The sequence below is a fragment of the Lutjanus erythropterus genome, chromosome 20, assembly GCF_056507025.1.
Source record: "Lutjanus erythropterus isolate fLutEry1 chromosome 20, fLutEry1.hap2, whole genome shotgun sequence".
NCBI classification, from domain to species: Eukaryota; Metazoa; Chordata; class Actinopteri; order Lutjaniformes; family Lutjanidae; genus Lutjanus; species Lutjanus erythropterus.
In genome coordinates this window covers 25,334,586-25,391,539 of record NC_139336.1, presented here as the reverse complement: position 1 = coordinate 25,391,539, position 56,954 = coordinate 25,334,586, and the positions used below count along the sequence as shown (strand labels likewise).

The window sequence follows — 56,954 nt, the reverse complement described above, 5'->3', positions numbered from 1 at the left end:
CCCCCTCCGCGTCTGTCTCACTCCACAAAGCACAAAGCAAACCCTCATTGGAGCAAAAGTTCCCACCAAGCATGATGCAACCCGGAGCCGACAGACAACTTAGTCCCTCCACATCCTGCCCTCGGGAGATGAAAATTTGATGCTGCTTTTATTCCTGAGAGGCTGAGGTGTTTTTTTTCACAGTGGAGGAGACATTCTACAGACACATAAAGGGATTTTTCATAATAAAAGTGGTATTTGCTCAAGTATGCAATACTTAAATCATGAGATAGGGGAGACCGGGGTTGGTAGTAACCCTTTTTGTTTGCGCACCAGTACCTGTTGTTAGTTGTTGATCTCTCAAACTTTGATAAATGGTACCCATATTTGTTTAGCTACAGTTAAGACTCACTTCTACAACACAATCACAGACAGGCTTTTTGAGGATTACTTTAAAAATATATTCCAATACAGTTATTGATTACCTCTTTAAAAATCATAGTATCACAATATTAAAATAATGTAACTTGATTACTTTCCATCACTTTTGGATCATCTCTAATATTAGTGGTTTGTCTGTGTCGCCAACGTTAGAGCTAATATGGAGCTAATGTTAGCATTTGGTCTGTGAAGCTGATGTTAGTGTTTGTCTGTGTAGCTAGAGTTAGTGATTTTTCTGTGTAGCTAACATTAGCATTTGTTTGTGAAACTAACGTTAGAGGTTGTTCTGCATAGCTAACATTAGCATTTGGTCTGTGAAGCTAAACTGTAAAAGTGTTTGGGCTGTTTAGCTGCAGTCAGTGTTTTATCTGTGTAGCTAACATTAGTGGTTGTTACATATAGCTAAGGTTATCGTTTGGTCTGCATAGCGAACATAAGTGGTTGGTCTGTGAAGCTAACATTAGCAGTTGTTCTGTGTTGCTAAGTTAGCGATTGATCTGTGTAGTTAATGTAAGCATTTGGTCTGAGTAGTTAGCATTAGCAGTTGTTAAGTGTAGCTAAAGTTAGTGTTTCATCTGTGTAGTTACAGTAGCGGTTGGTCTGTGAAGCTACAGTTAACGGTTGTTCTGTGTGGCTAAGGTTAGCGTTTGGTCTGTGTAGCTAACATTAGTGGTTGGCCTGTGAAGCTAATGTTAGCAGTTGTTCTGTGTAGCTGAAGTTAGCGTGATGTATGCACACTGCACATGGTAGTATAATGATCTTCATTTTAAAATGCATTTTAAAATTGTTACCCTGCTAATAATCCACATTCAGAGATGGTAAACTGAATTGAGTAGAATATCATAAAACCACGTAAAAACTGAGTACGGCAAAAAAATACTAAAGCATATATTTAAAGACACTGCCTTTAAAAACTATCATGAACATGTTTGTTGCTGAGTTAAGCAGGATTGATAACTATCTTTGTCAATGGTGAAGCAGATTTCAGCTGATCATAGCGAGCATCAGGACTTTGCTCCCTTCACAGGAAACGCTGTCTGAGCAAAACAGAATGGAACTTTACGATACCTACTTGAAGCTGCTCTGGAGGGTTTCACTTGACTATTTCAATTTTCTGCTGCTTGACTCTTACTGCACTAAATATTGTACTTTTTGTGTCTCCAGCTGTGATTTAAATTTGAATGTCTAAGGATTAAGTATTCCTTTTTCCTCTGGGTTGAGAAAATTCTCCCACTTCTCAGACTAAATAAACTATTTAAAAAGAACCTTGGTTTTGCTGGAAACTGCACTGACACAAAGTTTAAAACAAGGCTTTTTTCTGACACCGTGAAAAGTTTACTTTTTAGAGACACGTGCTTCTCACTGGACAGCGACACAACAAACATGATCTTACAGAATATCAATTATTACCAGGGGGTTCCCAGACAAATGGGGACTATTTTAAAGCCGCAAGTAATATTTACTTTCATTATTGATTAATAGTTTAAAGTAGTAAAACACAGACAGGACTTTTACTCATAGAGTATTTTGAACAACTTAAGTAAAGAATCTTAAAACATGTGATCAGTGCATTAAGTTGTTAAAAGTTACTTCACTCTGGGTGGAACATTAAAGTAGAGCTACAACAATTAGCTGATCAGTCAATTAGTTGATCAAAAGAAAATGATTGTCAACTATTTTGATAATCCATTAATCATTTTGGCCATTTTTCAAGGAAAAATGGTTCCAGCTTCTTAAATTTTTCTGATCTTAAGAGTCTTTCGGTTTTGTTTGGTTGGACTAAAGAGCCAATTTGAAGATGTCACTTTGGGTTGTGTCATTATGACAGTAATGATTAGTTGCTGCTTAAGTACCAGAATCAATAACAACAATCAATTATAGCACTGACAAAGATCATTCTGCATAAAGAGCATCTTTACATCTGATACTTTAAGCACATTTTGTCGATAGATATGAATTTTTACTTCATTACATTTTTGAATGCAAGACTTTTACTGTAGTATTTGAGTATTTATACACTGTGGCATTACTGTTTTTATTGGAGTAAATATATTTGTCATGTCACATAACGTTGACTAAATTAAACATTTTAACTTGCAGATCTGGGCTACATTTTCCCTCACTGCCTCATGCAGTGATTCCACCGAAGGCCATGAGCCTGCAGCTATTTTTGTCAATGTAAAATAAATCTTTCAAGTTTCATTTTGCTCTTCATAACGGCATTACAGAGTCAGGATGCTCATCAAATGACTGAGATTCATCACATAAACCTCATTTGGCCGTCTTCATCACCCTTGGAGTTTCCCCACGGGAGCCTGAATGAGTCTATTAGAAGATAACAGGAGTTCGGTCACTAAACGGCTATTATCACCTGCATGACAAATCACCTTAATGACTGTAAAATGACATTTCTGTTTAGACAATAGATGGCTGTTTTCTGGTCATAAAGTGGAAAAGATGGAGTGTTGATCGTCATATCAAGCTTCCACCTCTCACCATGCTGTTGTCATATTACAGCTGCCACTGCAGGCCAATAATAAACCTGCAAGTGGAGCATCAGAGGTTCAATTTCTATAAAAAGAGCATCCTCGCTTTGTAGTAGAAGTAGTAATGTCTTACATAATTAATTAAATACTAGATTAAATAATTAAAACTATGAGACAACACTGAAATAATGTAATGGCGCCCCCTGTTGATCACTGACTGAAGTTATAAGCCAATTTTGACTATATTTGAATGTGTCAGTACATAGAAAAGAAAGGTCTTTGAATTAATCCCCTTGAAAATAAAATGAATTACATTCTATTAATATGAGAAATCAGCAGTAAACTACAATCCATTAATCTGCACTAAAAGGGCAAGCTATTAATGAAAAGGTGATAAGATTTATAGATGAGAGATGGTGCCTTACAAGGGAGGAATAATGCTGTCATAACAGCTTTAATTAAATGGTGAGAGTTGGCGATCATTAACTTTAACACATTAAACCGTCAAGCACCGGCAGTACAAATAATCTTTTTAAAAAATGAATCTTTGAAGTCAAAACATCCTCACGTAAGGTCGGTCTCACAGATTTTGCAATCTGTTTGACTGCTGTGTGACGCCACAATGCACAGAGCAAATCATCCATCCACATAAAAGAACCAAAGTGAAAGGAGTGCAACACAGAGGGTGTGGTTCATTTGTTAAAGTCCACATGGAGAACAAGAAAAACATCAAGAGAAGTCAACAAACAGCAGAACATGAGTATTAGAAGATGGAACTGAATCATATTATCACTTCAATACACTCTTTAAGGAGGGAGGCATTCTGATTTTTTAAATTAGGCCTTTTGAGGCCAAGAGGGTTTAACAAAACTAGACTTGAAGCCATTTTTTTAAACAGAAATTCTTTGACATTTTGGGAAATACACTTATTTTCTTAGATGTAAACTTAAATGAGAAGATAGGCTTGGGGAGTAACAGATTACATGTAAACGGATTACTAATGTGGATCCAAAAAGTAACAGCTAATAGGAAAAAGATGTAATCAGATTACAGATACATTTAGTAAAAATGGGGATTATTTGTAGGATTAGTATTTTAAACAGTGCGCACACAGTTACCAATTCATTATTATGACCTCTAAGTGTAAAAATGCTTCACTGGGTGGAAATTTAACATTTTTATGTCTAAATCAGTTGAAATTAAAGTGTTCACAACAAAGCAAGGAACAGGTGGACAAATAAAAAACCTAACAACAAACATAAAAGCTAATCTATCATTAAGTGACTATTAAATTATTATTAATTTAAAAAAGTCAGAATTCTCTGATTTCAGCTTCTTAAATGTGAATATTTTCTGGTTTCTTTACTTCTGTCTGACAGTTAACTGAATATCTTTGGACAAAACAAAACATTTGAGGACATCATGTTGAGCTTTGATCAACTTTTTTTTTTTACATTTTATGGACCAAACAACTAACTAATTGTTTATTTGAGAAAATAATCAACCGATTAATTGATGATGACAGTAATGGTTAGTTGCAGGCCTAAAAACATTACATTAGGCTAAAAAATTTCACAATATTTTATATTGAGGCAATTTAAAATAGTTTTATTACTTTTACTGACTACATTTTTTAACAGGTGATTAGTATCTGCACTGGAGTGCATTTTAAAGTCCCACTTCCTCCCAACCCTGGTCACATGACTGATGAATAGACTGGATGTTTGGAAACCGGAAACAACCTCAGACCTGAAGGCCAAACGTCCCGTGAATAAAGCATTTGAGAGGACTCAATTAAATCACGTCAAAGCCAAAGTTTGGTATCCGGGTTTCTGTACATAAAGACATGGGATTACAGCAGGAGGGTTTACCCCCGCAGCTCCAGCTTTGATTAATGATGCCAGACATTTCCCGGTCTCTTTTTGGAAAGTATGACAAATGATAAAAGACTGGCTGTCATCCATCTATTAGCGATGCCTAGCAAGAGATTCCCATCTGGCTGCTGTATCAGGATGATGTCACATTTGTCTCTACTGCAGTGAGAAGTCGGACGGCATTCGGTCTCGCCATCTGATTCTTACAGCTGCTATAAAGAAAAATCACAACGTTACGCCATGTGTGTCATATGTCAGTCCATTTGGAATATGCATTTATGTCGGGCGTGTTGAGCCCACAGAGAAAGTGACAGAGCAATTTTAGTATTTATATCCAAAAAGCATTATATAAAGTTTGATAACTACAAAAGCATGAATCAGTGCTATCACAAAACAAAAGCATTGTATAAACACATTACTGAAAAAACAGCAGGGCTAAGGTAGCCTGGGTTTCTGTGATGAGACTGACGTGTCATGAAGAATTCTTCAGCGCTCACGGCCTGAAATCCTCTTTCAGATGTTGTTCTTTGATCATTAATAAAAGAAAAAATGAAAGAAAATTCTTGACAGCCAGAAATATAAACCTTTAAGAAGATTGTGGGGGTACTCAGACATGTGAAATGTTACACCGACTTCAAAGAATTTGATATTCCTGTACGCTGTTCCAACAACGCAGACATGGTTTTATTCTATAAGGAGTTGATCCTCTGTAAATAGATCCTCGGTAAATAAATAAGCATTTTTAATGATTTAATTGATGACTGTGAGAGCCACAATATTGTTCACAGTACACAGGTTAATTTTATTTGCAGTCAACCACACCACAAACAATTATCACATTAAAGTCCACATTACAGTTTCATTTATAATGTCTTTATTTACTTTTATCCCCGCACTGTTTAAATGGAGTTCACACATTTTCATACTGTAGGGTTAAACAAGCAATTTTCTGTTACGTTAATCCATTTTGTCTTGGTCTTTTGAGTTACTTTTGCAGATATATGGTACATTTGACATATGACATACACACTGACATACACTTTTATTTTGAAATACACCGTAACAAGAATGCTATAAAGTTAATGGTAACTTACTCGCAGCAGTTAGCTGGGAAGTTGCTGTAAAATTAAGACACTTTTTTCATCACAAAAATTGAATTTATTTAATCGATTCGTTGAACTTTTAAATACTTAAATACATTTTAAAAAACATTTTTAAGTGTTTTAGTTTGGCAGTTTCACATTAACATGTACATGTACTCTGACTATGGCTGCTTTTTTCTGTCAAAATAGTTTTTCAGAAGATGATCCAACTTCATGCATTTTGGCGAAACATTGCCATGGCAACGCCCTTTGACGATATGTCAAAGTCTTCACAAAAAACATTAACAAGGTCTTAAGGCCTTTCTGACCAGATTCGAGTTGGACCTGCTTGGGGGAGCACGTTTAAGTCGAAAACATGTCATTTCCTGTGGCCAGTAGGTGGTGCTATGACTACTGCAGAATATTGCCATGTTAGATGTGTTCAGGGCGGGACTGTTGTCAAGTTTTGTGAAGTTTGATGCAGATTGGATCATTTACGCTTATACGTTTAGTATAGCAATTTCATGTTTCATGGCAAGACATCAAAATACCACACCACGGCCCTATGAAAACGTCGAGCATTACATTACACGATATTATTCACTGATTTGTTTAAGCATTTCATTATATAATGGTTTGTTTATCTTAACATTTAATTCTAGAATTATTTATTATTTATGCATTTATGTTTAGTTTTGGCACTTAAAACCCTCCACAGTATCTGTCCTCTGCATGAAACACAAAAAAGCACAACCAAGCCAAAGTAAGCACTAAAAAGGTGAAATTAAAATGATTGTACTCGTGTCCTCTGAACAAATACAAATTAATTAAATGTGTTATCCGAATTTGCTCTTAATAGCAATCCAGTTGCAGTAATCACAGCTCTGGTTTCAAGAGCCATTCATGTCACAAACACTGTTTCATGTAGAAAATAATGAAAGCATCGCAGTGAAGAGGATCACCTCTGAAGCAGCTTAATCACAATTACTAACACTGTCGGCCACATTAGGCTTGAATGCCAATCAGTGGTATTTATGAGCTGTAAAAGAGATCTGACAATCGTCACTTTGATATGCGAGTTTTCAAAGCAACACAAGACAACTAGCAGACATCCAAAGAGACCAGATCAGCGCTCAGATCACAGGTGCACTGGTTTAAATAAAAAACACATTATTTAAAGTCCCCCTCCACTCTGCTTTCTTAATTGGCTGCAGACGTCAACCATTAGTGGCTTTTTAAAGGACGATGTAATCATAATAGTTTGGAGCAGGAAAAATCTGACAGCTGATTAACTGACTGAACATCTCAGTCAGTGTGGTAAATACTGTAAATATATAAATCAACGAATCACTGTCGACCTCTCTCTGGATATTCATGCAAAATTAAGCACTATGGACTTTCAGTGACTCAGGAGACACCTTGTGTCCAGTAACAGTATTTGCTATTAGTCAGAAATTCTGGAACTTTTAAATGTGGGAGAAGGAACAGATGATTAACTAGTTAATCATGTTTACAAAATTACCACAAATTACCAGTCAAAGCAGAGAATTTTAAACATGTTTGGGTACGTATTGGGATTGGGGCTGTATTTGAATAACATATCACACTCAGTCACAGTTATCAAATAAAGGCTACAGGCTTAATGACATACTGTGCACTGGTCTTTTTCTGAAAACAATACTTACATGTATTATAGTAATTCCACTGCAGGCTGTGGAAAATGCCAACCTATGGTCAAATCCTGTGACAAACTTTTGTCCTTGCGGGGATGTTGTGTTCACTTCTTTCCCTCCAGATTTGTCCCCAGTATTTCAGAAGATTTAAGGATTGAAACTTTGTGCAAAATGATCATTTTGATCCACCTTACCTATATTTGATTTGTGTTTCTATTCCTATCTTCCCAGGGTCGCTGTTCCCCAGCTCTGTATAAGTAAAAGTAAAGAAGAAGCAGACTAAAATTACCAATCTGGCAACACTTCTCACCTCTCTGGCATGACAATGAGATAACATGCTGGTGTGAAGCAGTTTGCCATGTTAGCCCGCTGACATTTGCTAATCAGCTGAGGCTGATGGGAATCTCATTAGTCTTTCAGGTGTTTGATCGTACAGTATTACGCAATGTAGGGACGGGCAAAACGTTACCAATACCTACACAGATACCATCCATACGTATTACATCTTAAATGGGTAGGATTTTTCAAAATAATGGTCAATTTTAGAAAAAAAAAAAAAAGATAACATGACACATATCCATAAGAACACTATTTCAAAAGCAAATATGAGTTAAGATAAATAAAGTGTTTAATCAGGGGAAAAAAGGGTTTAGTATTTCACAGAAATTATATAAAATTATTTTTTCCATCCCTAGAGCAAAGGTTAGGGGACACAATTCATCCAACCATGACTGCCAGACTTCACAGCAATCAACTCGCTACTTATTAACACATTTCAGTTATTAAAAATAATAATAATAAAAAAATCAACTGATGCTTGTGGAAGTCAGGTAAATCAAAGAAATAATTGTGATATATTGTCTGGGGGAGCCATAAATATGTATACCAAATTATACCCCAAAACTTCTCATAGATATTGAGACATTTAATTGAATAAATAAAACTTTTCTCCCAGAGTCAGTAGATTTCATCATCCATAAACCTTCAATATGTGCAGCATATTTCATGGAAACCCATCCAACAGTTTAAGATATTTCACTCTCGATAACAGTGGCGCTAGAGGAAAAGTCAGGGCGGAGCAGCCCAACTAAAAATAAGAAGCCAAGGCCATGGTAGTAGTAGCAAGTTTGTTTAATTCACTAATTTTAACAGGATCAGGATTCACATCACAACACACATTATACACATATCCCTTACAGCAAATCACTCAACATCTGCAGATGTCAATTCAAACAAATCATAGGAGTCTTGAATGCCACTCTTAATGTCACTGCAATAAAATAAAATGAAGACGGATGGCTGTGGACGAGGAAAAGAGTGTTTTTTTTTTGTTTGTTTTTTCACATCTTATTAAACTGTAGTGTCAGATTGTGTAGTGTCAGACGGAGCACACTGCTGGTGTGTATGTAGTGTTTAATCACTCGTGAACACTGGTTGTGCATGTTTTGAATGTTCCACAAATGATACTTTTATAGAGTCATGCTTACTGTATGCTAGTTACCACACATCTACGATCTAAACTACTTTGTATTTTGTACGCTGTGCATTGTTAAGGATGATACCTGAGAGCTGGTGGTTAACAGACTTAAGATAGAAACAGCTGTAAGAGGTACGTGTAAACAATAATTCCCAAAGCATCCTCATTATTACCGATGACACAACAGAGGCGAGGCAACAAAACAACACAAAAACGTACACTGCTGACCACTGCATACCTCATTTGAGTGACAAAGGCAAACCATGGCTCTGATAACTGTGTGGGATACAGACCAATTAGTCCCTGAATCAAGACACTTCCCCTCATTACATTTTAATGGGTTTTGGTAGCGTGTGGTGATTAAGACTCACAATAAATACATCAGAGATTCAGTAACAGAATCAAAAAAAAAAAAAAAAAAAGGTAAACGTTTTACAAAGGAGAACAAATAATAAGCGCACATTCCAGTTTTACATTAAGAATCTGCAGCCACAACTTGGCTACTGGCTGCTTGTCCATGAAGAGCCGAACGTAAACAAGCCGTCCCGTGCACCGAAAGCTTTTTAACAAAATTCCCTCTTTACCAGAGTCCATGCTACCAAACGTTTAGTGCAGGAATGCCACAACTGAACTTAAACCAACTGAAAAAATGAATACACGGAAGAATCAAACAAAAATAAAGATAACTGACCTTATCTTTGGGTATACCAGATACATTCCCCAATGTTAAAATGATCTATAATTCCTATCTATGTTTGTTTAAAAATGCATTCAGGCTGCAAGTCAGAGTTGTGTGAGCACGGTGGGTTTAACACTTTAATATCAAAATCACTCCCTGAAGGTTTGGTTGATTCAGAGGAAATACTTTCGCTGAAATCTACACATTTCTATATTGTTGATTAAAGTTATGATGCCAAATTGCCACACTTCCTGATTCAATGAAAATCACCTTTACAAATCCTATCATTGTCAGCACAAATAGCTTGCCGGTATGCAGATACTCAGTGGTCCAATAGGTAAAACTTGGGACTTAAATACAAGGAGAACGTAAGGAAACACTTCAGGTTATTTACAGAAAAGAAGTTTAATAAAATTGGTAATCTACTCTTCAAAATGATCAATCAATAAAACAAAACAAATCTAACAAATACACACAGGCCTTAACCTGTCATCAAATCTGTCATGACCACACCAATTATCATAAAAGGGAATTTACCTTAATTGATAAGAGTTGGTTAACATTTTTTCACATACATTCAATGGTAAAAAGGGGAACTACTATGTTTTCCCTTATTTTCTGTCATATATGTAATATTACAATGTTGGATGTTCATATTAAATGCGACCAAAGTTTCAAATAATGAGGTAATCATATGTAAAAGTAATGCCTATGAGTAAAAAGCTCAGGCATCAGGCTGCCTTGAATACTCGAAAGTTTCCAAAGGTTTTTTTTCCCATACTTTTGTGACGAACCAACATCAACTCGTTGCAAATTTCTCTACTTGTCATTTGCTCCAGGCGCAGCACGCCCACAAAGTGCATGAACGCGCACATTGGCTCGCTCATTCTGTCAACCGCTCTGCTCAGGACTACTTGTCAAGTTTTTGGAGGTTGTTCATAGGGCTCAGTATCGTATACATTCATTCTTAGCAGATTTACTTTTTAATGTTTTGGTGGCATCTCAGCAGGCTGAACTGCCAGCTCCAGTAAATACACCGCACTCGACTTCACCACAACACAGAATGTATGGGTTGTAGCTGCTGCAGTAGTCAGCCAATCACACGCCATGTTAAATTGAAGAACACGTGCAGTGATTGGCTGCGGAGTGCAAAAAGGATCGAATGCAGGTATTATTTGACTGGAGAAGTTTCAATAATACTCATTTCAACTGATACCCTCAGGTATTGAGTACTGATACCAGTTATATTTGTTCAGTATGCCTTGCAGAAAGCGCTTTTTCAGTTGTGAAGGAGAAATATTTTATGGCTTCGCTCTGATCTCCACCAGCTACTCTTAGAGAGCATTTTTGCCTTAACCCTCATTGAGCTGAAAAGATAAATAACCTCAAACTACTGCGAACTATAGCTGCTATTAGCCGTGCAGCTAGCCGTTCTATTAACTGACACTCCTGGTGGTTCAAAGCTCTTGTCCCAGAGATGTAAACAACAAAACTCCCATCCTCGGTGCTCTGAGCTGCCAGTCTGGGCAGAATCAGCTAGCGATGATAATGAGGTTTGAGGTGCATTAAAAATATCAGTATTTGGGAGTGTGGCCTAAAAGAGGATGACAAACGCAGGTGAAGTCTCTCCCTTCCTTCCTTTTGGAACGCTGCAGTGTTTTTGCGTTTATTCCTTTTTTTTTTTTTTTAGGACTGAGGTCTGGTAGTTTTTGTGACATTGTTTGTTGGCTTAAAGATTGTTTCTTGATAGTTTAGGGAGGAAGCTCTGGGTCCTACAGCTTGTTCTGTGGCTGGCCCCAACTTCCTTCATCCTTTTGTTCATTCTGGCCAGGCCTCCAGACTCCTATAGTTTTAGTTAAATTTTGGTATTATTAATGAATTAAATCATACATTTTAAAACAATCCTTGGGTATGGCTTCCTTCATGTATGTAGGCATTCCTTTGTCGTGGCCATAACAGTCATGTTCATTTTGACTTATTTTTACCCACTGGACTCTCTAAACAACTCTGAATCACAGCCCCGAAGTCGAACTGAATAACCTGAAGTCAATTATTCACATTTAACAATCACATTAACTTTAGTTTGGATTTCCTGAAAGGCTCTTGGGCTACAAACATGTGTCTCAAATTGTTCCTGCAAAAACAGGGTTTACAACTGACATCAGCAACAAACAACAAAGGGAAACAAATAATAAATACAACTCATGAGACTAAGTAAAAACATAAAAACAAAACTTAAAATCTAAGGTATCGAATCACAAAAAGGGATCCCAGTCACATGCCAGGTACCAAATAATGGACTGAACCCAACATCAATTTGTTTGGGTACCTTTAGGTCAAGACAACAAGAACGCAGCAGTTTGAGTAAATAAATAAACCCAGTACCATTGTGATGTAGTGACGGAAATGGGAGGGAGGAACGGAGCATGGAGGGAGAGGTAGGATGGAAAGAAAAATTCATCCGTAAGAATTAATGAAAAGAGAGGAAGAGGAAGGTGGAAAGGCAGACGCCTCACTCTGGAGCCCCGTTTGTCGTTCCTGTCATCCTCTCCTCATCCCCCTGTTTCTGATGCTGCAGCCTGGCGTAAGTCACGGCGTCTCCCCTGTGAGAGCAAGAGAGAAAAGGAAGAAGGGATGCGAGAGAAGGAGGGTAATAAAAAGTTATGAAGGAGGAGAGGTGGGTCGAAACAAAAGGAAAAGCGGGTATGACAGAAGTAGACGACAGTATTAATTGCGAGGTTATTACATGGCTCACCTTGTCAAAAGTTAATTTGCATGAATAAAGAGGCTCATTAGGGTTGTTAGAACTTTGAAGCATAAAATAAAAATCTGATTATAATGTGGACGACTGCATTTAATATGAGAGCCTGTTTTAATGTGACATTTTAGAAGAGTGTTTTTTATGGGTGAGACATAAAGAGATAGGAGTAATTAAAAAATGTCCAGATCGTGCAGCTTTTACCCAAATAGACACTGAAAATAAATCATATTATATAAAAAAAACGGACAGTTTCTATTATGCATCATAAGTATGGCACAGCGTAAGAGACAAAATTAAGGCTACTGAGAGGCTGGTGGAGGACATGTGCTCGCCGAAGCCTGCTACTGACTTTCCATTGAAGCCAGCAGTAGGAAATGAGAAGACAGAGGTAGGATCTTGTGTGTCTAACCTAGCAACCCACTGGATCTGCTACTGGCTTGGCCAGTCATTAGCTTCCAAAGCTGGTAATTAACATGCTGAGTCTAGCTAGATTAGTTACTGATATGGCACTTTCTTCTTTTGTATTTTATTGTCAGATTGGAGCCGCCCCCCAACTGTAGGCAAACAGGACTCATCTAGATTCTTTCAACTAGTCTATTGTTGCGATTTTCATTTGTTCATAATTTACAAGGATAAGGATAGTATAAAGAGATTTTGGTGTAGTTCCCTCTTGATTAATTGAATGGAATGGGGCTGAAAAGATTAAAAAAATATGAGGATGAGTCAAGCAGGTTCACAGCCTGAGAGAAGAAGCTGTTCTTCAGTCTCATGGTACAATCTGTAACTCCTGCCTGATGGTAGAGAAAATTATTTTTATACTATAATAATAATAATAATAATAATAATAATAATAATAATAATAATAATAATTGGTGAGCATATCTTCACTTTAAAATATATTTAACTGATACTCCTTGTATCCTTAATCAAGACCCTTAACCATTACACTGAAACCTAACATGACAAGGGATGTTCTTGGCAACTAATCTCCCTGTCAATTAAATAGAAATTTTAAACTTAAACTAAAGTTTATTTTGACACAGCCTATAAATCTTATTTTCATTTTCTAGATTGAAATACTGCCAAACCACGCTTGTCTTACGAGATGTCATCATTGTTCCACTTTCCACCTTGCTGGATTACAATATCCGGCCATTAGCACAAAGGGGAAGGTAAAATCTTAGGTTCTCAGTTCCGAGCTCCTGCTTACCATCGGCCAGATCAGTAGCTGGCTTCTGGCGAGGATACAGCCTCTGCCTCCTCCTCAGTAGTAGATAATTTTTTCCCTTGCCCAGCACCATACATAAGAGCTATGATATATTATATCATTACATGTTACCAAGTACTAACAGACATCTTACTTTTTGCCTAAAGATGCAAGGCCGTACAGAACTCCTGTGGCAAAGGCAATGGCGTTTCCAAACAAGGTTGTAAAAGAGAAACTCAAGAATATGGGAAACAGAGCCATCCTGAAAAATTAGCAACAGAAAGGACAGCAAACAAGAGACAAAAGAACAAAAGTCAGTCAAATCATATTAGGTACATGCTGTAGATAAAAGAACCACATTCTCAAAAGTATTTCCAACAGCTTTATGCAATCTTAATAACTATTAGAAATTCATATTCCAAATATTTAAAATTTCATACAGTGAAGTTCAGTCTCCGATGACATAAACCGTGTATGATGCATAGTTGTTCTCACCCACAGTAGAAGAAGGCTTTCTGCCAAGGCTTGAGTTTGTCTGCACGTGCTGCTATTGCATTAGCAAACTCTATGAACTGGCAACAGAATGGGACTTCACACAGGAACAGCACAAAGGCATTCAACCTTGAGACAGGAGAGGACACAAACACAGCAGTGAATCATCTTGTGCACTTCCATCTCAAACACTGTACAGCTCAAATGGTGAAGGTCTGGAGGAATTCAAACGCAGCAGCTGAGTAGAAAAGAGCCATTATGTTGCCTTTGTCAGCATTCAAGGTATTCAAAGTGGGCTGAAGCTCTCACATGTTTACTGTCATGGAAACGGCAAGAAAGCTTCTACTGTGTTGTGTGTTGGCTGCGGTGTGAAGTAGAGCGTGGTGTATTTCACGGAGTTGGCAGTTGAGTGTGCCGAAATGCCACCGAAACGTTCAAAAGTATGGCTACGGCTGAGAAAAATACATGCATAAGATACGAATGGGTTATTTCAGGAAAACTGGGAATATGTGTCCTGTGATAAAGGACCTCACAAAGCTTCCCAGAAACAGCTGAAAGAAAATCAGGGATGCAGCCTTTGTCAGTTATAGGTATTGAAACACAGTACCTATAGATATCAAGGAAGCCAGCTTGCTAAATATTTTTAAAAGAAAACTAAAAACATGTCTCTTCAATTGAGTCAAGACTGTCCTGATCTGTCTGATCTCCTCTTGATAACTACTGTAGTGACTAATATAATATTTGTTCACTTCTATTCACTGACCCTCCCCTAAAGCTGATTCATTTTCTGTCCATCAGCTACTTGATTAATCATTCTAGCTAAAATTGCAGCTGTCAATACAAAAAAAAATGAGAATAAAAGCAAGCCACAGCTGGCCTTCCTATGGTATGTGCTTCAGTCTTCAAATTCTGAGGAAATCAGTGCAGTCTTTGGCTCAACATGTTCATGTCAACAATTTCTCCACACCTCCGTCATTTGAGCAGTAGGTGTGGCCACATGGCTACATGAGACTGCTGCTCGCTGTCAATGGAATGTAATACTGTACACACTGACAGAGGAATGTAAATGAACAGGTAACACAAGCACGTACTGCATGGGATACATATATATCAATTAATGTTTGTATGTGACTTTAAGTTGGTGTTTAGTAAAACTTAACTACATCTGTGTCAGTAAATGTGTCAGTGACACCTTAGCCAAACTGGAGCAGAACAATTTGAGTACTGTTTTGGGTGTTTAAACTCAAATCCTCAAAGCAAAATGAGTGTTTTTTTCAGCACTTTTGCTGTCATTTCTCTTGCATATCAACAGCATATAAAAATGCCTTGGCTTATGGAATGTAAATAAGCTAATTTATGCACGGTACATTAAAATAAGCATAACAGTGTTAATTACTTACACCATCCATACTCCTGCAGCGATGTTTAAAGGGTTCACAGTGACACAGTTCCAGACTCCTGAGATGGCACAGGCTACACGATGTGGACAAGACAAAAGACAAAGCAAAAGGGACATTATTAATAAGATATATGACTGATAATGCCATTATGCAGAAAATATTCGGTCTGACCATTAGCTATCAGCATTTTATTTCAGATGTTTATCTGAGAAGGGAGAATAGATCTTAAAATGATGGATGTGGCTGTTAAGATACTGCCTGTACACTTTAATCACCGTAAGAAAATCAGCAATGCAGAACATATGGGGCATGTACAGTATGTGGATGCAAGTGTGCAGCAAACAGACAGGGAAATGTTTTTCAAGAGCAGCACATCACTGTTGTTTTTAATTTGGTTTCCCATGACACTATGTTTAAAGCAATTTGGAAATATTTGAAAAACACTGGATGATAGAATCTAGCATTCATATCTAGATCTAAAAGCTATTATGAAAAACAGTTAGCCTGAAATTTAATAACTAATATCAAATTTGAAACACTAATTACCACTGTGTCAAAATCAAAGGACACTTTTTCATGTACCAGATAATTTGTTTCAGACAGATTCACTTAATGATATTGCTGAGTATTTTCAATATAGAGCTTTCTTTTAGCTTTTGCCATGGTTATGAAAAGGTTCTATAAATTATTTCACTGAGGTCCACACACACAGAGCCGATGAGTCCTGCTTATGTTCAATGTCTGCCATATGTGTATACTGCAATGTGAGCTCAAGGTATATAATTAACATGCACACGTTCACTGGCAATCAGACCACTGGTGATGTGTTCGGAGGTTGTGAAAAAAAGCTGTGAAAAACGCATGTCAAAGTTCCACGTGTGAATCTTTAGTGGGCTCTGAAATAATGTGTGATATGGTGACATCACACATTGTAAAAGTGTGCCAACTGAAGCAAATAACACAGCAGCAGTAAATGAATCAATGGCTTTAGTCCTAGAAGTAGGCCTGCTTTAAAAAAAAAAAATCCAATTATCAGTTGTATTCACACTAAGATAAAGCAATAAATCACGCGACACATGAGGTGTATCCGCCGCAGTGAATATGGCTTATTTTAAAAATATAACGCAATTGAGGACATGTCAGCTTTTAGGGTCAACTGTTTCAAATTGCCATTGGTCCTTTGTGTGTATGTGTGTGTGTGTGTGTGTGTGTGTGTGTGTGTGTGTGAGTGAGAGAGAGAGACACAATCAGTTATTCTGGCAACAAGAGGCTCAGGTTGAAAATGACTAAAATAATCTTTTTCAAATACAGCATCTGCAGCTAACAAACACACTGTACAAACAGACATTTTGACTTGACAAACACGGGTGTGTCCAATAAGATTAAAAATACCAAATAGGTATGTTAGCGTCATGGCCCTGGTATTGTGCATTATGGCTAACTGACACACCTGCAAGAATACAGCTGCAACTATTTTCTTCAGTGAGTAATCTGATTATTTTATCAGTTAAAAGTCTAAAATTGTGACCGACAGTCTCCCAGAGCCCGAGGTGACGTCTTAACATGGTTTGTTTTTAAAAAACTAAACTAACAATCCAAAACTGTTGAATGTTTCGTTTTATTATATTAGACAGAATTATATTAGGTGTTATAAAAATAGCTACCTTGATCGACTTGCTAAATATAAATGCTGATAAATTTTCTCTGGATCAACTAATAATTTCAGCTATAGAGGAGGGCTATTAATGATTAATCATTAATTGCCATTAGGAATTCAAACGATTAACAATTCATTAAGAGACAATGTATGTTTTGTGTAGCATTTGTCCAGAGCTCACAGGTTTTCCAACAGTTTAGTTTAGTCTGCTTTATTAGTAATGGCAGTAATTGCTCCCCATTTGACACAGTCTTGTTAGTCTTGTTGAGTTAAGGGCAGTCGACAAGAGCATCGGTTTCGTGCAGGAGCTTGAGGGCTCGGCCACACATACTAGAATATATGGGAGTGGCTATCGCCTGCCGACTCAAACGATACGCACACACATTTTTGCAATTGGTGGAAGCTGTGACTCTGCCCCTATTATATTAATTATTAATGATTAATCGTTTAACGTGTTCAACTATCTGTTAAGAAACATGCACAAAATCTACACTGTTCAAAAATAGTCACACCTCATCAGTTATGTAAGTTTTTTTTCTACTTCTGAGAAGGAAATAAAAAAAGGCACCTTAGACATTTCATTTACCAATGTCTAATATTTATAATTTATAATTCTGTAGTATTTATAAGGGACACACTGTTTGATATTCAACCAAAATGCTAAAACATAGTGTGTTTTAAGACTTTTGACTGCCAGTCTTTTCACATATAATTGAGAGTCAACACCATGCAGAAAATTCTGGCTGAACCTTCAGACTGAGGAGAGAGGGAAAATATATTCTAGTCCCCATGTGAACTGCCAGGCCAGACAAGCCCACACAGCCACAAACAGTGTCAGAACTATGTAGCATATCCTGCTCCTTTCGACCATCCAGCCTCCTTAATAATACAGAGCCCATTGAATATGCAGTGCCCCAGGTGGTTAATGTGATACAGGCTCTGTGACTCTGGTGTCACTGTGAAGGAGAGACTGAAAGAGGGCTGCAATGCTGCTGCTGGAAAACTGCAAAGCCAGCAAGCTGTAAAAATCACACCTGTCTCACACTGAGGGAAGCAGTCAATGCACCTGCTGCGGACTGTGTGTGTTCATATCATACGGGTAATTTAGGAATAACAGGCTGTTATGGAGCAAGCCATGCAAACAGGCGGTGGCTGTTGCAGTGAGGGGACAAAGGGCTGTGATGAAGCTTTTGTCTAACCGGGCTCGGCAACTGAAATGAGGTTGTTTGTTTTTTTTTTCAAAACAATAATCTGTTGACTTTATCTCTTTCAACTCTAATTTGTTCTGTGCAATATATCTTCAAGTGCAATATCTGTTGTATGCAACATTTCTCCAATTCTCGAAATACTGCACTACTGGCTGCTTTTTGCTTGTTTTATATTCATATATTTGTATACATTTTGCTCTCTGTGTATATATTTTCTTATCAGAACCAATCGTTTGTACTCTGTGAACATATATACTTTTTCACTCTTATCTATTTAATGTTTTTGTTTTGATAGCCCAGTGATGAACTGGCATCCTGTCCAGGGTGTGCCCCGCCTTTTGCCCAGTATCAGCTGGGATAGGTTCCAGCACTCATGAGCCTTCAGGGATATGTGGTTATAGTTAATTAATGAATATTATGTTGTAGCCTACACTGTATAGTGTCAATATATTTTGTAGCCTTTATTCTTACAGAGGCATCTATAGGCTTCTTCCAAATGACATTTCATTGTAGTTGTACAGTGACCATAAAAGTTATCTAATGCTAATCTAAAACCCTTCTGGTCCTGTCTCAACTCTCATCCTCATGTTATAGCAGAGCTTAAGAGTAGGGCTATTTGATTATCAATAAATCTGCTTATTATTTTCATGATTAATCATTTTTTCTATAAAATGTCAAAAACTTGTAAAACAACAAATGCTCATCACAATTTTCCACCGCCCAAAGTGACATCGTCAAATTGCTTCTTTTGTTAACTAACAGTTCAAAATGTAGAGCATGATTCACTCCCTAATATCATATCATAATAGTATCATCATTTGCCTCAAAAATCCAATATCAGTTAGGCCCTCCTAAAACCCAGAGACTCATTTACATAAATGATTCAGAATAGCCCCAAATTCTTACATTTGAAAAGCTGCATGTTTTTGACATTTTTACTTGAAAAATAACTGAAACTATAAATTGATTATCAAAACAGTTGGCAATACAGCTGCAACTAATGATTATTGTCATAGTCAATTAATCGGACGGTTATTTTCTCAATTAATCTTGTTTCTTGCTTGCCTTTACAATGTTTTAAAGGGTGAAAAAAAAATTGATCAGTGTTTCCAAGGGGATTTGATGTCTTTATAGTTTACTGTCATAGAAGAGTAAATAAACCAAAGAATATTCCCATTTAAGATAAGATAAAATATTCCCTCATAAGTCCCACAACGGGGGAATTTATGGTGTTAAAGCAGCAAAGTGGATAGCAAAAATATAAAGACGCATTAGTGAAAAAAAATATAAAAAATAAAGTATAAAAATGTGAGCAGGAAGAACAATGAATAACATGCAAGAAATATAAAAATAAAAACAGGAGCAATATAAACAGGGGAAATATTAAAATAGGAACAGTACACACAATGTTAGAGACTCAGAAGCTGGAATCATTTTAGAGTGTTTTTCATAAAAAATAAAATAAATGGATAAATGGATCAATCATTACTGCTGTAAGAGTCCACACAAGAAATATTATCAAGTGTGTTGATAAGTCAGTATCTTTACCTGCCTGTCATATTAAAAAACTTCAATTAAATGTTCACTGTCACACTAAATAGGTGTGTTCACTACACATGCAGCTATGGCAGGATTTGGATTTCAATTATTTGCTGATCAAGTGACACGAGAAAAATATTGTGACAACTACTTACATATTCCTCCCAGCACCCCAGCTATTTTGCAGAGCCATCGGTACCACCATGTCATGCCATCATCCTCCGGAGTGGCTTTAGTGGACGCCGCAGTCTCTTCAGAGCTCATTGTGTTGTTTTAGCGCTATTAGCTAAAGCTACACACAGCCAGTATTTACAGATGTCAGCCCGAGACCACCTAAACAATAGCTAAGTTAACTTAGAGCTAGCTAGCTAGTCACCACAAACTAACTGCTAACTCGCTTTTCTTCACGCGACACGGGAGTCCCTATCAGTAAAACCAGCTGTAAATTAAACTTTTAAGTATTTTTCTTATCTTTTCTTCCCTTTGTGGGTTCGTGTTGGGGCCAGCCAGCTGCCTGGTGTTACCCCACAGCTCACCCCGTCAGTTACAACCAGCTAACGGGCTAGCTGATGCTAACCAGCTGCCGCTAGGAGTGTGTATCACGGCTGCATCCGTCATAAACTCTACTGTAAGATTATAAATGAACAAAAACTATCATCAGCTCGCTTTCTACTGCCTTATAACTGCCCACTAATGTTGTCCAGACGGTTTATTTGGGCTCAGGCAGCTGCTCCGTTGTTCTCCTCCCTGTCTGCTCAGCTGCTCCGCCGATGTCACCGGTGCATTGTGGGAGGGATTTGATGTGCGTCATGGTTTGTTTACATGCTGTTCTGATAGCAGATTTTACGATAGTGATGAATATGATAATACGCACATTTGTGATTATCACCGTGTCAGTGGTGGAACAAGTAATCAGATATTTAACTTGAGTAAAAGTTGTAATATCACAGAGTAAAAATACTTTTACAAGTCCTGCATTTAAACTTTCACTGAAGTAAATTTGCATCAATGTGGTGAATTCCCTGATTATTTATATCATATCCAGGGTTAGTAAGGTTACTTTAAAATGTATTCTGATACAGTTACTAATTATCTGTTAAAAATTAAAGTAATGTAACTTGATAACTGTCCATTACTTTTGCCTTAATACCGATATGATGAATTTCTTTAGCCTTATAAAATGTTTTGTGCTTGTTGTAATTTTAACAGTTGTTTGCTCAGCTATTCTGTCCTCTGTCATGTCTACATTAATAGGTGCAATTATGCGCATTTAAATGTACTTCAGTGTAGCTAACATCAGTGGCACTGCACATGGTATTATACAATCCTTTATTTCAAATGTAATTTAAATTTGTGAGTTGGTAAATCCTGTATCTTGTATCCTTGTAATCCCTAGTTACTTTATGAACTGGTGGGAAGAAACACAAGTTGAGTGCCTCAAAATAGTACTTGATCTGACCATGACCTTGTTGTGAGGAGTTTCATGAAGGAACTACTTTCTTTACACCATTTGCTAACTGTATCACTGTACAGAAAGAAGCACACGTCTACTCATGGACAGCTCATGCTCATAACAATGTGGGTTGTAAACATCCCATCAATCAGTAGATGCCCGTTTCCTTCTACATGGTGACACATTTGATGGGTGTCATTAGATACAAGAAAAAAAGTTTCTGGACAGAGACATTGTTGTTGAGTTTTTCAAATGTAGTTTTTGGTGCTTTGAGCACAACAAGCTGAACCACATCTACTTCTATTATATTCAAGAGAAGGCAGACATCTCTACAGCTGACATCTCCAAAACTTTTTTGGATTGAACTGTGAACCAATTCTTTAAAAATGGCAAAACAAACCTGATTTCACCACATCAAAGCAACGCAACAATCTTTTGTTTTTCAATATTAAATATCTGAATCATCTTTAATCACTCATTCACACTTCTATATACAACACATTCTTCCCAAATCACTCTGTACATAACAATAATTTTCTGTCAGCAGCTTTCTTTTGAAGAGTCTGATGCACAAACATGAACCGTGACCTTTCTGGGTGGGGATGACAAAAAAAGGGACAAAAGTCCAATCTGGAGCGGGATGACTGTGTCTGTGTTTGAGGAGAGGTAGATAAAGCAATTGTGACAAAGTCAACTCCAGCCACAGAGAGTGTTTTCTGACTGGCTATCAGACCCTTTAATTAAAGGGACAGGAGGCAGCGTCTCTCACTCTGACAGCAGAGTGGACTGTAGTGGCTTCAGGGTCCTTCGGCTGGTCTTCCTCTCCTCCATTATTGGTTTCCTCTTCGCCGTGGGTGTGTGGCAGAGCATATCTTCGAGGGTCTGCTGGGTCACCTGATCAGCTTGCTCGAGCTGAGTCACTATCTGCTCCACTTTTATCATGTGCGGTCGGCCTTCACTCCTCAAGCGCAGAATATCCACCTGAAACAGGTCGCAAGAGGCCAGTGAGTCAGCTCTCTGTGCCTAATTTTAACTATTTTAAGACATATTTCCACACAGTAATTCTGACAAACAGTCTCAGAAAACAATACCTCAAAAGTTTGTTTTTAAAGTTAAGTTGGCCATTATTTTTTTTCACAGAAAATGGTATGGAAATGTATGTATGTTCTTCCCCAGAATGAAGGTTCTAATATAAACTGGAAATTGTTTAAACATTTGATTACTGCATTCTTAGCTAACCTGTCAGATTTAGTTATTAGTAGTGCCCTGATTATCAATTAGTACCTCATGCAAACCCACTTCAAATCATCCAAATTATGCTTTTAATAATTTATAACTTAATTTAAGTAGCATCTGTGTCATAGATGAAATAGTCAGTTGTTTCACTTACCACTTCCTGAGAAAATTCAGGCTTTCTCACAAAAGAGGGGCTTTTAGGCAACATGGCTGAAGACAGGATGGAAATGGCATCTGTCACTGCTCCCGACACAGCTAGTATTACCACCTAAAATACAATAAAAAAATATTATTCACTGAATAACAGAGCAAGAAATGATATATACTAGAGTTACATGATGCACCCTTACCTTCAAATTTTGGCATAATCTGCTGTCAGTGCTCATTATTTGTGAATATAATGACTTTGCCTTTTCAATATCATTCTGAAACAAAAAAGAAAAATGAAAACAGATCAGTGATGTTATTTTAATGTTTTCTACATCTTTCTGGATGAGTGAAAGGAGCAGAAGGAGACGATATAACTCACCTGTCGAAGTGCTAATGCTACAGCGAAGCAGTAAGCATGTCTGGGGATGAAGTGGCCTTTGGTCTGTCCCTCATCTATCAGAGCAGTGCAGATCCTGTGGGACTCTGGGGTGTTCTGACCAACATAAAACACAACATTAACTTTTCACAGTTAATATTCTTACATCTTAAAGGGATAATTTGTATCATTTGAAATGAGGAGGTATGAGGCACTTATCCATAGTGTGCTACCTACAGGGTCAGCAACAAAACATTTTAGACACTTCCAAACAAATATCAGTTAAAGTGTATGCTGTATTTTTAATATTTTCATCACCTTACTTTGTCATCAGAAACCCTTTTCTGGCAAGAAACCATTATATGAGCCAAACATCGCTCTCCCCAAACCAACTCCTTTGGCAAAATCAGTAATTTTACCTCACAGAACATGGGAGTAGTTTGTCTATGGCTGCTTCAATCTGTTACTTATTTTGTGTGATTCCAGTGAATCCGAAGTAAACTATTTAAATCCTGAACTCACAGAATGACAAACAAATTATTCAATCAAGGCAGCGGTACACCAGCAACTCCCATGTTCTGGGATGTACAATTACTGCTTCCGCCTTCGGAGTCTGGTTTAGCAAGACGGTTTCCTGTTAGAAGAGGCGGTCTGATGGCAAAGTAAAGCAGTGAAAACATTCCAAATATAGTTTACAGTAGTGTACACAATAAACTGATTTGTTTTTTTTTAGATGGGTCATTTTTAAGGGACTACAATACGTTTAGTTGCTGATCCTGCCCACAGCTTAGCTTCTGTGCTGGTACTCCTCTCTGCTTCTCCAAATCGGGGGTGTGTCTACCACCATCTCCTTATATTCTGACTATGGATAAGTACTTCTTACCACCCCACTTCAAATAATCTAAACTATCACTTTAAAACATTAACTCTAATTTCAGTGTTACCAGTTTATAGCAGGTGCCAAATGCCAGTGTCAGTGTGTCTTTGTTGAACGTTACACCTTGGTTCCTCATGGTTCTTAGCACCTCCAGGGCACCTGCAATAGCCAAAGTTTGGAATATCACACACACGCGGTAATAATTTCAGAAAAAATAAAAACACTGGAGGGTTGATCTGTCCCTTACTTTCATAAGAGCCTTTTGTAAATAACATGTCTATGGCGATGTTAAAGGATGTTGCGTCGTTGAAAAATCCTCTCATATTCTGTTCGGACAAGTGAGAGGAAACATTATTAGTCCAAGTCCACTCTTGTTTCAGGCCTGTCTTGTTTTAGGGTCAATTTGATTTGACTGATTTACCTTATCTGTAAGCGTAGCAGCAGCCAAGTCCTCCAGACCCAGCTCATAGCACAGTCGCATGAAGAGAGGACCAAACTTGAAGTCTCCATACACCAAGTTCCTGTTCTCTGCATGATACCTTGTGAGTGCAAATTAAAGGATTATTAGAATCTCATTTGCTTCTTTCTGATGTTTGTGAAAGACAAAGCAGAACAGAGGATAAGAAAGGTAAGTGTATTTATGCTTTACAAAACTGTTGATAAAGGATGTACTTTACCTATAAATGGCATCTCTGGCTACCACCATGTCATCTGCAGACTGGCACAAGTGAAGAAGAAGCTTCAGCTCGTCTCTCAGTATCAGCTCATTCTTTTGCATCTTCTGACTGAAGAGCTCAATATAATTTCCTGTAAAATGAGGTGAAAATGTGAGCTCTTGTTTATAATAACAACACATCATAATCAGAATAATTAACTTAAATTATAGAGCATGTTTCTAAATCCATGTTACAATGTGCTTTACAAAAGGCAACAACTTCATAACTAGCAGATCGTAAAAACAATTTCCAGAGAAATAAATAAAACTTTCAAAAGGACAGTCAATAAAATATAATAGAACAGGTAAAACCAGCAAAAAGGGACTGTCAGTAAAATCAAAGCAATTATATCTATACAAACCAGTGACATCAAATTAAAAAAAACAGCCAGGGACAGTCAGTGAAATCAAAGCGTTTAAAGCAATGTAATATAATAACATAACAATATAAAACCAAAACGTAAAACTGCAGACAACTACTTTACCTTTCGATCCACTGACAAGGTGAGCCACAGCCAGCTTCCTCTGCTGGAAGTTCTGTAGTTTGATAACATCTTCTGACAACAAATGCCTCTTTGCTGCAGAGGAAACAGTTTTACAGAATCAGTATCAGCTTTATAGGCAGTGTGTGTACACATACAAGGAATTTGACTCTGGTTTTTCATTGTTCCCAATGTACGAGAACAGAGTGGACATTACAGTTAAAAGTATGAACAACAAAGTTAAACAAATGCAGGTGAAAACTAGACAGGTCAGTTATATACACAAGGGTGTGGATTTTGGATATATACATAATATGTGTATATATAAGAAGCTCCAGTAACTTACAACACGAAAAACACAAAAAATATGTGACAAAACAGCATTATAATGTACTGTAGAACTGCAGAGATGCCCTGGCTGACAAATCTTGCTCTTCAAAGGTTAGAAAACATGTTTGTTTGGTGATGCAAAAAGCATCATTCCCACTAATCATTCCTCATATCACAATATTTGTCAAAATAATAGCAGTATGGTGTTTTTAGCATACAGTGTAGCCCTAATAGACTGCATTTAAACTAGGGCTGCACAATATGACAAAAGATCATATTGCAATTATTTTGACAGATAGTATGATTTCTATATGACTCATGATTAGTTCAAATTATTATTTTTGCATCACAAATTTCATTTTCATTAATTCATTTAAACTCTAAAGTCGAAGTAAATAAAAATCCATCTGTAATGGATGTTTATCAAATGTAAAATAACTATAAAAATACAGTTGCGTTCTATGGAATAAATAGGAATATTATCATTTAAAGTCAGTTATTACCTCCGGACAAACAACCACCATACATGAACAAAAATCAACTTTTAAGAAAGAAACTGAGAGGAGCTTACTCCCTTGAGAAACCCTTATGTGAGCAATTTAGCATAGCCGGGTGGCTTATACTTATGATATTTAAAACTCAAAAACAGAAAGGACAACATACAGTGACTGCAAACCCTGCAAGTAAAAAACACAGGTGAACCGACTTTTGGTGCACTAGTGTGAGACGTTAAAGCAGCGGTCAGTTACTGTACAGTACCTTTGTACACATGTGGGTTAGTTATTTACAAGATGCTAATGTAGCTTCTCTGTCAGTAAACCAGTCAGTTTTAATGGTCAGTCGTGTATCAGACATGAGGAATTGTGTTCGTCTCACCTCCTATACATCCTTCAATCCAGCCCGGCTGTAAAACACCACAAAATACCCCTTTAGAGGGCTCTCGTACTAACAACCGACAACATTTACCGAGCCTAGCCAGCGCCATACTGTCCACTGACTGTACCATGGACACGAAAACAAAGGGGAGGACACTGCAGTTGTTATACTTATAAAGTACAAATTGCTGCCTGGTATTACAAACTATATTTTGAAATACATTGATACCCAATAACTAGTTTAATTCGAGTTGAACATTATGTGTAGCTATCTGTTTTAAAGTTGCACTATACGCTATACAGTTGGTAGAATCCAATATGGCGGCGCCCTCTAATCCGGCAAGAGACGCAGGAGTGAAGTAAAGAACAGAATCAGAACTAGAATCAGATTCGCTTTATTCGCCAAATGTACAAAGTACACAGGAATTTGACTTGGTGATGCAGTGCAATGAGACAAGAGAAATGTATTTAAATAGACTAACTTACAAGGTTAAAAAGTTAAAGTTTAATACAAGAATTATGTACAAATAAGAATATTATATACAAATAAGAATAATAAAGAATAAGAATATGGCACAAACATACGAAAAAGATAGTAAAGTGCAGTATTAATTTAGAAAAAGAAATAACAAGAGAAATAAGTATGTTACACATTATAAATGGTATTATGGGATGCTGTATATACAGGTGGGAATAGTAACGACTCAATAAATTCGACATCATTAATGTCATTGTCATTTATTTCCACTGTGTCACACGAAGCCCTGTTCATTATGGGAAGCCATTTTAGTCAAAATTAAATACATAAATATGGCTTAGAATGAAATAAATAAATGAATAATTGAACAAATAAATAATAAACACAGGTACTTTTATTTAATAAATTCACATTTAATTATTTCAGGGGGCTTTCATTTTTTAACACCACATTTATTTATTTCCCTGTCAATCAAGATGTTCCTAGATTTGTACTTGAATTTAGTCTTAAGATAAATTCTGATTTTCCAGTGTGTATAAGTTGGATTTAGAAAAGATATTGAGCATAAAGAAATCCCTTGGCTTTGAAATCAAACGCTAAATTTAATTCCGTAGTTCATTTTTGTGCTGTTTGTCAGTTGTTTTTTTTTTTTTTTCAAATTGTGTTACTGACCATAACAGTTAAAAATGTTGTTCATATTTTTAACCTGCAGATGGCGCTGTTGAACTGCACTTTAAACATGTCTGATGCGGTTGCTGCTGTCAAGATGTGTGGCATACAAGATACAGTATGATATGTGTCATAATGATGTGTATAATAAATGTGTGGGACACAAACAGTGCACTTGTGGAATTTTTGTTGTGTTCGCTGTCACTGTAATAAATTTAGCTTTAATATACAACATGCTATTAGTTTAGCTTAGTGATATAAATTAATTTTACACTTTTTAAATTAAGAATCACAGTTCAGTTAAAACAGTTCAATTTCTGATATAATAATAATTATAATTCTGATATATATATATATATTTTCAGGTCATATAGGCTTCAAAGTTGTAAATTAAGTATAGGGAGGAATATTCATATCTACCCTCATATGTACTTTTCTATAACATGTATATACTTATGTAAAAGTCCCCAGAGTCTACTCTGAACTTGCTAAAACTGCTTTTTTTTTTTTTTTTTAACATATGCACCTTGGGCTTCGAGTAATTAATTCAAACACCATGTCTAAAATGTGTTTAATGTCACTGTTTTAAAATGCCACTATTTCTTCTTTATGCCCTCTTTGAACTGTTTATGTATCTAAATGTGATGTGCTGGATAGTTCTCTCATGTAAAACAGATCATGTACCTCAAGAGCATCCCTACTTAAATAAAGGTTAAATACATTTAAAAAATATAGTAATAATAACAGTAATAATGCAATTTATCTAATGACACTTTTCATTAAACTCAAGTTCACTTTACATCATAAAAGGTCAGTAATACAACATAAATTTAACGACAGAGCACTAGTAATAAAACATCAGTACAATCAACAATAAAACATGCAATTTGAACTTATACACTTTTGTGTAAAAAGAAGCGATGGTCAATGTTCGCCGAACTGTTCAGAATTGCGTACGCAGTGATTACTTTTGGTCCAAATGTTATGTTGGAACAAAGTAATGTACAAGTAGGCCTGTCATTTCATTTAAACCTCCACTCTACTTCAGCATAGGAGGCATCGGTGAGCATCAATCCGTGCCACCAGTTAATTTAGTCATCGACCTATACAGTATTACATAACTGAGGAGTTGCATACTTACACAGGAATTCTGCTGCTTTCTTTGCCAATGTCATGTTGTGGTCACACATTTGAAATTAGACTCTATATTGAAATACTTTCTAGAAATGGCTAGATATTTTTTTATTGTGTCAGAGCTCTGATGGTAATATACTGTAGGTCTGTACACAAATTATTATAGAATCTAATCATAGAATCTAATATAATAAATAATGGTAAAATGTGATTTTTCCACAGCAGGCGGTGGGTAGAATTCTGTGCAAACTTAACCTGCAGCCATTTTGAGAAGTGAGTCGAGTTTAAGTTGTAAAAAAAATCATTACAATGATTAAGGTGTTTCTTAAATTAACTCCTAAGATAGACTATCTCACACAGAGAAAATAGGGCTTGGCCAGGGAGGATCCCCGCTGTTGCCTTGGCAACAAGATCTCAGCCCATCCAGCTGAGATTGCTCACTCAGCCAATGAGACGCAGGGCCTTGGATAATTTATGGTATCCTGCAAGGTGCGTGTGTCTCTGTGGGCTTCTCTCTGCCTCTCTGCACATGTATGTGTTTTCATGGATGTGAAAACAGGTTTCCCAACATATAACTCATCTCCAGCTACAGGTTGAGGGTCCAGGGCGGCGGCAGCTCTTGCTAAGTTGCTCAAATAATGCAATAATCAACAGGGAAATATCGTGCCGTTTGTAGGGAGGGTCTATTTTAGTACTCAGACTTTGATTTCACAAACAGCCAGGTTCGGTAGCTCTTACATCTTCTTTGATTTATCCCTGTGTGCACCTCCCTTTGGTTTTGGAAAGTGCCCGGGGTGTCCCATCATCATTAATAAATGTCCCCGCTGAAACAGTTTTGGCACAGAAAAAAAAAACACACAGCTGGTACTGATTAGTGTGTCAGACTGTGTGTCACAGTTGTAAAGTCTCTGTCCTTGAAAGACAACTAAATAGTTTCACTTCCATCTATAGAGAGACATTTGATGTAGATACGTGTCCATTCACTCAGTGACTTTGTACTAAATCATACATGCCTCTGTGGCTGCGTGTTTGGTTTGGATAAATAGCAGGGATGCTTTCTCATTTACATAACTTGTGTAATGATATAACAGGCCTAATCAAATGCTATGCACTGTAAAAACAGTTAATTTGTTTTAACTGAAAAAAGTCTGCTTTAAAATGCTGCGTTAAAAAATTTACTTTGACTGAATTTGAAAAAACAAGTTTAAGTAATTTTGTAATGATTCAAAACAAACCTTTTTTGTGAAATAAACTTGATATTAATTCACTTGCACTTGGGAAAACAAGATAATAACTGACGGACATTATAGACAATAAGAATAACTACACAGAAACCAATCTTCTAACGTACCTTGAATAAGTAAAACTTATATATGAAGTTAATGAGAAAAGATCCGTTAATACAACTAAATTCTTGCACAATTTTTTTTACAGTGTATGGAATATGGAGATTTTTTTTCCACTTACTGGTGTGCAGTATTTTTAATGAAACAGCTCTGAGAAACTGGCTCACAAGCTTCGAGAGACATCAGACGTGCGGACTCATGGTCTCCCACTGTACATTAAAAGGATGTTGAATCGTGGAGACATGTCCTCTTATCCTGCTCCGCTCTGCTGTTGCTCTCTCAGTCAATCTCCCTGCAGGCGTCTGAAGAGGTCATTCAGTTCGTCGCACACTGAAGAGCTAAATATGCTCTCTGATGTTATTTTTCTCATCCTCTTCTGACATGTTTCCTGTTCTGGACACATTTATATATTTTTCTATCTGTTAATTTGTTTTAAGTTGCACTATGTTTTATTCATTTGGTATATTTTTTTCATCATCTTTCCGTAGCATTTGAGGCAGTAATGGTGGCTCAGTGCTGCTGCATCACAGCATGGGTTCAAGCTAGTGCTGACTGTAGCCAGTTCAAAAGCTCTGGCAATAAAAGAATATGCATGTTAGACATTTATGTATGTGATATTCCTATTACTGAGACAAGGCGAGGATGAAATGCATCTGCACGAAATCAATCAATCCACTAGTTATCAAGCCATGTCACTAAAAGCCAAACATGTTCATCAGCTGCTGGCATTAACTTAAAGAAGAATGAAAGAATGAATTTGATGATAAATATGTAACACTGCACTGCAGTCATTACGTACATTAAAATCACAAAGGATGCAGACACAATAAACCGCGCTGTAAATACTAACATCAACTGAGTTCACCTAACTCAGTTTTTATCAATTTGTTATTAACGCTCATTTTAAATAAGTCACTTCTACTTCGAGGTCAAAAAAGCTGCCAAACTCAGTGTGCTTGAGTTGGGTTCATTTAAACAAACGTAAACGTTTTTGCTCATTAGGCTATTGAAAAGGGATGATGCCCACTTCTACCGCTACTTCTCTTAAAGTAGCTATGAATGTCAGTAGTATGCATCATCTGGGCACTATGAATATCTGCACAAAATGTTATGTCAATCCAATAGTTGTTGAGATATTTCATTCTGGACCAAAGTGGTGGAGCAGCAGACCAACTAACATTGCCATCCCTAGAGTCATGCTGCTAGCATGGCTTAAACATTCAAATAATTTCCATCCGTAGACTTCACACAACGAAATCTAATAAACAAAGTCTGGCAGATAACTTTACTTGCAGTGGAGAACCATGTCAAAACGCGTAGCTTTGTTACACTTCTTCAGACTGAAACAGGAAAGCTGAGCCTCTGGCCTCTGTTCCCACTGCATCTCTCTGAGGGAACATAAATCCCACACATCCATCTCTTCTCTGCTCTCAGGGAAACTTATCACCAAGGAGGCTAAAAGAAATGACTTCCCTCCTGGGCCACATTGTCACTAGTAGCACATTAACTTGGCAGCCTGTTCTCCATCATCGTAAGAGAGGAGTTTGTAATTATGAATGTCTGCTAATTAAGAGCCATAGGCCACGTAGTGTTTGTATATGGATGATGCGTGTGATTCAGGTTTAACTGAGATAGGTGAGTCCACTAATGAGTGTGCAAAGCAAACACAAGTGCTGCAATTGACTCAATGACCACTTAACACATTTTAATGAAGTACTTGATGAAAAATACCAACAAATAGACGAGACATGAGGACAAATGATATTACCTGTTGCTCAGTTGGTCCACTGCTTTAACCATGACTGAAATATCTCAAGAACTAGTGGATAGGTTGCTTTTAAATTTCGTACAGACATCCATGGTCCCCTGACTTTTCCTCTAGCACCACCAACAGGCTGACATTTGTGGTTTTATGTTAAATATCTCAAGTGTTGGATGGATTGCCATGAAATTTGGTGCAGACATTCATGTTTCCCCTCAGGATGAGCTGCAATGACTTGGATGATCTCCTAACTTTGGGTCAAGCATCAGGTAAGAATGTCTATTTGTAAAAAGCTTTGGTTTGTGGCCAAAATACCTGTAAAATTAATGACATATTAGTCTCAGCTATATTTAGCAAATGGTATTTAGCAAATGTTAGCATGCAAACATGCTAAATTAAGATGGGAAACATGATGACTCAACTCAACTCTAATTCGAGAACTTTAGACTCGACTCAAAATCAGAAAGGACTTGCAATCAACTTGGACTTAAACATCAATGACTCCTGGCTTCACTTAGACTTGAGCCTTTGACTTGAAAATACTTGATACTTCCCAAAAAAGTAGCCTATGCTATTTTAAAAAGTGTGCTACAAATCAATTAATTTCCTGAAACACACTTCATTCCCAGAAAGTCAAAATCTTATTTTTTAAAGAACATTGTTTGTTGGTGTTTTACAAACAAATTGACAATAGTGTTAAACCACTTGTAAGTGACAGAGAACCATGAAGAATTAATGTTTTTTTGATTTTTTAAGTGTTGAAAATATGACACTGAAGAGCGTTTTGTACAAAAACTATGCAGTGGACAACAAAAAACAAATTGGAGTATGGAAAACATGCAGGGTTGAAAATTATAGATTGAGACCAAACAACTTTGACATTTGAAGTCGAGGCTAACTTTAACATAGTTAGCGAACTAAAGCTTAGCTAAAGTTAGCTTAACAGCTAAGTAACTGGATGGTAACCCACTTATAGGATTCGACACTCAAAGTTTAGGACTTGACTTGGGACTTGAGTACAAAGACTTGCAGCATGTTAGCATGCTGATGTTAGCATTTAGCTCAAAGCACCACTGCACAAGCTCACACAGACATTAGCTTAGCTGTAAACGCTTATCCCTGTTTATATGAGTAGAATTGTAAATGTGTTACTTCTTTGGGCATGCAAACAGCAAAATATTGCATAATAACACAATAATAAAAAAAGACAGAAAACAAATACTATTTTTCACAACATATTTTATTGTGGTCATTTTGAATGTTTGTTCTTTAGTAGTGGTTCCTCTTACATCAGATTTGCCATATGGGTAGAGGAAATATTGCACACAAACATCAGAAAGCACTAAGGAATACTTTCACTTAAAACTAATTGCTAGAGGTTACATATGAGTTTGGGGAAAGGGGGCAGAGAGGATGCAAGATCACAAGACAAATATACCACACAGCTGCAGACAAACATTATTAAAGTTCTCCCGAGAGAAAGATAAGGAGAAAAAGGCAGAGATAAATAGAAAGCGAGAGAAATAGAGGAAGTGTAGAGAAAGAAGACAGAGAAAAGAGAAATGTCAGTTCAAGAGAGATGTCAGTCCAGTGTTTGTAGGCTTGTTGTTGGTTGTGGTGTTGGTTTGCGGTTTGCCTGCAGGAAAACTGGTCTGTAGTTGTATCATGAACACCTGAATTATCTGCTGAGCTCTGTGAGCCAATCGAATAGCCCAAAATACCAAAGCCTGTAATCGTCGAGTTGTGGTTTGTTAAATGTTTGTCCAGAAGTTGGCCTGTCAGTGCTGATCTAAGGCCTATGTACTGTTAGTTTGGTTTGTGTCATATTGGTGTTTAAAGTGTCAAGTTTTTGTTTTACATACTTTCATCTAAAACACACAAGTCACTCGCTCTCTGTGTGCTGCCCCGCTCAAGACTATACCTCAACTGGAAGCTGTTTCCCTTTCATCCTTTTATAGCCTCCCAAAATGCTCAAGTCAACCTGAAAATCTACACTGTGCTGCACCCAAAATCAAGTTTTATATCAATACAGTGCCACTGGAACTTGCTGGAGTTACTGTGGTGTACAATGCCATGGCACAACTTGCAAAAATCATAAAATGCTCCTTTATTTTGCCTTTATACTGTAGCCCTGTTGTTCTGAATGCAAGTCTGAGCAAAACCCCCATTTAAAAAAAACAGGAAAAAATGTACCATAACTCATGCACATCTTCCAACCACTCCATCGGCCACAAAGCTATTTATAATTATAATACAATGCTTTAGAAAAACAAGACATTTTAAGGTTTATGAAAATATCCTGCCTCGCCAGCTTTACAATGGGAAAAGTCTAGCTCCCCCCATAGCAATGGTTACATAAAAAACAGGTATAAGAAATAAGATTTCTCTTTTTGCAATAACTTATAATCTGTAAATAAAACAATCTGAAATAAAAGACAATCCTCTAAAAAGCGTCAATATTGTTTGTGGGACACGATTTTACAGATGTACAATAACAAAAGCAAAGGGAGAACATTCTGAGGCAACCTCCTGTTGCACAGTGTAAAAGGCTAACTGGACAATCAAGCACAACAAATAAAATTTAACATAATCAATAAATAAATATTCATATATCAGCAGCAACATAAACTAGACCAAAAATACCCCAAACATACATTTTAAATCAAATAAAATCCAGCCATATGGAACAGTTTCACAATGCTAGGAGCACTTCGTCTCGCCTGTGATGAATATGAAGTCAGACGTCCTCTTAATGCTAATCAATGTTGAGTGTCCTTTCAAGTTAATTTATATTTACCATCATTCAACTATGTAACCATTTAACAGTCCTTTTTGGGGTCTGATGTGTAGAGTTTATACATGCCTACTCTTCTGCTAGTTGCACCAGTTCTTATACATTCATTTTGACTCCCTAAGGCAAAAACGTCTTGTTTTATTTGGTGTAGATGACAACCGTTATTCAATATCATTTGCAGGGAAGTTTTGTTCCTTGACAACAGTTAAATTGATTAAAAGCTCTCATGTATTTTAATCTGGGGATGCAGAAGAAACTCAATACATCAACAATAACATCATTATTTGACTAGAGTTACCGTAATCGGACAATAATGGCTCGGCTGGCTTTTTTTGGTTTCTAATTTCCTCCCAGTACAATCCATTTCCATTTAAACCTAAAAACCAGAGGACACATTGAGGGTGCCAAGGATGTATTACTTTACATAGAAAACATTGTCCTTTGCAAGCTAATTTGTATTAGTGTTAGTCCTCATTGCTGATATCTATTTTTTTTGTGGTTTAGTACACAAGAAGTATCATTTTAGCATATAAGTGTTTAAGTGTCTGCTTAGGTTTTATGCTACATGAATTTGTTTTCCTTCTTAAATAATGACCCCTCTCATTATCAGTCACATCTCTTGCTGAGCAGGCCTACATCTCAATCTTACAAGCCGGGAAGGACTCATCCTGCATGACGACGGTGCTGCTGCTGGCCAGGACCATGATGTTGAGCTCTTGTTGCTTGTCATGGGTCTCCTGGTACCACTCCCTCATCACATCGGTGTCATGGGTTGGAATCAGAGTGACCTGACACAAGAGAGGAGAGGATGGAGAATTGTAAGATAAAGCATTCAGAGAAATCATCCTTACAATTATAGATTTATTGAATATAATCTTTATATATTCAAACTCTTCTGTTACCCTGAAATTGAAAGGAGGGGGATTAAGAAAAAAGAAATCTGAAACTGAAATTCAAAATTGGAACCTTTTTTTTTTATTCCAAAAGTTGCATCTCCACTGCAGTAACTTTTCCCATGGGAACCTTTGGAGGTTTCCACTGCAGGAACCAGGTTCTACATCAAGTTCTGGGAGCATTATTTTACCCCTCAAAAAGTCCCCGTTCGCAGGTGTGCAGCACTTAACATTTCTGATTGGTTGAGTACTTGCTGCATTTTATTACAGACACCATTTTTAAAAATCTGCAGCTGCAAACCAGTTTGTGTTTTGTTCATTGTTCTTCAACACATTAACAGGAGCTGCCCGAGGTTCCTTCACCCCGCTGTTGTCGGTGTTTCCACCAAGACAAAAATTAGGATAATTCGTCCACTGATGTATCAAAAAGTGACGGCTGTATTTACATAATTTTTGAAACATACAATAAAGATGATGACGCAGTATGAAGCAACAAATCAATGCCACATTTGATATTAATATTATTAATATTGGAAACTGACCTGCATATTATTGCCCCACTGCGCCTTTCCTTCCAGCAGAGCATCGAGGACAGCCTTACTCGGCTCCTGAGCCGTCTGATCATTGCCACTGACCACATAGTAAGAGGAGCGCACCCGCTTAAAGAACTCAGCGTCCACATTCTTGGCACTGCAGTGATTGGGGATGTAAACCAAATCCATATACATGGGCGGACAGTTGGGCAGAGATGCCCCACTGGATCCCTTTCCAGTGCCAGTACCTGAAAGAGGCAAAAACAGGACTTTCTCTTAGATAAGCTCTACTGAAATACTAGCAAATTGTACGAAGTAGTAACATGATATAAATGATGACAATGAATAAATAGTACTGACCTGATGTGGCATTTTTTACACCTCTGGATGCGGAGGTATTAGTTGCATTTTTGGCATCTTTCCCTTCTCCAGCCATCTTCTTTGGAGAGGCAGTCTTTGAGTCCTTCAATTTTGACAGACCAGTCTTCCTGGCTGGTGAGGAAGACTTTTTCACAAGCTTTTTCTTCTTGAGCTTCTCTCCTCCATCTGTATTAGCATTGTGGAGGTTTTCTTCAGCCTTGAGGGCCTCTGGGTCGACCATGCAGACATCATGGTGGCCTGAAGCAGGAGCAGAGTCTCTGAGTGCCACCGGAGGAGGATCGGCATGCCTGTAGGTCAGGGTTCTGTCAGTTGGCAGAGTCTCAGAGTCGTCTTCAGAGTCAATGTTAGCATCTGCTGTGATGGAGGGGCACTCCTCTGTCCCTGGTGGAACATCTGAATCTGTCTGGGAGGGGGCTGATTCACTGATGGATGTGGGTGGGGTCTCCTCACATTGCTTGGCAGAAAGCTTACCTCCTGGGGGTGGGGGCCCTCCTCCTAACTTGGCCAGAGGCTTCTCCTCATTCAGGGCGTTCTCTTCACTGATGAAGTATTCCAAAGGGTTAGGGTTGATGAAAGATGGGGATAGTTCTGTTTTGGGGTGACGGTATTCGCAAGAAGTGACCAGGCAGAGGTCGACATCAGTCTTAGATGGAGCAGGGGGGCTCTTCTTAGTGGAGTCTGGGTCCCTTGAGCCACAAGCAGAATTGTAATTACACAGATCAGAGGAGAGAGGTAGATGTGATGGAAAGGGAACTTTGGGGCTCACAGGGGATTTTGCTTCAAGGGTTGAATCCTCACATTTAAAGGGATTAGTCTCCTTTACTGGGGAAAAAGACTCTTCCTTTGAAAAGGTAAAAGATGATGATGGGGAAGTAGCTTTGGGAGGTGAGGGCGACTTGTCGTATTTCTGCTGGTTGTCAGGTTCATTAGAAATGCTCTCAACAGATGGTGAAACTGGGCTGGTGCTGTCTTTAGCCGGGGGACCTCCGAGCACTGGGGATGGCTCATTGGAATGTGGAGAGTGGGTGAGAGATGATGCCTTTGGGGTGACTGGAGACTTGTCTGTCTGTTCAGCCACGGCATGTGGTATCTCTGTCATCTGGCATGGGGTTGTAACAGAGGGAGTGGACTGTGATGCATCTGATGGGGTTGCAGATGTGGCAAGGACTGAATCGCTCTCTTCAAAAAGGAAAGGCTTGTCTTCAGATGGTTTTCCATCTGTTCCATTTGAGGGGCTGTAATCAACCTCAGTTGGGCCATTTTCTGTAGCACGTGAGCTGCCTCCCAGAGATGGGTGCTCTGGGGATTGCTTGCTAAAGTCCAGGGCTAAGGAGTGGTCAGGGGACTCCTGGCCAAACTCTATTGACATGGTGGAGTGCTCTGGGGATTTTGAGTCCTGCATCTGTGTTCTGCTTTTTGTCTTTGGTGAAATGTCTGGGGAGATTGACATGGGCCTTGGGCTGTCTTCCTTGGATGGAGATCCCTCAGCCTCGTGAAAGGTGGTTGGGGTCTGAACAACGGAGACAGACAAAGAGTCATCCACTTCTGTTGAGTGAGGAGAGCCTACCTCAGCATGAAGAGAGGGAGAGTCAGTGGTAGGTTCAGGCAAGGAGCTGGTGGCCAGAGAGGCGGTGGACGCTGAAGCTAAATGTGAAAATGTATCTTCTGCGACCACTTCCTCCAGAGGGGTTCCTGACTTGTCTGATGTGGTGCCCTCAGAAATGGACATTTTACTCTCTTCTTTGAAAGCTGTGAAAGGATTAGTGTCTGATTCATGTTTTGTCATCGGTGCTGAGGACAACAGTGACTGGCTGCTTTCTTCAGTTTTCTTATGATCAATATCAAAGGGTGATTTGTCCATCTTCGTTGGGGAATCAGTTGGAGGTGGGCTTTTTGGAGGGGACATTGCTGTCTCTACGGGGGAGGATCTTTCTGGTTCTGGCTCATAAGGCTCTGGAGTAACTCTGTTGGACGAATCCTCTTTATCACTTGTGACCTCCACAATTATCGGACCCTGTGGTTTGTCTTCTGACACAGGTGGTATAGCTCCTGCTTTTTCGTCTACTGGTGACTGATAGTAAGGTGTGTGACCAGAGGACTGGGGAGAGTTAGCTCCCTCCAGTGTCTTGTCATCTGGGCTGATGGAGGAATCGGCTGTTGCTTTGGCGCCCCCTGACAGGGTGGTAGAGAGTTCAATTGGAGCAGCAAATGGAGATGGAGCATCAAACTTATCCTTGCGGTCCACTGAGGGAGAACGTACAAGAGGTGATGTCGTGGAAGTTGAACTGAGTCTAAGAGAGTCTGTGTCAAACTTGTCACGTGATTCCTGAGCTGCAGCAAACCCTTCAGCTTTCCCTGCAGACTGGAACTCCTTGCCAATTTTATCCTCTTCTAGTGATGAAGGGGGAGATATCGTGGAAGCAGAGTGGGTGTAGTCGTGGCCTTCTGTGGCATCACTCTGAGAGTGTTCTGACACTGGCAAATCCTGAAGTGGAGACAGCTTCTTCCTGTCAAACTCTCCAGATGCCGATGTCCCAAGCCTGCCAACATCCTGTGAGGGAGATTCGTCATTGTTGGTTTCGTCACTCATAATGTCCCTTGGAGTCAACATGTCATCCATGGGAGTAGGCACACTAGAGATCTCAATGGTGGACTGAGTGTGGCCAGAGTTTAAGGTGTAATCCTCAGGGGCTTCATCTCTGTTCTCATCATCTGAGGTTGCTGAGCTCTCAAAGCCAACTGGGAGCATTTCATCATGGATAGATGCAGCCGGGGAAACTGGTGAAGACACTTTGGGTGAGGCTGATAAAAACAGATTACGTTTCTCTGTTTCTTTCTCACTTATATGCAGACTTACAACATTTTTATTTGTCACATCATCGTCTTCAACATTAATTCCTGGTTTGACTTCTTGGCGTTCATCTTCAGTGGGACTAATCTTTTCTTTATCTGGTTCCACTCTCTGTGGTTCATAAACTTCTTCTGTCTCTCCTTTCTCTTCATAATCTCCGCCCTCAGATGTCTCCTCCATTCCGGTTCCTTCATCTTCAAACTTCTCACTCACACTGCCGTTGAGTTTTCCCTTGAGAACTTGTTCATCTGGAGTCTCTCCACTGTCTCCTTCAGCCTCCGTTGTGGTTATACCCTCATCCACAGACTCTAGTGCCTCAGGCGACTCTTTGGTTTGTATTATTTCTTCACGGTGGATCATCACAGCCTCTTCCTCCTTAGTTTGTTGCACAGTCGCATCATCCTCCCCCAACTCTTCAGCTTTAAGCTCTTCAAAGTCCTTAGTGAGGTCCTCTGGTGAGGACATCAGGGATCTTTCAGCTTCTAGATCATCTGGAACAGCAGCTACACTGGCTGCAAGTTTGCTGCTATCTACCTCTGTCTCTTTCTTTGTGACCTTTGACTTTGCTTTCTCTTTTAACTTTGACGGGACTCCTGTGTCTTTCTTTGTGGCATCTTTTTTCAGAGGCTTTGGTTTTGGTGCTGCACTCTTTTCTTCACCCACAGCCGATGCCCTTTTTATGTCTTTAGATGGCCTTTTGACATCTTTCTTTAGCTCTTTCTTTTCTTCCTTCTTCTCCTTCATTGGTGAATCTCTTCTGATATCCTTTTTGATAATTTTCTTTGCCTCCTCTTTCTTTACTTTTTCTTCCTTTTTAATCTCATGTTTGGGTGTATCATCTTTCTTTGTGACTTTAACCTCCCTTTTCTTTTCTGCAGACACTTTGGTCTCCTTTTTAATAATCTTTTCCTTCTCAGGTTTGGGTTTTAATTCAGACTTCTTCTTTTCTGGAGTTTCATTTTGCTCTGCCTTTGCTTTTGATTCTTTCTCAGATGCCTTTGCCTTTTCCTTCTTCAGCGGGGCCTTTTCCTTTTTCTCTGTCTTTTGCATTTTTTCATGAGTTGATTCTGCATCTGTCTTTGCCTTTTCCGGTGCTTCCTCCTTTGAATCCTTCCTGATGCTTTTGATCGGTGATGGCTTTGGGGTAGACTTCAGGCTCTCTTTGCTGTCTGTTCTGTGTTTCATCTTAGCTTGCTTTAGTGTTGGTGTTGACGGTGCAGTAGACAACATCGCTTTTTGAGTGACAACCGGCTGCTTCAGGAAGTCCAGGTGCTTTAGTTTTTCTAAGCCTTCAAAGATGTGATGCTGGGTGGCATTTCCAGGAAAGAGAACACGCACAACCTTATCTGAGGGATTTGCAGGGTGCCACACAATGAGCGAAGAGATAGACGTCAAGTAAGAGACAGGATACTCAGACTCTTTTCCATTTGGCAGCAGAATTGAAGCTGTGTCTTTCTCACTACCTGTCCACTGCTTCATAAAGTGCTGCATCTCCTTGCTGTTCTTTGATGGATTAAGCACATACATCTCAAGTTTCCCAACACCCATTTTCTGAAAAAGTGTGATTGGCTCTATGGTGTTTCCAACAGGCCTTTGCAAAGGCTCTATCCTCAAATTTAACTTGGCGAGGAACTGCTGAGTGAATGCTGCCTCTTCCACATTCCGACGCACTCTGTAATTAGGTTCAGGGGTCTCCAGTTTGTCAGGAAAATTCACAAACACAACACCAATATCTGGGGAAATCATGTTCTTCACCCAGTCACTGTTAGCTGTCGAACCCTGTGACTGTTCCTCCTCGAGCTCTGCAACCTTCCTCTGCAGCATGCTGTTGATGCCTGGCAGGTTGTCGTCACCAATGTGAGTCAGGAGGATGGAGTCCACCCTGTCCAGATGTCTCACCAGCTTCCAGAAGCATGATTTCCTGTCTGAGCCACCGTTAATGAGCATGTTGAAGCCGTTGACAGCAAAGAGAGCAGAGTCACCACAGCCAGCAGGGAAAATGTAGCAGCACGGCTTGGATAGCTTGAGGAATCCACCTGAGGTTGGCGGTTCTAACATGTCAAAAGGAGTCGGGATCTCTACTGACTCAGACAGATACTCTGTGAACTCTGAGAGGCCCTCCATTTCAGGTAGTATGAGGGTGGAGTTTAGTTTCATGTGAATAAAGTCCTGCAGGTTGTGTTTGTCCAAGTTGGAGTTTTTCCAGTCGCCTTGTTCAGGGCAGGAGAGTGTAAGGTTGGCTTTGTTTGCTGGGTGAATGGTGCTGAGCAGTTCACCAATCTGTGTACGAAAAAACATTAAGGTACTTTAATTTTGACCACACCGTATTCCGTGATGAAATGAACAGTGCTTCACAATTACAGTTTCAGTATGTATATGCACACGCCTGTACTGTATGTATGTTAGTAAGTTTTAAGACGAGAATAGGAGTTTCTAAGGAGGGCCATCATCTCAAAGACCCTGGAAGCCTTCCATTAATGTAAAACATAAAAACCGCCAAAACCAGAACGAAAAGAGACATGAGCTCCCCAGAAAACCTGATTTAAGAAATTTATGGGCAGCTCTAAAATAGCTTAACTTTCAATGCCACTGTTTTTATCTGTATAAATGTATACATTTCTTGTAGGCCTGTATTTATTTCACTTTACACACTAGGGCAGAACAATTAATTGGAATTTTTTAGAAATCACAATATGGCCTCACTGCAATTTTCCAATTGCAGGAGGTGCGATAGTTGTTAAAGCCAAAATGTGTGTCAAAATACCATTTTAAATTAAATATTGTTGTGCTGCAGAAACGTCCTGGCATACACAGCATATTTGACAGGCTTCTGATTGCAGATCCCTGCAAAAATCACACCATAATTATCTTAATATGTTTTTAATCAAAATGAAATTGCAGTATCTATCAAAATAAGCACAATTAAATATTTGTTCAAAATTTGCTCCTGACTGTGCACTGCGGCTGATCTTTTTTTGTGAACATCCTCTAGCCAACAACCACTCACTGTGTGTTGCCGTTTTTATTGTTTTGTTATTGCAGTTAAAGTAAACATTGGAAAACTATTATATTAGTGTCATAGGGTAATCATATGGAAAATTTGGCTGATGATGGAAAAAATATCATGTTTGCTCACCTCTTGGTCAGTGAATATGTCGATGAAGTTGAAGAAAGAGAAAGATCCTGACTGAAGAATCAGCTCCCCTGTGTTTTCAGAGCATTGACCTGAGAGAACCAGAAGCTTGTGTCTGGCAGTGTCTGAGATCATCAAACGAACCTGAGAATTAAAAGAAGAAGAAGAAGAACAATAAGTTAAAGAAACATTGGAAAAATCACCCATAGCACTTGAAAAAGTAATTAATTTTAAGAACGCTAAAGAAAAACAATGTTATTGGCTGTAGAGACAGGGAATTCAAAGCCTTGCTGCTGCAGCAACCAGCTTAATGATTTAATGCATTTGAAATATCACCACTTTCATGTCACTCAAAGCCATTAGCTAATTAGCTGAACTGCTAATGCGTTTGCCGCACTCTGCTAAGTTTCCTTTCCCTCTGTCTTTCTCTATCTTGCTTCTCCCTCTTTCTGTTGGTCTTTTTTTTCAGCATCATCAGCTGTTATGGGCGGCTGCCCAGGTCAACCCTGCTGCGCTGTTAGATATTATTAATGCACAGTTTGACTGCAGACATAGCCAGAGGGTGGAGGCAAGGCAACGCTGAAAAGCAGCAGTGACACAAGAGAAAATTTTGTGCCGTTTATGCTCCTGACCCTCCTTTGACTTTCCTACCATCAAAATGTGGCAAAAGCCTTCCTGTAATAACAAAAGGTAAAAGGCTGCATTTGTTATTTTAGCAGTAAACAAGGCATTAGTCTTGTCCCTTGAGCTCCTAATTGTTCCAATTTTTTTATTCAGCAACAAATATCAGTTCAAATTAGAGGGTGGATAATTGGCCAAACGTGGAGGACAGGCAAGGCTGAATAATAATCATTTTCAAGCTGTAATTGCTTTGTAAATGTGCATTTTATAAATGGCTGTGTGATTTAGAAGATGAAATACCAAGGTACAGAAATAATAAGGAAGAGGTTATGATAATATACCAAAGTGTCAACAATTATAGCTAATTTTACCTCTGTACTGACTGCATCATCTGAGGGGTTGATAAGCACCACCGTCTCCAGGACATTACTTTTATGGTGAAGAATTCTCTGCCCTGCAAAACAACAGAGAAAATAATTGCAAAAACTCATTTCATAGTCACATAATTTCATCATACCAAGAAATGGAATTGTTTTTAATCTCATGCCTGCATTTTATAGTGTTGATATGGTGCTAATAATAGTCATTTCCCTCTCATATGGTAATCATATGTGCCACAACAAATTAAATGCATATTAGAGACAAAAGGATTGGTCTGTAAATTAATTCTTTGAGCAACAGAAAATGGCAACCATTGTCATAAAGGTTTGAACAATACAATATGTAAGTTCTGGCGGATGGGGTTATAGCAACTAGCTGACAACAGCTAGTAAGAAAGACACCATTGCTTTGAATCAATTATGGATTTCTCTGTGTCTGATTTCTGAATGTTGTTGGAAACATTTGGATTAATGTACATAACTGAACAAGATATATGATGTGTCCAGCATTTTGTCCGACATAATTGCAATAAAGTATATAACTGCCACTGATCCAAGGTAAAATTGACAAAGAGAGCAGACAAAGAAATGGTGTAACCAGACATGACAGCAGAACATGTCTCAGAATAGTTTTTTCTGTTCATTATTCATTGTGAGAAACACTTAGGCACTGCGCCCAAGTCTTAAAATGGTAGGAAAAGCCCTGCTGTTTATTCCAGCATCATGCTGGCTCAAATGCTGGTGACATTTTTAAGTAAAAAAACATGCACGCGTACACACAGAGCAATATTGAGGTCAGTAAAATTACTGAATTCATATCTCTATACTGGATGATAAGTCAATAACAGGCTCAAAAGTATAGGTTTTGACTGAAGAGAGATTTAATACAACAAAACAGGGCTGATGAACTGCTTTGTACAGTTAAATGGAAGGATTTTGACTTTTATAGATGTAGAAGAACTGACTTTGAGTCTTGTCTGGTCATTTGTGACATGCTGCTGTGTTTTATTTTGTGTCAAAGTCGACCCACAGGAAGCAGAGTGAAAATCAGAGATTATCATGTATTATCACGTCCACGCTAATGATTTTCAAACAGTGAACCAGCCTGAAAAATTACTGAAACATTTGCATTTTTTTTTTCACCTTTAACATTTTCATCATCTGTGCTTGTTTCCGTTATAATGAGATAAAACACTGATTACAGAGTCCTAATGAATCTCTGCTCCTCTGGTTCGTACACGGGGCAGAGCTCAGCAAATTCATCAGCTAATTCATCAAACACAGTCAATCTGGCAGTTCTAATATGGCTGTGTAAATGTTAATGGTCTCTGCGGAGCGGAGCTCTTCATCTCTAAGATGGATGAAATCTCTAGAGAGGGAAGTATAACACACCTCTTCGCCCCTGAATCCCACTCCTCTGCATTAAAACCCGTTTCAGCATGAAATCGTTCCTCCATCATCCTCTTGTTTCACTCTGTGATGCTGTATTTTGGGTGATCATAATATGGTAAGATTTTTTGTGGCATAATTAAACGTCTTTCTCTTCATTAATTAGTTAAGGTTCCTTCTACAAGACATAGATCAAAATCTTTCATCTTGTTTTTAATGATAAGTCAGATTCTCTCAAAGTCAAGTTTGCCAGTCAGTTCTATGAGCCATAGTTTCGATGCTGGAACTTCTGTCTTTTTCCAATATGATGGGAGCAGCTTTTATTTAAAGTGATAAGGCCACACGCCGGCAGGCATTGTTGTGCCTGTTTTTGTTTCCTTACATCTTTAGATATTCCCAGAATTATTAAAATTGGCTCTGGGTCTCTGAACATCGAGTGTCTTTGTCCCAGAATATACGTCACCGGATTGATATCTTCTCTTCTTTGTCAAAAAGCATTGCTGTGGAGTAAATTACCTTCTACTGAGTCACATGTTTCACACAAAGAAGAAGAAACCTCTGGAAATATTTTGTATATTTATTTTTTCTAGAAAGATTGTAATCTGTGTATGAAGTGTGCGCTGCTTTTATGGTTGTATTTGGGATTTTTTTTTTTTTTAAATATCTATTATTCTCCTTATTATTTTATAGATAATCAATAATTAGTTGGTCTGTCTAAATATCATAAATTAGTAAAAAAAAAAAAAAAGACAACATCTACTCAGATTTGTCAAGCTGGAAGCACGTTTTTGGGCAGTTTTGGTTAGAATAATTACTCAAATCATTAATTTATTTTTAAAATAGTTGATGATTAATTTTCTGTCGTGCTGGGAAGAGATTCATATAGAATCTAATATTATATTTTAAGAGCAACCTCTGATGGACCTATGGATAAGATGTCCCTCTGCCGGTGGCAACAACTTTATCTTGGCTCAAACCACTTCCACCCACCCCACATCAGTGGCAGGACGGGTTAATGACAGTGTACTTGGAGGTAAAAATAGCAGTAAAACACTGTGTCAAGACAGACACTGGTGGCCTCCTGGTATGGCTTAATTTTGATTATCAATGTGATAATGTACCGTACTGACTTTGTGGTGAATTTGGCCAAAATTAAGATTAGTTTCTTAATTATATATATTTATTTTATTTTTGGCAACTCTTCTCTGTGTTGATGCACATGTTCATATTCTTTATGTTGATTTGCAGAGCTGTGAATAGTTCTTTTCCTTTTTTATTTCTTGGCAAAGCAGCTCTGTGTAATTGAAATGTGCGTAAATACAAATAAACATTTTATCAGAAGAAAATTCTAATGATCAACTGATCAATTAACCAATCAATTAACTTAATTCATCAACTAAATATTTCAGCTCTATACTCGACGTGTTTAGTTGGAGTGATCTCCTTTTGAGATATCAAACAATACAGTCAAGACATGATGATTATTTGCCAAAGACCAAAGATCGTTTAGTCTCCTGGAATAATGGACTAAAAATGGTTTAGTCCACCCACACTTTGCCGTAAGTAACATTTTAAGACAGAACTGTAGCGTAGTAAATGAACAGCAGGCTCTTAATCAATCAATCCCTGGTTTTGCATGATTGATTATGCTAATGACTTTGATCCTGCTGTGTGTGTGTATCTGTGTGTTGGAGGGGGGTGGTTATCCTCTGGTCCAGCTAACGAGACATGGACAGAGTGTCATCATTCTCTCAACCTTTCTCTTTGTTTCTTTTCCTTGTTATCTAATGTATTTTTAAATACATAAATCAATAAAACCAAAGAAATTTCCAAGAATGAGAAAAATACAACTATGTTCCCTGTCAGGTTCGGAGGCCAGTGAGGTGTTGCTCGGAAATGAGCTTTAAATTTCAGACGAATATATTGAAGACAGAGTGTGTCTCCTCGTCTCCAGAGACATGATGCTGCGGCAGTTATCTGGCTGCTGGGCCGGTTCCTCCATACATATTTCATATCGCAAGTTCTCATCATGCAGCACATAGCCATTAACCCTGCAACTTCCTCCCAGAGGGCCGTCGCTCCATACAGGAGAACTCATTCAGAATCACCACTGTTAATAGTGTGAAGTGGCTCCTATACAGCACACGACTATTGGACTCTAATAATCTGGGGAGTTCGGTGAAAGTAGATATAAGGACTCTTTGGTTGGTTATTTCAGCCTTTTAGCAGTTCCCATATGACAGGCCATTTATTTTATAGAGTTAGGTGTCTGGAGGGAAAAATATTTCTAAGTGTGACTTAAATTCTGAGCTTTCATATACAGATGTTTGAATGGCAAAATCAGAGTCATCTCATTATTCTGCTATTTTCGGTGGGGAGATAGGGTAGTCTTTTATTTTTTTTTGCAATTCTAAGTTTTGCATCAAAATGTTAAAATGTCACTTTTCAGGTGATAACAATGTCATCATTTAATCAAATTTAATCAGCATCAACACACTGAAATGGCTAATTCATACAAGCGAACAAGCCAACATGAATACACCCGTGAATTAAAGATGTTCTGGTTACTTCAATTTAAAAAAGATTTTAAAGGAGAGTTCACATTGTTCACAATGAGTTCACAGTCATTATATTATCTGCAGTAGGAAGGTAAACAATTTACTGCTGTTGACAGAGTCAGCAGCAAAATGTATTCTTGGTACATAAAAGGACCCACTTAAAAAATCAATATCAGACTGAGTGTACACTATATATAGAATATTTTCACGGCTTTACTTTGCCTTTACTGATGGGAGACTGTCATTATATAAGCCAAATATTGCTCTCTCCAAACTAACTAAACTCCAGAGGCGAAATCAGTCATTTCACCCTGCAGAACATGGGAGTTACTGATCTACCGCTGCATTGATCTGTTAGGTTGTTTATGTCATTGTGTGAATGTTTTTGTCAGCTTTCTCCCTTGTGCCATCTATAACAACTGGACAACTATTGGATGCATTTCCATGACATATGGCACAGACGTTCATCTATGATCCCAGACAATGAAGCGCTCTTACTTTGGCGATTGTCATTGTCATTATGAGCATGTTGTATGACAGCACTACCATCTTCAAACACAGCTGTACCTATAAATACAACCTTACAGAGCACCTAGCATGGCTGTAAACTATTATTCTTTGTCTAGATTGAAGTTATAGCATCATGACACTTGATCTTTTTAATTTATAGGGAAAAACTTTTTTGCAGTGATGGAAGCCAGGCCTATGATTGCCAGTATTATCACTTAACAAGAGCTAGCTGAAAGTTCAATTCACAGAGATTAAATTAACTAGTTTACCTTAATTTCTTAATTTCTTGTTTTTCTTTTTGAATTTAATTTTAAATTTTAATTTTTAAATATCTTGAAAACAGCAAACCTGAATACCAACATACTGTTGAAATGTCCAACTGTGAGCTCAGAAATTCTGACTTCCCCGTTCAAACTGAAACCACCATAATGCCTGAGAACCAAGAGGAAATGAAGAGGGAGATGAAGTGGAGTAGATGAGCGGGTCTTTTTTTCACTGTAACAGAGACTCCAGTCTGCAGTGTAGCCTGGGTCACACACTGCTGTATTATCAAAAAACATTTTAAAGCCATATCATGTTGACATTTCTGTCGATACTAATTTTGCACACTATTTTTCTCTCTCTCTGCTGTGCTGCTGCATCACACTTTTTTTCATCAGCTCACCACATGAGCGTCATTAACTCTCCCAGGAGTGGACGATGCACAAGTTCATTAGTTACAAACTGATTTGTTTAGTTCACTGTTCAACAAAACCATGAGCATGTTGTTCATGCACAACACTGATGATTGTAATGGTTTTATTTCAAATATTAAATTTGCTATTTTAGTTTTTACACATCTGTCCTCAGCTGTAGCATGCTGTCCATGATTTACCAGTGCTCTACCTTTTGAAAGTCTTAAGGGCCAAAATGCCATGTCTTGATTTTTCATACATTATTGAAACCTACTCCCTTTGCACACGCAGTCTGAAGTGGATTTATGTCAGTCTAATACCACCACCATCAAAATCCCAGCTGACTGTGGGAGAAACCAGCTTCACTCAGCTTTGTTCTGAGGAGGCAGCAGTCTTAAACCGATGACCAGAACAGTAAGAGACTGAGGAAAAGGTTTTTAGTGGTCTGTGAAATGAGAGAACAATCAATCGCAGAGGTCTATTGTTCATCCTGTTCATGATACTGAACACCAGCCATATCTGTAATTGCTAATGTAATAGAAAAGCATTTTGTTTTGCTTCTTTGCTTGTGTCTCTGTGGGTTACGCCCTGCTTACAGATCTTTTATGTGATGACACAGAGAATACAGTAGTCTGCAGCCACCATCACCACCACTATCACCCTGGCAAATTGCTGTGTCCACACCAACTCGTCAAAAAATGACAGATTGTGCACTGGAGCCTGCTTGACCCAGACAATTACCTTGATCGATATAAAAATCCTCAACACCCAGCGTGTCTCTGTCTCAGCGGGAGGCGAGCTAATGTGACATGCATCGCTGAGCATTCTCCTCCTGGCTGAATAGAAAGTGCAAGACTGGTGTAGCCTGTCTGCCACAGACTGAACCAGACAGGGGAACGTCAATGTGAATGGCAAAGCACCAAAAATAGATCAGTGGAACAACTAAATGCAATGCCTCCTTCCTTTGGCTTAAAAAACCAGAGACCTCACACGCAGGGATTACGTCTATTTCCTCAGGTGGATGTCCTGTATGTGTCAGCACCTTTCTCCTTGCTGTCAGTTCCTTTTCTGCTGCAACAGAATAACCGACCACGGTGACTTTCAGCAGCAAAGATGGGGGCCCCCTGAGCACAGTTTTCAATGTCATTGTTCCCGTGTCCCTGCAGAACTGGATTAAAAAGAGAACTAGTGTACGTAATCAGTCTAGACATCAAGCTTAAGCTTCTCCACTGGCGGAGTTAAGATCATTTGAAGTGGGGTTGTATGAGGTACTTCATCGTCAGTATAGATGTTGGTCAGTTTGGAGAAGCAGAGAGGAGTACAGGCGTGGAAGCTTAACAATGTACTGCTGCGGAGCGAATCAGCAGCAGAGGTCACTCAGTGGAGCGCAGATCCCCACCAGCCAGGCAACAGATGGTGAAGCACCTGCTGCAATGCCACCACAACTTAGCACATGAATGATTGAGTTACGGGCACAAACGTGTTTTGTGAGGTCACAGTGCCCTTGACCTTTGGCCACCAAAAATCTAATCAGTTCATCCTTGAGTCATTCACATTCTATTAAAGTGTTCTTGAGATACCACGTTCACGCAAATGGGAAGTAGCCGTGACCTTAAACTTTGACCTTTGATCAGCAAAATCTAATCAGTTCATTCTTGACATTTTTCACTCACTTTCAGACGGATGAACAACCCCAAAACATAAAGAGAGCAATATTTGAGTTATACAGCAGAATAGTCTGTCTAATAGCAAAGTAGTTTAAATATTCTAAATACACTGAAACTGATATAGACTTTTTTAGCTGGACCCTTTTTAAGAGGCTAAAATACCTTGTTGCTGACTGTCCAGTACATTACTTAGCTTCCGTGCCTTTTTGCTTCTCCAGACTGGGGCTGTGCAGAGAATCTTATAAAACCCCACTTCAGAAAATCCAAACTAACCCCAACAAGCTGGCTGACTCACAGAAATGTCAATCACCCGCTGTGTTGTAGTATTGACGCCTCTAAATAACATTCAGTTTTAAGCTCCTTTGCAGGCATTATTTTCAGGAATTAGCATGTCAAAATAAATGACAACCAGGTAGGAGAAAGGCAGTAATTACTAAATTATTATGTCTTCCCGCAACCTGTTTTGTTCTCAGTTTTTCCAGCAAAGAAGATGAAGAGTAATGCGGCTTGATAGGTGCATGACTGATCAATCGATCTGCTGATTTTACAGTAACAGAACCAATCAGTTGGGATTAACTGACATCGAGACAAAACCGGATCGTATTTGTGAAAAATATCAAGAGGATCTTTATCTTGGACAAATTCATTTGAGAAAGTCAACACAATTCTTTATTAGTATTGATCGCTGAATGGATTTGTGGTTTAGCGACAGCCTTTTAACTCTCCAATTGCTGTCTGCACTGAAGGCAGAATGCTGGGAAATCTATACGTAACCAGCAGTATCGTATATCCATCAGGGAGACACCGGGGGACTCCTGTCTTGTCCTTCTTTTCCTCCCTTCCTGTCCCCCTCACTGTGGGCTCCAGGTTTCTTCTGCACTAATGCAGCATGATGAATGCCGTTTCATCTATCAAGCCGACAGATAATTGCATTCGTCCTCCACCGCCTGATACCACCTGCTGGTTTGTGTTTTCCTGTGAGCACTGAGCCTTAACCAATGGATGCACTAAAAGCCGGGTTTAAAGGTAAACATGAAAAACTAATATTTCATTGATTTTCCTACAGCTAAAACTGAAATTATGCCTTACATAAATTCAGCAGCTCAGCTTCCTGATGAACTATCTTTTGTGGAAATCCACAGACTTAAAGGTATAGTTCAACATTTTTGTGAAATTCACTTATTTGCTTTCTTGCCAAGAAAGTTAACGCTGGGCTGAACCAGGTTTGCTGTTTTTCAGTCTTTATGCTAAGCTAACCTAACCGTCTGCTGGCTGAAGCGTCATATTTAGCAAAAAGATATTAGAGTAGTATCTTTAACTTTTTATCAAACACATATTTCCATAAATGTTTAACTATTACTTTGAAGTGAGTAGGAATGTTTCTAGGGATTAATTTTCCTGTCGATTAAATGGAAATTTAAATTTAGGCTAGTTGACTAGTCTAAAAGTAAGAAAACACTCAGGGGGTGGTAAACAATGTCATCTTAGTTTGGTTGTGGCTGAAGTTAGCAGTGTGGGCACCAGCAGCCTGCTCTCCTTGAAGGTTAACGTCCATATGCCTGCACTGCACTGTCTATATGCCAGTTTATTCTGACACAGACCTGAAATACAACCTGAAATCAAAAATACTGACAAATTGCACTGGTTTAGATGTCATCTTTGTCCCACTTTCCACCTAGCTGGTTTACATCCAGGCACCTGCTGGATCTGCATCTTTGGCTAGTGGTGTGTGGCTGTGCAGCATCTTGGATGCAACAGTTAACTGGTGTTGTACACTGACAGAATACTAATAATTACCACAACTGCCTAGTATTTCTGGTGCCGACTAGTGAGGGTAGCAACATTTAATTGGCTAGACAATTAACAGTGCCCTTGAAGCGGTTTATTTTGTGTTTCACTCATAACTTTATGCATCGTAACTATCCTTAAAATACATAAAAGTCGAGAAAAATATTGTATTTTTCTAGGAAGACCTTCAAAAATCAGTTCATGTATTAAAAGTTCAAAAGACAATAAAAAAAAAATTCCTCCTCTTGGCTAAAAGCCTGAGGCATAGAATATGTATGTATACATCCTACCTCAGCCCCCCCCCCCTCCCCCTTTGCTCCCTTGTTTGCTTTTTTCTTCTCCTCACTCTGTTCCCCTCACCCTCTCTTCTCCCAGAGTCCTCTCGGTTCCCCTCCCTTCTTTATTTTCATGGACAGACACTTGCCACTGGGGATTCTACACTGCTAATTACTCCCAAATCAACTGCGCATCTTGTTCTGGGTTGCAAGGCAACAGCACACTTGGAGGAAGAAGGAGAGGAGAATGGAGGATGGGAAATCGGTAAAAACAAGGTGGGATGAAAGGCAGTGGGGATCTGGAGCCTCTTTGAATGCCATCACAGATAAATCACCATGTTTCCCCTCCATCTCCACCTATTGTATTTCACCTCTGTAAGCCTTTTAAGAGATTTGATACAGGAATACTAAAATAAGTCACCTGACTTGGTCTGCAGCAGCAGCAGCAGTTACTGGCTGGATCAATCTATTGTGGAGTCTGAAGCCCTGCTGGTCATGTCCAATATGGAGCAGAGCCAGGCAGAGGCTTTAACTGCTGCCGCCCGTCAAGGCCATACTGCCCACTGACACACCACATGTCCTGCCACACTGGATCTGTTCCATCTTCATGGAGCCTCTCCCCCCTCACCTCGCAACTGATGCAGCCATAAAAGTACCACGCGACAAAATGCTGAGAGGCGGATTCAGGGAGAGGTAATAAAACCCCTCTGATTAGTGTACAGCACGCAACGTTATGGCTGACTGAGACGTGACTGTGTACATTGTAGTGAAAACTGCAGTGATATATATGTATATTTACTCAAGTTTGGCTTCAAAGTAATGATATTTTACTTGAGTATTTCTATTCTGTTTAATAACTACTGTCTAATTAACTTATTTTGCTGGGTTGGGTAAAAACAAGTACTTCTGGTTACGTACGAAAGTCACATACATTATGTAACTTCAGTCATTTCAATTTTAAAGTCAGTCCTGGTTTCCTGGGTGAAAGTCCTGTGTTTGACACATCCATCCATCCATACATCCTCACTATGTCATCACATCACCTGAAATGCAATCTTGGAACCAATGGGCTGTTGTCTGACTACAATTTAGAAAAATTTTAAATGTATCTGCACTCATATGCAGATATGTGTTTATAGAAATTAGTATCTCGAGTTGCTAAATTGACTGTAAATGGTGGCTGGCACACAGAAGAGGAAGTCTCTCTTATCCAGATATCTACTGGCTACTCCGGAAACCCGAAAACATTGACTGTTGCCCCCAGAGGCTAAAGTGTCGTCAGACAAGAGTCGATGGGTTATTAGATTGTAACTTCGAACAAATCACCTCGGCCAACCACGACAAAATTGCTGCTTACGTATTACTGCATCAGGGATAATAATCCTATAGTATAAATAAAATATTCTACATTATGTGTGCTTTTACTTCAAATACGTGAAGTTTATTTTGATATTCATACGTATGGGCTTTCACTTAATGGAGGACATACAGGAGTTATTTTATTTTGTAGTATCATTTTTACTCAAGTAAATGATCTGTGTACTTCCTCCACCAATGGAAAAGTGGGTTTTGTTTGTTTGCAGAAACATATTAATCCATTAATCGAACAGCTAATGTGAAGCCCTCAGTGAAAATGTCTTTTATTTGCAGTTTACCTCTGACATCTGCAGAGAATCGAGCTGAGTGTCTGGAGACAAACAGTTTGAGCTCCTGGTCCAGATTGCAGTCGATAAGGTTGGTGTCCCACGAGCGGATCCCTGCGAGGTAAACAAAGACAGAAAAAAATCAACATGAAAACAAAGAAGCGCAAGGAGAGGAAAAGACGACACCGAAGAAAAACGTGTGTTAGAATGAATCAGTGCAGACAGAAGACATTACACCAAGAACTTGGCAACAGGTCTGACAAATGTGCAAAGTCTATAACCTCCACCCACACACACATTTCACTGATGCTTTGCTTCCCGTTCATGTAAAGACTTGTTACCGGTTTGGCATGAGGAAAGAAATCTATAATAGGAAATATCTATAGCCCTGTTTCTGTTTTTGCCATGGGCCAGACGCACTGGTTGCCTCCGCTGAGCTGAGTCATGGTGGTCCTCTGATCATGATTATGCAGAGTAAAGGCAACCTGAAATGAAGGCCTCCGTGAAGTGAGGTGATGAAATGAACTGGGAATACACAGAAAAGCACTTTAAAAAAGAGAGAATTACTTTCTGTGAGGTAAACTGCGCATGAAACATGGGCGTAAAAATTTGGTCCACTCACAGTATTATTTGTCGAAAGGGTGTTACGACAGTAGGCCTCAACTGAAAATAAAGGACAACATGAGACCTTTACTTGATTAACATGAGAAAACAGTAATGATAAAATGTAGTTTTTATTTGTCCAAACAATAAGCTATAGAAGGATCAAGAATAATGTTATTGTACACGAGAGTATTAAATGGATTAAAAGAATGAATATTAAAATAAAAATAAAATAAAATAAAATATTTATCGGACCCACACTTACAAAGCAAAGAGTTTAAAGTTGTAGACGTGTGTATATAACATATAATTGCTCTTAGATGGAAAAATGCAGATGCCAAGAATCAGAATATGCAGTGAAGAACTGGTCTCAAACATATCATTAGAGATGATGTTAGATGTAAACTAGATGTTTTTGATGATATATGATAAATATGATATATGACGTTTTCTGGTTTTACTAAAACGTGATGTCAAGGTTGGTCACCTGCAGGAACAAACTTGGAGGGAATAGGCAGCCATTATGATTATCTTGCATACTGATCTGATAAATACCCATTATTTATTTTGTTATTGTTATTATTATTATTGTTATTATTGTTGTTGTTGTTGTTGTTGTCCCTGTTTTCATCTCAATAAAGCAGCTTTTTTCCTTTCACAAAGTGCTTCACTAACAAAAACAAGTCAGTGCAAGAAAAATTAAAGTCATGTTTTTCTCTTTATAATGTTTCCTTCTGTCTATATTTTGTTATAAAACAAAAACTGACTAGATTGTACACCCACACAGTAACTGCGCCACACTCTCCTCCTCCTCCTCCTCCCTCCTCTCCTCTCCTCTCTCACACAAACACTCCATACTCTCAGGCCAGAGAGGTAGCAGGCCACTACAACAGCAGCAGCTGTAGCGTTTCTAAAACGCCCTGCCTGCTCGCTTGAAAAATCGTTCCTCGTGGCTTTCCGTAGGGACCGCAGTGCGGACCGAGCCACGCCCACCAGCCGGTGAAAGGATGAGAGAGCGAGCTGGATGCGGGACGATGATGCTGCTGATGATGGAGAGATGTTCCCAGAGGATGAATACGGAATTAATTTATTACTACTCTGTTATTATCGTATCCAAGCAGCCATTTCAACCTGAAAACACAAAGCGTAGGGAATTTATTCTGCTTTTTTCCCCTCGAAGCTTTCTTCCTCCCTTAGCAACACAAACAGAAAAAAGCTGCTCTAAAAATCCCCCGTTGAGTCTCTTCCTGACTGTAAACTGATGCGTGGGACTCTCCTGAAACAAAAGCCTGACGCACCTGTATAAAGCTTGGCATGGGGAAAAAACGCAGCCGGAGCCAAAGAAATGTTGCATTATTGACGCATAGTGCAGATTTAATGCTGAATCATTGCTGCCAGCTTCATAAGAGGAGCTGGTCCACGTGTGTATGACAACAACTGGGCCTACTGACATTAATATGACATTACAATTAAAATAAAATAACAAAACAGTAGTTTGGTTGGTGGTAATGAAGATACCTGTGGGTTAAAACAGCGTTAAAGGAGCGTTTTGGAGATTTTGCGACAGCCTATGGTGTTATTACTGGGAGTGGCTGTTCAATAACCCTATTATGAGCACTTCTAGTTCAAACATTCAGCCAACAAATGCGGTTCAGATGTTATTAATCGCTAATTATTGTGCGTAATTCGCTCAGGAGTAATGTTTCGTGCGTAAAATCCGGCGCATCAACAACCCACAAGACTTTTAAAGATATAAAATGAACTTCTAATCTCATCCATCTCTGCTCAAGTTATTATGAACATGTTAAGTTCAGCTCTCGGTGGCCTCCACCCACCTCCATCTTACCTTTCTCTATGTCCGCAATGGCACACTTGAGGTGGTCCTCGGTTGTGATCTCGCCGATAACCACCAGCAGGTAGAATTTGCCGTCGTTGAAGTGCTGCGAGGGGCTGCTGGAGGTTGTCGGAGACGCCCCGGTGTGGCTTTGGCCGCCTAAAGTCTCCATCTCTGCGGTTTCTACCAAGGTGGCCATCCTCTCTCCTCCCCTCTCCTCTGTCTCTCTCTCTCTCTGTATCTCCCGTTAAAGCGCGCAGCTTCCCAGCAGCAGCCTCAGCAGCAGCAGCAGCCTCCTCCCTTTATTCGCCGCAGAGAGCACCGGAGTGGTCTCCAGACATACAAGTGGATCCCAAATAGGAGTGGCCCTAGCTTTTTATACCAGCAGACATTGTGTCATATTATTCGGTAACCGGGGAGAGGAGAGGGCGCCGGTTTTTTTTTTCGCACACTCACTCCACAGCTGATGTCATCCGCAACGAATCAAACGCCTCCGGAAGTCACTCAGATTTGATGCTTTGTGTTTCTACATATTCATCAGTGTTGGACTTCTTATTTATAACCTGTTACTCCTCACAAATACTACACT

At 38.7% G+C, this 56,954-nt stretch overlaps 3 protein-coding genes across 3 annotated transcripts; all 3 read right to left on the bottom strand.

The window, feature by feature from the left end:
- Positions 1 to 11,567: 11,567 nt before the first annotated feature.
- cacfd1 (calcium channel flower domain containing 1) lies at positions 11,568 to 20,755 on the bottom strand. Its single transcript, XM_084746604.1, has 5 exons — positions 20,111 to 20,755; positions 15,552 to 15,624; positions 14,155 to 14,280; positions 13,814 to 13,921; positions 11,568 to 12,294 (listed from the first exon to the last, which is right to left on the bottom strand). Exons 1-5 carry the CDS (start codon positions 20,217 to 20,219, stop codon positions 12,204 to 12,206), a joined length of 507 nt encoding a protein of 168 aa, XP_084602730.1. The 5' UTR covers positions 20,220 to 20,755; the 3' UTR covers positions 11,568 to 12,203.
- Positions 20,756 to 21,861: 1,106 nt separating this feature from the next.
- On the bottom strand, positions 21,862 to 26,607 carry ptcd2 (pentatricopeptide repeat domain 2). The gene is made up of 10 exons (XM_084745960.1): positions 26,451 to 26,607; positions 25,248 to 25,340; positions 24,725 to 24,854; positions 24,469 to 24,586; positions 24,295 to 24,373; positions 24,115 to 24,206; positions 23,174 to 23,287; positions 22,995 to 23,069; positions 22,799 to 22,912; positions 21,862 to 22,389 (listed from the first exon to the last, which is right to left on the bottom strand). The coding sequence occupies exons 1-10, from the start codon at positions 26,578 to 26,580 to the stop codon at positions 22,174 to 22,176; spliced, it is 1,161 nt and encodes a 386-aa protein (XP_084602086.1). The 5' UTR covers positions 26,581 to 26,607; the 3' UTR covers positions 21,862 to 22,173.
- Positions 26,608 to 33,461: 6,854 nt separating this feature from the next.
- Positions 33,462 to 56,705, bottom strand: map1b (microtubule-associated protein 1B). Its single transcript, XM_084745696.1, has 7 exons — positions 56,378 to 56,705; positions 53,941 to 54,042; positions 43,416 to 43,498; positions 42,427 to 42,567; positions 36,419 to 41,570; positions 36,068 to 36,306; positions 33,462 to 35,420 (listed from the first exon to the last, which is right to left on the bottom strand). The coding sequence occupies exons 1-7, from the start codon at positions 56,562 to 56,564 to the stop codon at positions 35,265 to 35,267; spliced, it is 6,060 nt and encodes a 2,019-aa protein (XP_084601822.1). The 5' UTR covers positions 56,565 to 56,705; the 3' UTR covers positions 33,462 to 35,264.
- Between the last annotated feature and the right edge of the window lie 249 nt (positions 56,706 to 56,954).

Bases quoted from the DNA above. Each gene is read 5' to 3' on its own strand.
- cacfd1 (XM_084746604.1), bottom strand. From the start codon at position 20,219: ATGAGCTCTGAAGAGACTGCGGCGTCCACTAAAGCCACTCCGGAGGAT. The intron at 15,625-20,110 runs GTAAGTAGTTGT...CACATCGTGTAG, and splicing joins TGGGGTGCTGGGAGGAATAT to CCTGTGCCATCTCAGGAGTC. The intron at 12,295-13,813 runs GTAAGATGTCTG...TTGCTCTCACAG, and splicing joins CTTGCATCTTTAGGCAAAAA to GGGAGACGCCGTGACTTACG.
- ptcd2 (XM_084745960.1), bottom strand. From the start codon at position 26,580: ATGGTACAGTCAGTGGACAGTATGGCGCTGGCTAGGCTCGGTAAATGT. The intron at 24,587-24,724 runs GTAAAGTACATC...TGCACTCACAAG, and splicing joins GCCAGAGATGCCATTTATAG to GTATCATGCAGAGAACAGGA. The intron at 22,390-22,798 runs GTAAGTGAAACA...GACCTGTTTCAG, and splicing joins CTGAATTTTCTCAGGAAGTG to GTGGATATTCTGCGCTTGAG.
- map1b (XM_084745696.1), bottom strand. From the start codon at position 56,564: ATGGCCACCTTGGTAGAAACCGCAGAGATGGAGACTTTAGGCGGCCAA. The intron at 42,568-43,415 runs GTAAAATTAGCT...TTTAATTCTCAG, and splicing joins ATGATGCAGTCAGTACAGAG to GTTCGTTTGATGATCTCAGA. The intron at 35,421-36,067 runs GTCAGTTTCCAA...CTCTTGTGTCAG, and splicing joins AGTGGGGCAATAATATGCAG to GTCACTCTGATTCCAACCCA.